General features: G+C 43.6%; 1 protein-coding gene across 1 annotated transcript; it reads right to left on the bottom strand.

Moving 5' to 3' along the window:
• Positions 1-29729: 29729 nt before the first annotated feature.
• LOC137544414 (peptide methionine sulfoxide reductase MsrA-like) lies at positions 29730-54088 on the bottom strand. Its single transcript, XM_068265485.1, has 6 exons — positions 53993-54088; positions 53523-53591; positions 53311-53430; positions 35617-35721; positions 33407-33513; positions 29730-29947 (listed from the first exon to the last, which is right to left on the bottom strand). The coding sequence occupies exons 1-6, from the start codon at positions 54063-54065 to the stop codon at positions 29795-29797; spliced, it is 627 nt and encodes a 208-aa protein (XP_068121586.1). The 5' UTR covers positions 54066-54088; the 3' UTR covers positions 29730-29794.
• Between the last annotated feature and the right edge of the window lie 18001 nt (positions 54089-72089).

The following is a 72089-nucleotide window of genomic DNA, read 5'->3' as shown; positions in this document are numbered from 1 at the left end:
ATGAATGGCCATTTTGTTACTTTTTTCTAGATAAATCTAGAAAAACACTGCAGAAGGCGGAAATTTCTTGCTCTGCTGGGGTATTGTAGATTTTCATGCGGGAACAGCTTTTATGAATGCCGACTTTGCTAAACGGTCGGGAAAGTCCGCTGTTTTGAGCGGAAAACTTGCGGTAAAGTTTTATGAATAGAGCCCAATGAATTTTAAATGAAACAACTTAGATGCAATTTAAGTGCAGACTTTCAGCTTTAGGCCTCTTTTCCACAGACTGTTGAAAGGCAGTGAAATGCCTCTCAAACTCTCACAACTGCCTACTGCTGCCTGTCAACTGCTTGCTGCTGCCTGATAACTGCTCACTCCTGCCTGGTAACTGCTTGCTGAGCACACAGTTCAATTGTCCGTGAAAAAGAGGCGTTAGGCCACATACAGACATCAGACCATAGTCTTTGGAAAATGAAAGATCACAGACCAATCTTACCACCCTTCCTGTAGTATAAGAGCCATACTCTAGACAGTCTTTTCTATGGAGCTGAACTCCACATCAGAAAAAAATCATTGCAAGATGCTGCACACACAGATGCTGTACAGACACAAAAGATCAGTATCTGCAAAAGATCTGTTCCTGCCAAAAATCCATTCCTGCAAATTGCAATGATAGTCTATGAGATCTGCAGATCATCATACACACATGATTTAGCTGACATTCATCTGCAGATCTGCAGATCTGCAAATCCATCCTGGTGGATCTGATCTGCAGATGAATGTCAGTTAAATCATGTGTGTATGATGATCTGCAGATCTCATAGACTATCATTGCAATTTGCAGGAATGGATTTTTGGCAGGAACAGATCTTTTGCAGATACTGATCGTTTGTGTCTGTACAGCATCTGTGTGTGCAGCATCTTGCAAAGATTTTTTCTGATGGGGAGTTCAGCTCCATAGAAAAGACTGGGAAGGTATGGCTCTCATACTACATGAAGGGTGGTAAGATTGGTCTGTGATCTTTCATTTTCCAAAGACTATGGTCTGATGTCTGTATGTGGCCTTACTTCAGTGGGGTGGACAAAACAATTGCATAAAAATGTGAGGCAACTTATGCATTTTTTAACACAATGGGCTTTATTCACAAAACCATGTGCGGTAATATTTTTTTTGGTCGTAAACTTACCACCTGCGGAAAACACCGAAAAATGTCCACATTCACTAAAAATGTTTCGCATGTTTCCCGCATGCGAGAACAATGCGCAAAAAAAATTGGGAAACATGCGTAATTACATAGTAAACATGCGGAAACCATGCAGAAAAAAAGTTGCATAAAAAAACTTGTCCAAAAAAAAAAAAATTAAAGTCCACCAAACACAGCACTCAAGGCTCCAGACTCCATTTAAGTCAATGGGAAGCGAAATATATCACCAAGTATTAGTAGGTGATAAAAATTCGGTAGTTAAGTCAGAAATAAGGTGCTTCTTTTTTTTTGTGAATTTGGAATTTTTTTTGGCGGAAACTACCGACTTTTGCGGACTTTTACCACATTTTTTTACGCATGCGGGTAATTAATGCGCACAATTTTACGGTACTTATCCGTTAGCCGGGCGCATCCAGCAGGTGGCGCTAATTACTATTCCTCCTCCAGGCCGACATGGATAGTAGGGAAAGATGTAACTCTGGTGGAGTTTTGTCGCCACCTAGAGGATGCGCCCGGCTAACGGATAAGTACCAATTTTACGCATGCGGTAAATTTCATGCGTAAACATGTGTGAATGTCAAGATGTTTTTTTTTCAGTCGGGAATTTACCGCAAGTGCATTTCCGCATGTGGAAAATCATTGAGAATAGAGCCCAATGGGCTCTATTCATAAAAGGTTACCGCAAGTTTTCCGCTCAAAACAGCGGATTTTCCCGTCCATTTAGCAAAGTGGGCATTCATAAAAGCTGTTCCCGCATGAAAATCTACAATCCCCCAGCAGAGCGAGAAATTTCCGCCCTCTCCAGTGTTTTTCTAGATTTATCTAGAAAAAAGTAACAAAATGGCCATTCATGAAGTTTAGAGGAAGCGGTATGTGGACGGGAAATACCGCTTCCTCTGATTTTGCGGATTACATACAAGTGAATGGGACAGACCTCCCAGAGAGAGCAGCGCACGGAGGGACTCTGCCGGCTGAAGTGTTTCCGCATGCCTTCCGACAGCTTACCGCCAGCTTTCAGCGGGAGATCTCCGCTCTTGCATCGCAGCTGGCAAGATTTTTTTGAATGACCACCCAGAAGTGTAGAATACCGCTGCGGTATTTTCCCTCCAGGAGTTTTCTCGCCACAACTTTTTTATGAATAGAGCCCAATCTCTTCATTTCAGGGGCACAAAAGTAATTGAACAATTGACTCAAAGGCTATTTCATGGGCAGGTGTGGGCAAGTCCGTCTTTATGTCATTATCAATTAAGCAGATATAAGGCCTGGAGTTGATTTTAGGTGTGGTGTTTGCTTGTGGAAGATTTTGCTGTGAACAGACAACATGCGGTCAAAGGAGCTCATCATGCAAGTGAAAGAAACCATCCTTAAGCTGCGAAAACAGAAAAAAAACATCCAAAAAATTGCTGCAATATTACAAGTGGTGAACTCTACAGTTTGGTACATCCTGAGAAAGAAAGCAAGCGCTGGTGAACTCAGCAACGCAAAAAGATCTGAACATCCTTGGAAGACAACAATGGTGGCTGATTGCAGAATCTTTTTCCATGGTGAAGAGAAATCCCTTCACAACGCGTGCATGACATAGAGGCTCTGTCTTTCAGCAATGATAAGGAAAATATCAGTTTGCAAGTAAATATAGGTTAAAATTAACAATTGTTTTGAGTCATTTTTAATGATTTTAAGTATGGCAAAGCCAAAAATTTAGGTTATTTTTATCATTTCTTCATCTTTATATAAAGAAAATTTTTGCTTTCTTAAAACAGAAAGCATTTTCAATAATTCAGGTTGGATGAGCTCGACAGTCTCCCAGTGCATCATATGCAAATTATGCATTGGTATTCCTGTAGGCTAGCCACGCCTCCATAGCCGCTGGAATGCAATGATGTGTCAGCTTGTTAATATTACAGAGCCACAATAATCAATTATGCATACAGACTGTTTCAGACTGGTTGGTGTCAGTCATCAGTGCATGGCATGGATTAATGTGGCTCTATGGGGTAGGATTGGAAACATCTAGAGTTACAGAGTACCCAGCAAGCTCATGGTGAACCAGAACTCCTAGGAGTGTGTAAGGGGCTACAATGGACCAAAAGGCCATCTTACTAAAATGCTATGGAAAACAAAAGTTTGCTTTCTTGTTTTAGAAAAAACAAAACAAAAACAAAAGAAAGTGCCCCGGGAGGGTACTTAACTCGGGAGGGGGAAGCCTCTGGACTATCAAGGCTTCCCCCATCCTCCTCCGTCCCACGGTGGTCTCGCTGGGCCTCTCCGAAGCTATAGCCAACAATTTGTCAGGCTGTGGCGCAGGCGCAGTAGTGCCTGCAATATTTACCTTTCCCGGCTCCAGCGCAGGATCAGGGGGAAATAGTCGATCCCAGTCGGATCACTTTATTGCGCAGGGGACTTGCGCCCGTGTATTAAAACGGATCCGACTGAGATCAGCTATTTCTGCCTGATCGTGAGCAAAGAGCCTCTACCGTGCCTGCACTGGAGTCAGAGTGGGATGGAGGAGGCTTCCCCCTCCTGAGGTAAGTACTCCCTAGAGGCACTTTTTTATGTTACAAGTTTTCTTTAAAAAACATTTTAAACAGGTGCCATCTGCATAATGTGTGTGAATTAGCTGGCCTGCTTGCTCGAGTATGGATTACCTGTACTGATAAAGTGTCTGGATATTTCCATCACTTCATTAGTAATGCTGGGAATACACCATACAATTTTCTGTAAAGGGGCCCATACACCCAACGATTTTCCCGCCGATATACAGCAGACTTGATCACTGTGATCGAATCTACTGTGAAATTGTTGCACAAACATTGACCGAACGATCGATTTCCGACCGAAATCTATAGTTTCCGTCGATTCCCATCATTCCTGTCCGTGCGGAAGATTTCACTCGATCGCCAGCGGGTCAGGAGTGCGACGATAGCGGCGTTCGAATGTCCGACGACCGACGCAATACAGCGGCAATACATTACCTGTTCCTCGGGCGCGTGTCCGCGCTGTCACTGCTGCTCCTTCTTGGCTGGGCTCCGAGTCCGGCAGGCTTCACTTCCTCCTGTCCCGGCAGGAAGTTTAAACAGTAGAGCGCCCTCTACTGTATAAACTTCCCCAGACAGGAAGTGAAGCTGGAGCCCTGGAGCCGAGTGCGGAGAAGAAGACAGCGGAGACCGGGGGACTCGCGCCGGCCGGATCAGGTAATGTATGCAGGGGCGGCAGCGGCAGCTTCACAGATGGTGATCGGTTTCATGCTGAAATCGATTCACAATATGTTTGCAGTAAAGACAGCCATATGATCCCTCTCTGATCAGATTCAATCAGAGAGGGATCTATCTGTTGGTCGATCTGATGGCAAATGGACCAGTGTATGGCCACCTTAATGCTGAGAATACACCATACAATTTTCTGTTAGATTCTTCTGTTAAGGTGCCCATACACTCGTCAGATTGGCAGCAGATAGATAAGAAATGCATCTGATGATCTATCTGATGCGTTTTTAGAACATTTTTTACCAGGATAGAATTCCAATAGATTTCAGTTTGAAATCTATTGAAATTCGATCTGATGGCATTTTTTTGCCATCAGATTTCTATTAAGGCCAATGCAAACTGATAAGCAATCTCATCAGATCGACCTACATTTTCCACCCTGTTAGTTCGATGGAAATCCATCGAAATCGATCGAAATCGGCCATCGATCGGTCGATTGGACAACCGATTTGCGATCGATCGATCGGCCAGAAAATCGGCTGAGTGTATGGGCCCCTTTATGCTGGGCATACACGGCAGTGTATTTCCTTATCAATCGAGCCGCTGATGGCTCGATTGATAATTTCCGAGAGGTCCGATGACTCCTCTCGATCCCCGCCCGCTCGATCCCCGCGGGCGGACAATGGGCAAAAACGAAGCAGTGATAAGGAAGTGTCCGCGGGGACGAGCGGGAATCGATCCGCGCTCAAGCGCGGACGAGCAGGGATGCACTGGCATCAAGCCGCTGGCTCGATCCGGCGCATAAAATGCTCCGTGTATGCCCAGCATTACATTTTTCTGTTAGATTTTCTGTTAGAATGCATAATTAGATTATTTTCTGTAGAGATTGGTCATCATCTCTGGTGCATTGTCTTCTGGTTATCTCCTGCTGTGTAGAACAATGCCTAATTGCTAGGCAGATCGATCGTTAGATAGTTAATTTCCAACATGTTGGAATTTATCTATCTGGCAGGTAAATCTAATGCTGGGCATACACGACGTCGAGGGCAGGGATTATCAATCGAGCCTGATGGCTTGATTGATAATATCCGACGTGTCCGATCACCGCGGGGATCGATTCCGCGCTCGATCCCCGCAGGCGGACAATAGCGGCGAATTGAGCGGGTGATGATAAGCGCCGGGCAGGGATGAGCAGGAATCGATCCGCGCGGACGAGCGGGGACGCGGCGGGGGTTGATCCGGCGATTAGACCCGTGTATGCCCAGCATAATGCTGGAGATACACGGTTCGTTTCCCCCCTTATCAATCGAGTCGCTGATGGCTCGACTGATAATTTCCGACAGGTCCGATGACCCCGCTCGATCCCCGCGGGCGGACAATAGTGGGGAGTCGAGCGGACGGCGGCGGGGACTCGCGGGAGTCGATCCGGCGGCTAATCAAACCTCCAGATTGGATCGTGTATGCCCAGCATAACAGAAAATCGAACAGAAAATTGTATGGTGTATTCCCAGCATAATGCTGGGAATACACGGGTCGATCCGGCGGCCGATTAGCCGCCAGATCGACCCCAGCCGCGTCCCCGCTCGTCCGTGCGGATCGATTGCCGATCGTCCTCGCCGGCACTTACTTATCAGCGCTCGATTCCCTGCCATTGTCAGCCGGCGGGGATCAAGCGGGCGAGGGTCGAGCGGCATGATCGGGCCAGCTGAATATTATCAGCTGGCCGGATCAGCTGGTCGATACACGGTACAGAAACGTACCGTGTATCCCCAGCATTAGATTCTCTGTAAGATTTAACTGCCATGTTGGAAATTCTCTATCTAACCATCTATCTGCATAGAAATTAGGCATTGTTCTACTCAGCAGGAGATAACTAGAAGACAATGCACCAGAGATAATGACCAGTCTCTACAAAAAAAAAATCTAAAGCTGGCCATACACTAGGCCGATTCCCCGCCGATCGACAGCAGATTCGATCACTGGGATCGAATCTGCTGTCACATCGTTCACGCTACACGCTAAATTTTGATCTATTTCATCCCGAAATAGATCGATCCCGTCGATCGCTCCATGCGGGAAATCACCGTCGATCGTCCGCGGGTAGGGAGCGCGTCACTAGCGGCGTTCGAGTGCCCAACGACCGACGCAATACAGCTGCAATACATTACCTCCGCCGGCGCGACTCCCCAGGTCTCTGCTGTCTTCTCCGCTCTGGTCTGGTCTCTGGGTCAGGCATGCTTCACTTCTTTCTAGTTTAAACAGTAGAGGGCGCTCTACTGTTTTAACTTCCCCCAGACAGACAGGGGGAAGTGAAGCATGCCGAACCCAGAGACCAGACCAGAGCGGAGAAGAAGACAGCGGAGACCTGGGGAGTCGCGCCGGCGGAGCAGGTAATGTATGCAGGGGGGAGGGGCAGCGGCAGCACCACCACAGATTGTGAACGGTTTCATGCTGAAATCGATTCACAATCTGTTTGCAGTAAAGGCAGCCATACGATCCCTCTCTGATCAGATTCGATCAGAGAGGGATCTATCTGTTGGTCGAATCTGATGGCAAATCGACCAGTGTATGGCTACCTTAATTATGCATTCTAACAGAAAATCTAATGCTGGGCATACACGGGGTCAAGGCAGGCTTATCAATCGAGCCGCTGATGGCTCAATTGATAATATCCGACATGTCCGATGACCCGCCGGATAGATTCCCCGCTCGATCCCCACGGGCGGACAATAGCGGGGAATCGAGCGGAAGATAAGCAAGCGCCCGCGGGGACGAGCGGGAATTGATCCGAACGGCTGCGGGGACGAGCAGGGACGCGGTGGGGGTCGATCCGGCGGCTAATCGAGCCGCCGGGTCGACCCGTGTATTCCCAGCATAACAGAAGAATCTAATGTTGGGTACACACGGTGCGTTCACGCACTCAATGCCCCGCTCGATTCCTGGCCGCTCAATTATTTCCAAGCATTTCCGAGTGCATTTTGATGATTGTTAGGTCGATTCTCATGCAAAGTATGCCAAATCGACCTAACGATCCATCGAAACGGGAATCTGACATGTCGGAAATAATCGAGCGGCGGAGAATTGAGCGGGGAATCTAGTGCTGGAATGCACCGTGTGTATCCAGCATTACAGAAAATTGTATGGTGTATTCCCAGCATTAAACTATGTACAGACTATACAATTTCATCATCTGAGACATTTGTTCATGATTGTCTAAGGTGGAAATCTATGATTAGTACAAGGGTCCACAGAAACAAACAACTACTATTGTTGAGCACCCCCTGATTCATCTGCCCATCCCCCTTCATAGGAAAGAACATGATGATCCTGATTGGCCCACTAGATCACCAGCAATTACTCCATGTTTCAGCTTATGTATGGGTCATAATGCCGGGCAAACATTATAAAAGATTTTAATAGATTAGACGTTAAATCATTCTATCAATTGATCCGATGTGTCTATTCCGTACCTCATTGCAAGTGCATACCAGGAGCACAGGCTGCAGCAGTTGGCCACAAGAGTTCTGCTGAATTCTTGTAAGGATACCTGAAGTAAAGGCTGCAAAATGTATAAAGTAATATTGTAAAAATATTGTGAAAAAATATTCATTACGTTATTTTCATTACAGTTCCTCTTTAACCATTTAAGCCTTTTGGATGTAGCTGCTACGTCCAAAAGGCGGCTTCCCCACTGCTGAGCACTCCGCAGAAGATCACATGTGCTCCAGCGCCACCACCCGTTAGCCCAGAGATCAATGAAATACAGTTCCCATTCATTGATCTAAGTCCATGTTGGAAAAATCGGTGAGAAGCTGCGATCATTCTGAAGAAAAAAAAAGTTTTACGTCCTCCCTTCACTTAAAATGACTGAGGCTATCTTGTGGCCAAATAGTAAAATGACATCTAAATACATTTCATTTAGTAAAAATACACACACTTACATGGAAAAAAAGATTGCTTCCCTCCCACATTCTCCCATAGTACCATTTTTTTTTTAATTAAAAAAAAAAAAAAATGACATAAAAAATACATAAATAGTTACCTTAGGCACTGAACTTTTTTTTAATATGTATGTCAAGAGGGTATATTAATATTATTTTTTTTAAATAATGGGCCTGTAAATGGTGATGGATGCAAAACTGAAAAAATGCACCTTTATTTCCAAATAAAATATTGGTGCCATACATTGTGATAGGGGCATAATTTAAATGGTGTAATAACCGGGACCAATGGGCAAACAAAAATACGTGGGTTTTAATTATGGTAGCATGTATTGTTTTAAAACTATAATGGCCGAAAACTGAGAAATAATGAACTTTTCCCATTAAAAAGCATTGAGGATAAAATAATTCTTAGCAAAATGTACCTCCCAAAGAAAGCCTAAATGGTGGTGGAAAAAACAAGATATTGATCATTTTGTTGTGATAAGTAGTGATAAAGTTATTGGGGAATGAATGGGAGGTGAAAGTTGCTTGGATGCATAAGGTGAAAAAACACTGAAGGCTGAAGTGGTTAAAGGACACCTGAAGTGATAGGGATGTGGAGACTGTCAAATGTATTGCCTTTTAAACACTACCTGGCATTCTGTTGATCTTTTATGAATCGCCCTCCTGAAACTAGCATGCAGCAAATCTAAACTGCATGCTTGTTGAGGGTCTATGGCTAAAGAGTCATAGGATCAGCAGGACTGCTAGACTATTTGCATTGTTTAAAAGTAAATAAATATGGCAGGCTCCATATAGGCCCATACACACGTCGGATTTTTCTGAACGACGAGTCGTTTGAACGTCCCGTCGTTCAGTCGTTCGCACGCGGAATCAGACGTGTGTACGGACTATCGTTCGTGTGATAAGACTGGTTTCCAGGAAACCAGTCTTATCACCCGAACGATAGTCTGTACACACGTCGGATTTGACGTGCGAACAACTGAACGACGGAAAGTTCAAACGACGGGTCGTTCGCAAAAATCCGATGTGTGTATGGGCCTTAACCCTCTCACTTTAGGTGTCCTTTAAAGAAGAACTGTAAAGAAAATAATGTAATGAATAACATTGCTTATTTTTTTAAAATAATATTACTTTATAAATTTGTCAGCCTTCACTTCAGGCATCCTTTTAACAAGAATTCAGCAGAAATCTTGTGGCCCACTGCTGAATTGAATTGCCTTGTCCAGTATCTTCATGTTTGAATACAAATCTAACTTTTATCGACCAGTTGAGCAGATCTTCCCCCATTTTTCCAGTCCTTTATATAGGAACTGTAGTGAAAATACAAAATGAATAAAATTGCTTATATTTTTTACATTACGTTATAAATGATTTAGTCAGTGTTTGCCCATTGTAAAATCTTTCCTCACCCCGATTTACATTCCATAATTTATCACATCTTTAGTGCTGTTAGTTGGATCACTGCAAAATGTTTGTTTACTCTGTGTTCCAAGCCAGTAGAAATAATACCTGGTCTCCAGTGGCGAATTTTTGGGTGGGCACAAAGGGAGCACAATGGTAGACTGTTGGGGCCCATTAGGTGATTAAAATCGGTGTTTGTATGGAGAGCTTTAGATATTTTTTGCTTAACTCAGGTGATAAAATTAAGGCTAACAAGTTCAGCAATGATAGGAACCAAATGTAAATATCACAGCTAGAACTCAGAGGCTTTGGAGCAGAGCAGATTGTCCAAATGATGGTGCTATTATGGAAGAGAAGTGACCTACGGATGTACTTGGCTAGTTGGCTGGCATGCTTAAATCCTCACTTGCTTGTAAGCTGCTCCTATGTGGACAGTGTACAGACAAATCATTCCAGCCCCCAGCCTGTGTCTGACGACTCTACAAGCAAGAAGAGGGGAAGGGGCAGAATGGAGAGAGAGTGTGTAATTCCTTATCTTGGTAGCGAAGGTTTGCTGCAGACTAGAGCTCGTATTTTACAGACAGGACGTTTTTGAATCAGGATAATACTTGTATTGGCTAATTTAAATCTACCTACCTACCACTAACTGATTATTTGCGTATGGACAGCACAAGATGGCATCCAATTGAAGGTACCTTATTTTTTCTCTGGATAAGTATCTTAATCATTCTTTTCACTGAAAGTAAAAATACATTTTGAAATCAATGCAATGCAGAGTATTTACAGGCACTGTGAGATGAGGCCAAGAATCCTCTGCATGACCAGCTGCAGTCCATGCAGTCAGACAATGTCTATACTTAGGCTCAGAGATCGGTATTCATGTCATTTTATTTGCCTACATGATACACTGTAGTGAATATTGTTAAAATAATTCTTATCAGCACTTCAGCTTTTATTTTACTTGTGCTAGAAATCTAGATAACACTTTAAAATCTTTTTGAAGTGTTCAGAAAGTTATATTTTCTCTTGTTAACCCCTTATCTGTCACATCCGCCCTCCCCCAGACCTGACACCACAACAGACATATTTTACGTTGTATATTTATATCTCCCAAGTACATTTTTAGACTACATTTCTGGGGGCGGATCAAAAGTTATCTCATGTCTTGGGCTCTGATTTTTCCACTTGCGGATAACAGCACATCCTGTGAGCTGGTTAGTGATGAAAGAAGTTGTGTACCGGGACCTAGAAACTACATCTTCTTCCTGTTCTTCAGTCTTCGGTAACAATAGGAAACAGCACTTTCTGCTTCCCAGTGTCTTTCTGTTTTGCAATACCACTCATATCAAGTTACTGATGACTACTGTAATTTGGCCATAGCAGCAAAATATAAGTATGGGAAATCTAGTAAAGTCAGTCAATGAAAGACATTTCTGTGGGCTACCAGAGATGTAAAGTAGCCACATATACTTTAATGGCCCATTTCCATTTGTGCGCAATATGCAGTGTTTCCCCGCAACCGAGTCGCATGAGAAGCGATGCCTATACCGCCAATAGCATGCTGTCCAAAAGGCATGCCAGTGTGATTCTGGACGGCATGCTGCAGTTAACCCCAGCACTCATCTCCAAAACCCTGTAGTCGTATATGGCACAGCTACAGTGATTCGGCTGCGGATTTGCAGCAGCACGGGTGCCGTGTCCAATTCGGAAACGGATGTGGCATCTGAGTGCAAATAAGGCCTTAGTCGAATGGGTGGATTCAAGCAGACTGGATCTCTCTAAGGCCACTGTTATCATTATTACATTTTATATATAAAGCGCCAACATATTATGCAGCGCTGTACACAACATACATTAATGTCACACAGGGACATCACAGCGTTAAACAACGGTACACAAAATAGTGATGCAGGGGCGTAACTATGTCTCAAGGTGCCCCCTGAGGGGGGAGGAGGCCCTTCCTACATTTAGACCCCCCCCAGTGGAGAGAAGGGACCCAGACTTCTTCCTCCATCAGGTCCCCCCTCTCATGCTCCACTGGCCTGATCAGACCCACAGATCAGTGTGACAGCAGTGGTTGCCGGGAGGGAGGTCCTGGTGGAGGAAGAAGTCTGGGCTCCTCTGCCACCCCATAGTTGTCCCACTGTAGTCGAGCCAGAGTTTTGGAAAGGCCGCAAAGGCCCGGCCCTTGGGCGGCTGCTGCCCAAGAGGGCACCTGAATGTGACATAAGGGTTGCTACAAATGAAAGAGAAGGCTGCAAATAGTGAGCAACATATAAAAAGGGGAAGCTAATGCCCAAGGGAGCTGTACATGAAAAAAGGGCTGCAGTACATGGATGTTATACATGGAATGAGAGGGACACTGCTGCACAAGGAAGTGCAGCCCCAACATACTTGGCCCAGGGGCAGAAACAGTATAAATCTGGCCATGACTGTAGTGATATAACAATAATAATTAATTAATGGTGTGCAGATTTGCAATGTAGGGATAAATATAGCAGACGACTCACTGAGACCATGTGGCGGCGGAGAAGAGCACATGGGGAAGGAGGGCTCTGCCAAATAGGCTTACAATATGAGGTAAAATCTAATACTAATATCTAGGGGCATACCTGGCTATCTAACACCTGCCACTACCGAGAACACAGCGTTTTCTGTAGCAGTGTTGCGATCTTCGTGGGCAGAGCTGGTCAAATTTCGTTTTTTGTCTATTTGCGCACAGGGTGTTGTGAGACCTAATGCCTGGAATACACCATGCAATTTCACATCACACAGACGGGTCAAATCGATAATTTCCAACAGATACAAATTTACAAACTGATTTCCAATCGATTTTGTATAGAAGTGATGGGAAAATGGATCAGAAAAACGACTAGAAACCAGATCAGGCTTGATGGAAATTATCGATTGGACCCATCAATCTGACGGGAAATAGCATGGTGTACACCAAGCATAAGGCCAGCCCTGATTGTTGTCCATAGCAATTCATGGTGAACACAGGTAACTTTCCACCGACACAGACTGTCTGGCTTTTTTTTTTTTTGCCCTGTAATGCTGGGAATACACAGCTCGATTCTGAACCATTTAGATGACTCGATAGATAATTACCGACATGTCCGATCTCCCGCCCGATCGTTTCCACGCTCGATTCTGCATTGAGGACAATGCAAAAAGATAAGAAAAACGAGCGGAAAATAAGAGAAACGCCTGTGGAATCGAGCGGGGAATGGATCGAGAGGGAGAATCGAGCTGCAAAATCGAGCCGTGTTTGCCCAGCACAAGTCTCAGAAGTGTTCATTCATGTAAAATGTAAAAAGGGATCCGTAAACATCTAAATTATTTGTTTCCAGTCACTTTTCTCTATTGTTTGTAGGAAGACACAGAGCTCCCAGCCAATGCCGTGTTTTGCCCCGTGTATCAAAAAAGGGGGCCTGGAAAAAAGGGCGCGGGATATAGCTGAAATTATAAGTTGTAATGTAAAACAATATTTTTCGTTTATAGCTTATAAACGAAAATAATCGGTTCAATAAACGGAAATGAAACAGCAAAATACCATCTATAACAACAAACGAATTTGGAAATGAAACGTCAAATAGGGTCTATAACAAAAAACGATATTTACACTTGTATTAAGAATAGTAATACAATGGTAGATTTTACCTAGACCCCCCCCCCCCCTTTGTGTAAATATACATAATTTTATAAATTGTGTATATTACAAATATTGTACTGTAACTATACCTATCCCTACTCTCACACAGAACCCTCCCTGTACCTATCCCTAACCCCTAGACCCCCCTAGTGGTGCCTAACCCTAACCACCCCCTAGTCGTGCCTAACCATCCCCTGGTCATGCCTAACCCTAACCATCCCCTGGTCATGCCTAACCCTAACCACCCCCCTGGTGGGGCCTAGCCCTAACCACCCCCCCCCCCTGGTGGTGCCTAACACTAACCACCCCCCTGGTGGTGTATATTGTACTGTAACTATACCTATCCCTACTCTCACACAGAACCCCCCCTGTACCTATCCCTAACCCCTAGACCCCCCCTGGTGGTGCCTAACCCTAACCCCCCTTTGGTGGTGCCTAACCCTAAGACCCCCCTGGGGTGGTGCCTAACCCTAACCACCCCCCTGGTGGTGCCTAATCCTAAGACCTCCCTGGTGGTGCCTAACCCTAAATCTCCCCTGGTGGTGCCTAACCCTAACCATCCCCCTAGTCGTGCCTAACCCTAACCATCCCCTGATCTTGCCTAACCCTAACCATCCCCTGGTCATGCCTAACCCTTACCTTCCCCACTGCACAAACACCCTTACACACATATAAACAATAATATATTTAATCCTTAAAATACTTCACTATAAATAACATGAATAGAATAATTTATATATTTGTAATAGAATAAATAGAGTTAAAATCACGTACACATTAATAATATTATAAATAGAAAAAGGTATATATATATATATATATATATATATATATATATATATATATATATATATATATATATATATATAATAGAATAGATAGCCTTACAATCACGTACGCATTAAAAAAAATATTAAAAGCGATATATTAGAAAACTATAATCAACGCATTATAAGTGTAAAAAACAAAGTTAATACCAAAAGCGACGTATTTCCAATAGAACAAGGTTGAAAACGATATTTAAGCATTATACATATGAAAACGAATTTTTAATGATAAAATAAGTGTAAACGATAATTTACTTGTTACAGCCCTGAAAGCGAAATTTTAAAACGGAAAAATAAGTAAAAGCTCCTATAAGTGAAATTTAAAAATGAAAAAATAAGTAAAGCACAAAGTTAAAACGAACTTGTAAACGGTATTTGTAATAAACCTTATTCTGTAAACGAAAACTTTTGTTAACACGATCCCTGCAACCGCTATTTCTCGGGCACCCTTTTTTCCTTTCGGGCGCCCAATAGCTGATATTTTGCATTGCAGTCTATGGCGGTGGCCTTTTTGTCCATTAGCCATATGCGCCCTTTTTTACTGGCCCGGTTTTGCCTGTAGGCAGGTAGCTTCAGAGGGGCTTGTAGTCAATGCAGTGGGCCGCTTTCTCCCCCCTCGTCTAAATGAGCTGCATGCCTGATTGCTTCTGAATTCTGGGAAATCCTTTACAAGGCTTTTAGTGGAAAGAAAGCAAGTTGACGCCGTGGTGTCTGAGCCGGACACAGGAGACGCCAGAGAGAGAGAGTGGTCCACGTCCTGATCCCACCCAGTGTTTCCTGGAAGGAGGGAGGCTGTGAGAAACACGAGGTGGCCGTAAGGATTGTAATGGGATTCCGCTAGTGATACGAAAGACTTTGTGACTGCAGCTCTGTGGGTCAGTGACCCCACATGACAGCTCTTTTTACACATCTGCAATATCGGCGCTTCCATTTTTCAGGAGGAAATGTATGTATATCATGTACACACATACAGATGCTGCATGCTTATCCTGTCTCCAGTCAGTCTCTGGTCATCTTGTCGAGCAGAGATTCCCACAGATACATGAGGACAGATGGCATGTCAGAACTGACAGCTCGTCCTTTTCACCGCCCAAATTCCAGCGTCCTCCTTTCTGTTCTTTTCTGTGCTTCTCACATACTATTATGCTCCAGTTTTATTTGCAGGCAGACAATAGAATTCATTCTGCACTGAGGAGAAATACAATTAGAGACACTGCCATGATCTCCATGCTTTCGAAATGAGGTCGAAGTACAATTTTGAAAACTGAAAATTCAGGACCCCACTTCCCCCTCCCATTCCAAACTCTAGGCTTGCTTTTGATCCACTTACTATAATAGATGAAGAGGATCAGATGCCCCCATATTGGGACATCAACTTTGCTTGTTTGTACAGCTACAAGTTGCCAGAGCTGAGGTTCCCAAACTTTTTAAACAAAGGGCCAGTTGATAGGCCCTTAAGTTCCGTACACAGACTCAATCACCGTTATAAAATGAATGACGTTCATACATACAATAACGGTCTACCAATCGATTGCTAGCAGAAGCGCTAAGCTTTGGCTCGGAAGTGTGTAACTAGTCACACTTGAGTTGTTTGAATGGAGCGGTCATTTGTTATTGTTTGTTTGATACAAACGACTAACATCAATTATCGTCCAATTCACCAGGACTGATCTGCCTATATAGATTATAATCTCTGTCTTTTACTATCGTTGGTACCCTTTTTTGTAAATTATTCTCTGCCGATCTGTTGTTCCTCAGTCATTTCGGGTGATGGCAGTTGAGAGCTTTAGAAAGCTGCTTCTGTCACTACATCCCTAAGTTTCTCTGTACAAATAACACAGACAATTTATATCGCGCTTTTCTCCTGGCGGACTCAAAGCACCAGAGCTGCAGCCACTAGGACATGCTCTATAGGCAGTAGCAGTGTTAGGGAGACTTGCCCAAGGTCTTCTACTGAACAGGTGCTGGCTTGAGCAGGCAGAGCCGAGAATCGAACCCAGGTCTCCTGTGTCAGAGGCAGAGCCCTTAACCATTACGCTTTCCCCATCATCTTATCTCTACACCCCACTAATTCACTGTACCCAAGTTGTGCTGCCTCAGTATCCCTCTAATTACCGCCAAAAATAAGTGCAATTATCAATCACTCCAGAAAGAAAGATCTCGCTCGAAAGTAGGCGATCGGTTGTGCAGCAGTAAATTTCAAGATGGCCGACAGACTCCCCCCTCCAGATCTCCACCCATCTAAATTGTGCTCCCCTGGGGCCCATGCAGAGTGTTGGCAGTGGAGCGCACTCTCACCTGTTCACTGCGCTCCTCTGTGTGTCCTCTCTCCATCTCTGCCAGGGTGCCTGTACCTCATGACCTGATGGCATTTATGTTGCATGATTGTACGTGCCTCAGGGTCATGTGCACCATGTGGATGTAGACAGGGCACAGGATAAGCGCGCCAGTGGACAGGTGAGTGTGTGCTCTGCTGCGCCAAGGGAGCACATTGTATATAGAGGGAGACCTGGGGGCTCCGCGTTGGCCCTGCCCTAGATTTTTAATAGGTTTTAAAATGAAACGCGCTACCACAGTAACACACATTGCGCTTAAAGGTTAATGACTGATGCTCCCATGATGGTAAATTGCGCACAAGCAAGGCCCCTTATCACATGAAAGCATGGCTGCGGCTGCTCTCAGATGTGACTCAATGGGGTGGCCACCTCTCCATTGCCTGTGCCAGCCGGTGCACAGGAACAGCTGACAGGAGTCCTCCATGTGAAAGTGTCTTAAATATGATGTCCTATACACGGGCAACATTGATGTGAATGGAAATTACACTAGAGAGTTTTGGGGGCTTTAAAATTAAGCATTATAATGTAGAGAAGCATTTGTGTAAACTAGAACTAGTGCTTCCTGAACTGACCCACAAACATATTGTATATCAGGTGTGCACTGCTCTAGTGCATGCTTATAGCAGCTGTGTGACTCAGAGACCACTGAAACCAACAAACAACCATAACTGCCAGGCAAATGGTAAAAAGGAAATAAAGATGTGCCGACTCCCTTATTCCTCTCAGATCTGGGGTCCTCTTTTTTTTTTTTTTTTTTTTAGTTTTCTTGCTTGGCTGCTTTGTGAATTCCATGAGGACACTATCTACACAGAAGGAAACCTGCACAGGGGGACATAGGAGCATTTTCCTGTAACCCAGAAACACTTAATAGCAGGTTAACTGGCATCTGATCATTTAGTCAACAGCAGGTGTGTTTGTATGTCAGCGTTAAGGTGCGTACACACCAGTGACTAATGTCGCCTGATCCCCTTGGGCGACATAGCTAGGCCAGGCTCTACAGATACAAAGGGGCTGATTCACAAAGCTTTTCTGTTACATTATCTCACCTTATTTATTATTAACTCACAATTTATCTCTCTTTAAATTACTTAACTCATGATTTACCTCTCCTTATCTAACTTAAGGCAGGTTTCACAGTGGGACGTTAAAGTCCCACGTTACAGCAGCCAGTAACGCAGCCTCACAGCACTGTAAAATCAATGTGCTTGTTCACAGTGCACACGTTGCGTTACATAGTAACGCAGCACGTTTAAACAAAGTGCTGCATGCTGTACGGTATACTGGGCTAAGGCACGTTAGACTGTTTGCACATGCTCAGTAATGTTGGAGGAGGAGGTCTCCCCTCCGCCTCAGCTGCCAGCCACATGGCTAATTAATATGCACTGCACTGTGGTGACTCATGGTGGGACTGTAGTGTTGTCCGGATCATAAACGAATCGTTCATTTGATCCAGATCTTTTTTGTGAGTCGAATCATCCGGATCATCACAATTAAAGATTTGGTTCACAGTGGATGTCTGTCTGGAAGAAACAGGAACATACAGAATGTACAGTGCAGGGAAAGTCCTGTCCTGCTAGTCATTTCACCCAGTCTGCTTCCCTAGTAAAATGATTCAAATGATTCGGTTCAAAGATCCGGATCTTTTCAATGATCCGATTCAAATGATCCGAATCCTTAAAAAGATCCGGACTTCCTATCACTAACCTGGAGCGGCTGCTTTGAGAGCCACATAACGCGGCTCATTCTGACGTCCAACTTCAACACCACCATGCGTTGCGTTAGGGGCACGTTATGCGACCATAACGTCCCCTAAAATGCAACGTCTTGGTGGGAAAGTAGCCTTACTCATGATTTACCTCTCCTGGCTGGTTTCACAGTGGGACGTTACAGGCGCACGTTAGAGCAGCCTGTAACGCACCCCACCGCACAGCAATGAAAAATCAATGGGCTGTTCACAGTGCCCACGTTGCGTTACAGTGTAACGCTGCGCCATAATATAACGTACTGCATGCAGTACTTTGTAAGCAGCAGAGCCGCGTTAGACTGTTTGCACATGCTCAGTAACGTTGGGGAGGAGCGGAGAGCGGCCAGGTACATGGCTAATTAATATTCACTGCACTCAGTGACGTGCAGTGTTTACTTCCTGGAGCGGCCGCTCTGTGCGGCGATTGGCCGGCGGGACCACGTGATGCCGCATGCGTCCAAGAGTGCGCATCACGGCATCACGGACGCCAGAGTGAGCTGCACAATGCGGCTCACTCTGACGTCCAAAGCAGGGAGCACCAGGCGTTGCGTTAGGGGCACGTTATGCGACCATAACGTCCCCTAAAACGCAACGTCCTGGTGTGAAACCAGCCTAAAGAGAACCTGTACTGAGTAAAAAAAATTTAAAATAAACACATGAGGTAACTTCAAACGAACATTACATAGTTACCTTGCCATCAGTTCCTCTCAGAAGCTCACCATTTTCTTCTGACAATAATCCCTTCCAGTTCTGACAATATTTTGTCAGATCTGAAATATATCAGTTGCTGACAATAAAATATCAGTTGCTGTCAGTTATAGCTGAGAGGAAAACTGATGTACCTGGTAATGTCCATGTTTCCCTATGGCTCAAGTGGACGATGTTACAGTTTAACTGTGTGCTGACCAGAAAGCTGTTATGGGTAATGGCCATTTTCAAAATGGAGGACGGAAAATTCCCTTGATCACAGTGAACAAACAGGACGCGGGACAGGAGAAAGACACTGAGGAGTAGACTACATGGAAGGTAAGTATGACTTGTGTATGCTTATTTTGACTTTTAATTTTCAGTTCAGGTTTTCTTTAACTGACTTAGGACTCTTTTCCACTATGAAATGCGATTGCGATCGCGATTCCAATCGCGATTGCAATCGCGTTTCAATTTCCACCATGCGATTGCGCTACTATATTCATTATAGTCCAGCTCAATCGCATACAAAACGCGGCAGGACGACGATTGCGCTTTGACCAAAATCGCATCGCAATCGGATTGCACTAATGGAAATTGCTGCTGCAGTTTCCATTAGTTTAATGTACCTTGCGATTTGCGATCAGAAGCAAATCGCAAATCGCAGGCTAGTGGAAAAAGGCCCTTAATGGAATACTGTAGGGGGTCGGGGGAAAATGAGTTGAACTTACCTGGGGCTTCTAATGGTCCCCCGCAGACATCCTGTGCCCACGCAGCCACTCACCAAGGCTCCGGACCCCGCCTCTGGTTCACTTCTGGAATTTCAGACTTTAAAGTCTGAAAACCACTGCGCCAGCGTTGCCGATACCTCGCTCCCGCTGATGTCACCAGGAACGTACTGCACAGGCCCAGTATGGTCTGTGCCTGCGCAGTACGCTCCTGGTGACATCAGCAGGAGCGAGGTATCGGCAACGCAGGCGCAGTAGTCTTCAGACTTTAAAGTAAGAAATTTCAGAAGTGAACCAGAGGCGGGGTCCGGAGCATTGGTGTGTGGCTGCGTGGGCACAGGATGTCTGCGGGGGACCATTAGAAGCCCCAGGTAAGTTCAACTCATTTTCCCCCGACCCCCCTACAGTATTCCTTTAACTTATGGTTTTGCTCTCCTTATTTGGCAGCTCGGGCGTTTTGAATGACACACATGATGGATTTTTTTTCCCCCTCCCGGCTCTCCACTGAGCGCTGCATTTCTGGTAAAAGCACTTTTCTAGAGCAGTTTTGTAATTCACTCCCTGATGCAAGTCAATAAGTGAACTCTTTGACCCGGAAAATACTAAATACAATGTATATTTATCCTTAAAAACGTAATCGTTGCACAAAGCGATTTTGAGAGCGTTTGCATTTTACCTATACCTTCCATTGAGGCAAAATCGCCTCAAAAATGGTACATGCACCGCTTTGCTGAACGCACAGCGCACAAACTGCACTGATATGAACCTTCCCATAGAGATTCATTGCACAAGCGTTTTGTGGGCGATTTTAAAAATCGCCTGCGCTTGAAAAAAAAAGACTGAAAATGCCCCTAGTGTGAACGAGCCCTGACTGCATGCTTGTTTCTGGTGTTATTCAGACACTACTGCAGCCAAATAGATCAGCAGGGCTGCCAGGCAACTGGTATTGCTTAAAAGGAAATAAATATGGCAGCCTCCATATACTTCCCGCTTCGGGTTCCCTTTAATACAAATTGCCAAACCTACCTTATTGGAAGACGCCTAATTGGAAGGGACAGATGTGAATGTTCCTCTGAACTCTGAAGCGCTATGTCATATATACTGGCACAATGTAAAATAAAGTTCTGAAGGCAGCGTGGAATAAATAGCCCTTTTGGGTGTAGTTAACCTTAAAATTGATGAATTTGTAACTGTTCTTTTCATTCTGTCCTCATTTGTTTCCATGCTTTCTTTTGCCATGTCTCTAGTATGATAAATGTTTGCCAGTCACAATGCAGTTCTTTCTCTGTAGGAGTTTGTTTATGATTATTTATATTCACAGGACATTTCATAACTGCCACCTGTTATGTGACAACAAGGCACACCCAAAGCATGACAGGCTAGCAGGAACGCAGGAAATAGGTCAGTCTCAAAGCCAGATGTAAGTATACCGTATGTGTGTTATGAACAGGATATGCTTTACCATAATGCTAACAATTTAGAACTTATCAGCTAGGTACTATTATGATTATTTTTGAAACAAAGTAAATAAAAAATAAAATTATATTCAAAGACCATAAAGACAATACATGGGGTTGAAATTTGTTTTGAAACAAATGATGAACGACTCATCATTCAGATCTAGTTTGAAAACGCAAAGCACAGACAACAGCATAAACGAACGATCCACGATGGAGCTCGGGTGTTTTGAATGACTGACATGATGGATCACTTCATCAGATAATTGTTCATAGTCAGCAGTGTGTACAGTGGAGGAACGGTTTGTCATTTATATATTCATGAAGTCTACAGCACTTCACCTAGATCCTGCATCATTCAACAATCCAATTAGCTAATGAGCGTTTGGAATTTTGTTAGCGGACTTCTGCTGTCGTTCACATCACATTGTTAAATATCTTCTGTACTTGATTGTAAAAGGATCATTCTAGCTTTAGCATGCTTTATACCAGTGTGATATATCTGTACTCTGTATATGAGAGATATCGGATATATCAGCTGCATATTCATGTTATAAATAGACTAGCAAATACCAGACTACTGAGCGCTGACATTAGGCAGACTGGGTCAATGGATTTAGACAGTTGTCTCCTAATTCTTCCCCTACTGTCAGTGTTGCAGGGAATCACTTCTGCGCTCAAACTCCATTTCATATGACTTCAGACTGCCACATCAATTGTTTTATTTGCTATTATTATTTACCATTGCTGTTTAATTGCAGGCTCTTTCACTTTGCATTGTACACTCATATGGGTATAAAAACCTGTATTTATCTCACACTAGCTGAAGAGCCGGCGCTGCCCGGGCATGTATTTGGTTGTTGTTGGGTCAGGCCACTTTTTCTAACCTTGACAAACAGTCACTCAATGACCAAGTTTGTGAGCTATGGAGTCCTTGGCATCAATAATGTGTGAATGGAAGCAGTTTAAATTTTCCCCTTGAAATCTGATTGGCTGTTTGAGGCTCACCCAATGACCAACCGTAGCAGGTTTTAGGCCCCTGCCATTAACAGTGTACGAAGGGCAGCGATTTAAATATTGCCCTTGACAATCATCACTTGTTAAATTTTGATTGACTTTTGTAGGCTCCACTCACTTTCCAGTTACCCAGTGACCAACTCTGCCAAGTTTAAAGAGGAACTCCAGTAAAAATAATGTAATAAAAAAAGTGCTTCATTTTTACAATAATTATGTATAAATGATTTAGTCAGTGTTTGCCCATTGTAAAATATTTTAAATCCCTGATTTGTATGTATGTGGCTGGATGGTGTAAGTATGTGGCTGGAAGGTGTAATGGTTAAGGGCTCTGCCTCTGACACAGGAGACCAGGGTTCGAATCTCGGCTCTGCCTGTTCAGTAAGCCAGCACCTATTCAGTAGGAGACCTTAGGCAAGTCTCCCTAACACTGCTACTGCCTATAGAGCGCGCCCTAGTGGCTGCAGCTCTGGCGCTTTGAGTCCGCCAGGAAAAAAGCGCGATATAAGTGTTATTTGTCTTGTCTTGTCTTGATTTATATTCTGACATTTATCACATGGTGACATTTTTACTGCTGGCAAGTAATGTAGCTGCTGCTGCTTGATCTTTTGGCAGTAGGAAACAGCTGTAAACAGCTATTTCCCACAATGCAATAGGGTTCACAGACAGGAAACTGCCAAGAGTAGTACTCAGAATTTCTTTGTGGGAGGGGTTTCACCACAATATCAGCCATACAGCGCCCCCTGATGGTCTGTTTGGGAAAAGTAATAGATTTCTCATGTAAAAAGGGGTATCAGCTACTGATCTGAGTTTCTCTTTAAAGGGATACTGTAGGGGGGTCGGGGGAAAATGAGCTGAACTTACCCGGGGCTTCTAACGGTCCCCCGCAGACATCCTGTGCCTGCACAGCCACTCACCGATGCTCCGGCCCCGCCTCCGGTTCACTTCTGGAATTTCAGACTTTAAAGTCTAAAAACCACTGCGCCTGCGTTGCCGTGTCCTCGATCCCGCTGATGTCGTCAAGAGCGCACAGCGCAGGCCCAGTATGGTCTGTGTCTGCGCAGTACACTCCTGGTGACATCAGCGGGAGCGAGGACACGGGCGTGCAGGCGCAGTGGTTTTCTGACTTTAAAGTCAGAAATTCCAGAAGTGAACTGGAGGCGGGGCCGGAGCATCGGTGAGTGGCTGCGCCAACACAGGATGTCTGCGGGGGACCATTAGACGCCCCGGGTAAGTTCAGCTCATTTTCCCCCGACCCCCCCTACAGTATCCCTTTAAGAACCCTGCCAATAACAGTGTAATAATGGCTACAGTTTAAATCTTTCTAATCTTTTTCTATCCTTGACACATAGTCACTCAATGACCAAGTTTGTGAGCTTTGTGGTCCTTGGCATCATTAATGTGAGAATGGAAGCAGTTTATGAATCAAACAAATCTGATTGGCTATTTGTCCCCTTTTCTGAATTTTAACCCAATGACCCCTTCCCAAAGATCCCTGCCATTAAGAACAGCTACAGTTTACATTTTCCCATGTAAAATGAATTGCTGAAATTTGATTGGCTGTGTGTTGTTCTGCCTCCATGGGGGGTGGAGGCTGAGACCCCCAGAACATATCTTTCCAGGTAATATACCAAGTTTCATTAAAATCAATCAATGCATTTTCAAATGATGGTGGCACACATGCACACACACATCCAATTATATATATATATATATATATATATATATATATATATATATATATATATATATATATACAGTATAATGTCGTTAAAGTAAACTCCAGGGAAACAGGAAAAGTAGTTTACTATATCAGAAGTGTACTGTATCGCAAATTGTCCTACAAATGGCCCAGCATGCCCTGGTACATTTTCTGCTACAAAATACCAACTCTTTCCTCCCATTGGAGGTACAGAACAAACACTTGCACATTTGGTGGCCTACATAGTTAAGTATACCAAAGGGCTGCATAGCCAGGCTAGACAAATTGCTGGTTCAGTATCCAGGGCTCTGTAAAAATTGCAACCGTCACTGGATAGAGGTAACCACTTGCTTCCTGTGAGTGGCTCCGATACCTCAGTGGGCGGGACTTGCAGCACGTGTCCTGCAAAACTTTCTGCTCACACATGAGACAGTCATGAAGCCTCTCTTCAAAATGCAGCCAATCCTTATAAGTCACTCGAATCCGTAATGTGTATGGCTCGCCTACCTACGCGGGGGAGAGTTAGCACTCTCCTCTCCACTCTCCTTAGTTTTGCAGCGAGTAGGCCCACTCTGATCAGCATTACTAGTAAAAGTAGCCTGTACTGCGCTCCACATGCTACCAGGAGCGTTATCGCTAACACGGGAAGAGATGCCCGAGAGTGCGTACATTTCCGTGGGAGGACTGTGATGATACTTTTATTGGTGATTGCAAAGTGGAAGTGGTAACACTGAATCCTCTTTTGTTTATGTTCACATTAGTCCTCATTTTCCCCAGGCTGTTTATTTGTACAGTAATGTATATCCAGTGCTGGTACCATTCTTCTTGTCTTACAAATGTTATCAGGCATCAACTCACCTGCAGCCAGCCTGAAGAGAGAAGCAGACCATGGGTTTCACACTGACATGACGCATGCACCGCCCATGTTTTACTATATCCAGAGTCAGCATCATGTAGGGGCCAAAAAAAACATGTTTACTATAACAGAAGTTTTATTAAATCCAGGTTTACTATACCAGGCGTGGCTCCCATTAACTTATACTGTAGATTGGCCAGGACCTGTAGAGATGAATATACCAATGTTTATTATAATAACGAGATTATACTGTATAGGTTTGTTTATATTTGAAATGCCTAAATTGGATGCAGAGCTTTTGCATATTGTATATTTTGGAAAACGTACTGTTGGTATTGTCGGTGTGCTTCAGCAGAAACTGAGATTCATCAGACAAGGCTATATTTCTCTTCTCTTTAACATTACAAAATTAATCAGCTGTGTTGGCACTTTCTGAGATGCTACCAGTGCTATTGTAGTCTTTTTGTCAGCTCAAACCTGCCTGGCTATTTCCATCTGAACTGTTCTTGAACAGAATCCCACTCACTGGAGGCTTTTCCTTTCTCACATCAGCCTAAAGGCTCATACACACCTACCAACGATCTGTCCAACTATCTCCCAAAAGGTGGGTCAGCGCATCACCAGGCCGCCTCCGAATGGCATCCAATCAGAGGTGCGCTGAGCCCCCCCAGGAACTACAAACGCACCTTGAACCCAAACAGAGGCTCTGCATATACACCAAAAGCATGGCTGCTAAGTGGGAGCAGCTGACCAAAAATGAATTAAATTAGTACATGGCAAGGAAATGAGCAGCGCTACTTAAAAACAGATAAATGCCTACCTGCAAGAGAGTGCAAGCCCCACTTGTGGTGTAAACTATACACCTAGCTTACACATGACCTGTCTATCACTGGAGGATGTTGGTTTCCTGTAACAGCTTGCATGCAACTTGTTAAGTACTCGTCCCTCCCACTGCGGAGAAGTCATCCTCGGTGGATAGTCCAGGATGACTTCTCCGCAGTGGGAGGGACGAGTACTTAACAAGTTGCATGCAAGCTGTTACAGGAAACCAACATCCTCCAGTGATAGGCAGGTCATGTGTATGCTAGGTGTATATTTTACCCCACAAGTGGGGCTTGCACTCTCTTGCAGGTAGGCATTTATCGGTTTTTAAATAGCGCTGCTAATTTCCTTGCCATCAACTATCACCCAGACTTGTCTGTTGGAAGATAAGTGTTGGGCATGTGTACAGCTGAAACACAACCAGATAACCAACTGATAACAGTTTTTTTGCCAGATCCAACCGGTGGATCAATCTGACCAACTATCAGGCAGGTTGGAATGTGTGTACAAGACATTTGAACAACTTTATTATTTTTTAATACAGACATGTTGTGAAGTTTGTCATTTAGCTTGCATATATCCAGTAGTATTAAGTGAGTTGGTTGTTAAGTTGGTTGGCGTGTGTGTACATACTTGTCTGGTAAACAGCTTGTTGTGCTGTTGGTCATGTTTTGTGGTTGGTTGTCCATTAAGTTGGACATGTGTAAAGAGAACTCTAGAGGTTGCTGTGCATTAGAATTCCAGGTGATCAGCATAGGAATACTCTGAATTACAGAGATCAAATTTTTACATGTTCTGATGTTTGATGTGTACATCAGCTGAAGCTGCATCTGCATGATTACATGTATCGTACCGATGCTGCAGGATTGGCTGATTGGATAATTACATGAATAAACAGCCATACAAGTGTAGATAATAACATGCCACAGTAATAAAATCCCTGATTACCTCATTACAATGGCACCTGTCACAGTGGGATTTATTGCGCGGAAAGTGAACAGACACTTCTTGAAAGAGGCAGGAAAGATGGCCAAGCTTGAGGATCTTAATGGCTTTGACCAGGGACAAATTGTGCTGGCTGTGTGACTAGGTCACAGCATCTCCAAAACGGTGCAGCTCTTCTGGGATGTAGCAACTGTGCAATTGTCAGTACCTACCAGAAGTGGATCACGTTAGAACAACTGGTGGATCAGCAGCAGGTCATGGGAACTCAAGGCCCATTCACACACTAGGTAGTGAAGACTCACCTGTCACAGAAGGGTTACTGTAGCACAAATTGCTGAAAAAAATCTATAATGGCCAAAAGAGTCTGCCTTCACAGCACACAGTGCACCTCAGCTTTCTATGTCTGGCTTTTATAGTTGCAGCCGTATCTCCACCGCTGGAAATGTCTACACTGGCCACATCATGTCAGAAGTGGCAATGGAAGGTGGTGGCCTGGACTGGTGAATAGAGAGGGTCAATGAGATGCTAAGTTTCCATTTAATGCAAATTTAATGCAGCTTGGGATTGAATTGATCTAAATTGGTGGAGGAAATGCATTTCATTGGCCTAATTCCAAGCTGCATACAATTTTGATTGCAAGCCAGATGAATTGTCAACTTACTGACCATCTCTTTTGATAAATTTTCTTTTAGCTCAGGTGGAAGATTAGACCAATTACCTGTTGGATGGGCTGGAAAAACAAGTTTCACCCATGGAGATGCCACCTAACAACCCCCACATCGTGGCTGGACAATATGGTCTCCCCTGTACTTGCCAGGTGTTCTGCTCCTCCTTCCCCCCCCCCCCCCCCCCCCCCTTGTGCAGAGTAAGCACAGGGAGCACTGTTATACTTAAAGTGGATCCGAGATGAACTTTTTATATTGCATAATTGGGTTCCTTTCTTATTGTTTATAGGGCATTCCTCAAGCCAAATACTTTTTTGGTTTAATACTCTAATTCCCTATAAACTACACAAGCCACTCCCACAGGTTTTCAGAGAGCCAAGGCACTTTTAGACAGTAGCAAGGGCTCATGGGAGCTCAGTCTGGGCAGGCTGAGGGGGAGGTATTACTAGCCAGAGATTTCAGAGGCAGAGGGGAGGAGGGGGGGATTAGGTTTTTTTGCTCAAGCTGCAGATAAGCCTGCCTCTGTGTAATGTTTACAAACAACATGGCTGCTGTCATTGTATCACAGGAAGAAATAATCATATTCTATTGAAGCTGTTTGCAGCCAGATTTGCTGTGTAAACTATCTAAACTTTAGGTAACATATATAGACCAGTTACTTGTTATAGTTAGTTTTTCATCTCGGATCCGCTTTAAAGAAGTACTGTAGGGGGAAAAAGAGTTGACTTTACCCGGGGCTTCTAATGTTCCCCCGCAGACATCCTGTGCCCACGGAGCCACTCACTGATGCTCAGGTCCCCGCCTCCATTTCCCTTCTGGAATTTCCGACTTTAAAGTTGGTAAACCACTGCGCCTGTACGGCCGCGCCGTCGCTCCTGCTGACGTCACCAGGAGTGTATTGTGCAGGCCAAGTATGGTCTGTGCCTGTGCAGTACGCTCCTGGTGATGTCAGCGGGAGCGAGGACATGCCCATGCAGGCGCAGTGGTTTTCCAACTTTAAAGTCAGAAATTCCAGAAGTGAACTGGAGGCAGGGACCTGAGCATCGGTGAGTGGCTGTGCGGGCACAGGACATCTGCGGGGCACATTAGACGCCCCTGGTAAGTTTAACTCTTTTTCCCCCTACAGTATTAATTGAACTAGTTCACAGTGCATCTGGTCTCCTCTTCCTCTCAGGAGATACATGTTCTATGCTGCCACCCTGAGGTGCCTGATGACGTGACATGCATCAGGAGCCTCAGGATGTCCGCATGCAGTGCGCAGATGCCAGGAGGAGTGCTGATACAGTGTGTGTGGGGGGAGGGGACCCCCTATAACCCCCCCCCCCCCCCCCCTTGTTTGGGAGGGTTGTGGTAACTATTGTTATATCACTGGTACAAAGCTAGAGGCTGAGGTGGGCAGGGGGATATTAGATTGAATCCCTGATTTAGCATGGAGTGGGGCACTGAGGAAGGTGGTAAATGATTGCTATCTTTCAAAGGTCTGGTGCAGTAGCATAGCAATAGAGGACAGAGGTTATGTCTGCCCTTGGGCCAGAAAGGCTCTCCCTTAACCACAGTATTAGCTCTCTATTGGTCCTGGGAATAATCACTTACATAGATGCTGTGAATAGTAATACTCATTAAACTGTTTCCTATCCCCTTCTTGCACCTCTGACACTGTGGTTGTCCTTGGCAGGTTTTGGTGCACCGTATCAATTGTTAGGTATAGAGTGCTTGGGGGGCCCAATGTAAAACTTGCAGTTAGGCACCTTAGTTATGTCACTGGTCTGGTGCAGTCCATGCCTCTCTTGTTTCGATGGCACAAGGGGTTACCTGCAGAATATTAGGCAGCAGGTAGCTTTAATGTTTTAGCTGATCACTGTTTATCTAGTGGTAATTGACATTTTATTTTCATATTCAGAGCAGCCTCAGTACCATCAGAAGTGATAGCCCTGATACATCCGCTCCTGTTCAGGAATGTATGGTTCTTCAGTTTGATGAATGTGTTATCTGCACATATACGAGACAATCCACACCACCATGTGAATGATCATACTGCTGATCACTGAATGCACAGCTACACATAAAACTCCTACGCAGAGCTCTGCAGCTCAGAGACACCTGCAGAGCAATATACAGGTGTGTAGCAGGAAGTGTGTGGGTGTCACAGTTCTGTCCTCACACAGCATCTGTGCTTCCAGGAAGAGGGACCCTGAGTGTGCCACAGGCAATCTGCTCTGCTGATCAGCACTGTTTGTGCTTGTTCTGTATCATCTGAGTCCGGGATCAGCAACCATCCCTCACTATGATGTAAGCAGGTTATATCAAAGCCAATTCGATTTCCTTGTAAACAAAGTGTTTACACCACAAGCCTGTATTTTATTATATACTCTTAAAAGTTGAGCAAGTTGCTGATTTAAATTAACATTTAAAATACACAGTAATAATAATTGTTTATTAATGTCTTTAAAATATGTTTACATAATATATTATATGACATAATATTTTAAAGTATTTTTTACATTGGGGAACATAAGTGCTGTACAGCAGATTCACTTGATAAGAACAGAAGCCAAGTCAGGTGGTATAAGGTATACTTTATTACCAGCACAGGGACAGATATAGGAGATGCCTTATGCCCCCTACAGGACGCAGCTCACACCGGTCCCCTTCAGTCCACAGTAGCCATCTGGGTTTTTGTATAGATATTGCTGGTGATAGTCCTCTGCATAATAAAACTCTGGAGCAGGCTGGATCTCCGTGGTGACATGACCCAGGTTGGCTCGGGTAAGCTCCTTTAATTATAGGACAGTTAGTTAATATATCTGTTCAATACATCAGTGGTATACATTTATAATTCAGTACATCAAGGTAGCCCGGGCATCTGTCACTTTAAGCACTTTATTCTGTCTTCATGCCACGTTTATACATAGACATCAGAAACACATGAGTATATTCGAACCTGTTCAGATGCTGGTGCTGGGGTGTGCAGGGCTTGGGTGACCAGGGGAGGATGAGAGGACGGCACTACAGCCATTTCACGCCTGACTGGCGCTTGATTACGTGCTCGTGTCCTTATATCGCTTATTAAATGTAGTTTATATTACCATAGTTATTTTTACTTTACATAGCTTATCTGTGCTGAAAATAAAAGTAACCATACACTCAGTGTATGGGCAGAGCAACCATGAGACAGATTTCTCTGAATTGAATCTGATCAGAGAGGGATCTTTTGCCTGCCCATTATGGCTGCACGGTTTTTCGGTTCAAAACCGAAACCGCGGTTCGTGCCAAGACGATCTGGTGATTGTCAGTATCCTCGGTTTTTACTGAGTGCCCGCCCGCTGCCTGCACGCTTGTCTGGCCCGCCTTCCGCTGTGCGCCGATTGGCCAGAGCTGCCAGAAGCAGTGAATATGTATTGTGGTTAATGAGCGGGAGGCGGGTCCACTCGAGCGAGGATAGTGATGGAATGACGGCAGCGGTAGGCGGAGCTGTACGCTCTGTACAGCTCCGCCTACCGCTGCCGTCATTCCATCGCTACCCAGCGATTGGTAAAGCTGTGTGTGCCGCTCTCTCGAGTGGAACCGGCCCCCGCTCATTATCCACAATACATATTCACTGCTTCTGGCGGCTCTGGCCAATCGGCGCACAGCGGTGCAGCCAGACAAGCGTGCGGGCAGGCACTCTGAAAACTGCAGATAGTGACGATAACTATATCGTCTTCACGTGAACCGCCGCAGGAACACCAGTGAACACTGCTGACAGTAGCTGCTGCATGGTTTTTGACAGTTGGTAACAGCTATTTCCCACAATGCAGCAAGGTTCACAGACAGCAAACTGCCAAGAGTACGTTCTTTTCTAGTTCTTGTGGGAGGGTTTTCACCACAATATCAGCCATATAGAGCCCCCTGATGATCCATTTGTAATGGGGTATCAGCTACTGATTGGGATAAACTTCAGAGTCGGAGTTTCTCTTAAAGCAATAGTCCGCCCGCAGTATCTGGCTAAACTATACTAGGGGCATAGTGAATTTAGTGGCAAAGCTCGATTTGAAAAAAAATCTTGAATCTTGAAAAAAATCGAAATCGCAATTTTTGAGAGAAAAATCGCAATTTCAATTTTTACCTAAAATCGTGCAGCCCTACTGCCCATACTGTATACTGATTTCTGATATATTTCTGCATGAAATATATCAGAAATAGGCCTAGCGCCACTACCTCCACCACCTCCCTGGCTCTCCTCCCTACCCAAATCCCCCTCCCCCCCCCCCCCGCCTGGAAGTGTAAAAGTGTCCCCACGGTGCCCATACTCAGTAAAGTCTCACCTGTCTTGTACCACATGGTGCATGTATGCATGTATTGATGTCACACATGCATAGGTGCCATGTGGTACAGGCGCGATGATGCCAAACACCAAGGGGACAGGCATACTTTTGCACTTGGGAAACTCTGGTCTGAGGTCTGTTGGTTGTCGCGATATTGAACACCGTTACCGATGCGCACCCGATCAAGCGATTGCGACCGAGATTTTCCAGCAGGTCCAAACAATCCTTTCAACCGATTTCTGACATAAATCGATCAAGAGTTTGGAAGGCCGATCGGGCTGCAATATCGAGTGATGTATGTATGTCAGTGGTAAGCACACACATCTTATTGCTGTACAGTAGCGAACCGCTGCTCATAAGGTCTACTGCACAGCTATCATCTATTCAGGTGTATATGCATAACTCAAGCTTTATACCCACATCCATGCTGAATATTTGCAGTAGTCTGTCAGGGCCCTGTTAGTCTCAGCACTGGTGTGTGTTCTTCCAGAACATGGAGTCTAAATGAACACTGGTGTAATGGACCATCACTCTTAGTGGGCAGTAGGCTGCTTCGCTGTCTGGTGGCCACGGGCCCCTGTGATTTCCCTAATGGTGATGGTAGAAACAGGAGGGCAATACCCACACTGTGGGAAAGGCACTAGATGGGTTAATAGGGCAGACTCGAATGGAGGAGACTGACAAGACTGGCTGGCTGGTGAGACTGAGATGCAGCGTTTGAGCCTTTGATCAAAGTTTGAATTGTGGCTCAAGCCAGTATATAAAATAGTGAGGTGTCTTTGGGCATGGTCCCCTAATGATCCTGGTCGCCCGTGGAGCGCTAACTAAGTGGTTGCAGCCCTGAAGCGCATTGGGTCTGGAAAATAAGTGTCCCCCCCGGTTGGGAGACAGGGGGACGTCATCCTACCATAGCTCTGAGAAAAGCAGAAGCTGTAGAAGAGCATGGGCCCACCCCTGGATTGTTTTTAAGTTGAGTGTTAATTGAATCTAGACCAAGGTGGTCATTAACGACTGTCTCTGCCGAGAATGCAGAACATGCACAGCAGCCTCTCTCAGTCATTCAGCCAGTAATCTACCTTTTGGATCACTTTGGCAGACTGAAGGCCTAGAGCATTGTTCTCTCCACTTACTCCACCTGCTGCGTGACATCACTCCTGCGCTGCTCTGCCTACCCCCTTGCATAGGAAAAGAACACATCTTTGACTGGACACAACTGGATTGGACACAACTGCAAGTAGATGGCGTCTATCAGCCTTGGCTCAGCCATGCAGTCCGAAGGATCGGGTAATTGTTGTACACTATCCAGCAGTGGCTGGATAGTGTACTGGGTAAGGGCCCTGCCTCTGATACAAAAGACAAGGGTTTGAGTCTCGGCTCTTCCTGCACCTGCAGTAAGCCTGCACCTATTCAGTAAGGAGATCTTGGGCAAGACTCGTTAAGACTGCTGTAGATCTTTCCATATTGGGGAACCACTTGCTTGGCCATGCTCATTGTCACCCATCCTTTCCTCACACTCTGTTGAGAATCCAGCGTATGTACAGCAGCCCCAACCCTTCTCTTCAACTTGGCCAGAGATTCGCCTGTCGGATTGTTTCAGCAGACTGCCTGAGGGATCGGGTAATTGTTCTTTCTATATTGGGGCACCTCTTGCTTGCCAGTGCTCTTGGTCTCCCCTCCTTTCTACACAGAACAGAATCTGCTGTAGCCAAACAAGGTGTCTGTGCAGTAATCATTTGTAATTTGTTACTCAAAACAATCCATTAACAATTGTTTTGGTGACAACCATTAGGGGTATGTAGGAAGCTTTATTCTGTTACTAATTTACATATTTTGGCTAAAGCTGAACCCCCACTGACAGACTGAACACCCCTGCTATGGATGGAAAGCATCAGTACAGAACAGACAGTAGAATGTCATGAGAATGTTTACCTTTTGGAAGCTGTTTCTTGATGAAATGGCAGCCTCTCTCTGCTTATCTCCGTAGGTGAATATCACTGAGCGGTACTGAGTACCTAAATCCTGTCCTTGTTTCATTCCTGCAGTAACAGATAAGAGTGATACTTATAGTAGAATAACTGAAAAGGAGAAATGCTTGGAGACTCTGGATCAGATGCTGAAATTTAAACAAAGTTGGTTCAGGTTAAATTCAAAAACTGAAAAAATAAACTCAAAGCACTGCTGAGGAGATCGGATAGACCCCAGTGCAGTGGGCTATGTGTTCAGAATCAGAAACAGGTTTATTCTCCAAGCATGACGTGCTCAGAATTGGGGTTGGCACAAAAGACAGCTCAGATGGAAAGACGTTAAACATTAAGACATTTGCTGATATTAAACAACCATAAGGAGTGATCCAGAACAGATGAGACAGAAATAAAATCAATAATAATAATACACACTCCTAGGAGTTCTGGTTCACCATGAGCTTGCTCCACTAATAATAATAACAGAGTATGACACAGGAGATTGGAACACAAAAGCGGCAGCATAATGCAATACATTACTCAACAAGATACAGGTGTCCAATCCACAGTCAATCGGGAGCATTTGTCCATGGCTAGAAGTAGAACTCCAAACACCATACTATTCAAATAAGCCAGGCATGCATGGCTCAATTACAGCCTCATTCATATATAAATCCCCCCTCCCCATGTTCATGCTTTGTTTTGCTTTGGCAATGCTAAATGTATTTGGACCTGCCAATAAAGCTATTTAGATTTTGGATATAGCCTACTGTAAATTGATCTGTAATTCTTACCACACTGCACCCCCTGATTTTTATTACATTTCTGCTCATCTAATCTAACCATTGATCAGACTACTAGTGTTGGAATGATTGATGCATTGCAGCCTTCCGCAGCCATCGATCCTCTGCTACTCCTCCCCATACACCCACGTCAACATTTTACAGCATGTTCAACACATCTTCGAACAATAAACTGCCCAAATCAATTATAAAGGAATCAAGTAGATATGCTTGGAGCAGTTGATGCTGAAAGATTTAATCAAAGTGATCAAATTGGCCAGAATAATTGCTACATTTTCACCTAGCTTGAAAGTGCTCAGGAGAGAACTGGATAATACTCAGCACAGCTTCCCTGTAGGCTTTGCATCTGTAACGTCTGCTGTATATTTCACATTAGCTGAGGTTCTACCTAACTCAACCAACTGCTGAAGAGGAAGAAGCTGCCATCACCTGTAACCCATTCTCACAAATGATCATTCCACACGACAAGCGTCTACTGTTTATGTAGCTTAACTCAGTCCGGACTACACGTCTCTGATCCCTTAAAATGATCCTGAGCCGAAGCTTGGGATCAAAATTCTGTACATGCTCTAAAAGAGGATCCTACTGAGGCTTCCCTCTACAGCCCCCCGTTGTTGAGCGTGACCCTTCTCCACGTCGGGGTCGCGCAGCTTCTCTTCCTGATGCGGGGTTGCATAGTAGCCGCGCGAGCTCACCCGTGCATGTGCAGTACCATGGAATCTGCATCTCTGGCTTACTGCGCATGCGCGGCTGGGTTAGCTATTGTGCAGCCCTGCTGGAGCAGGAAGAGCTGTGCAGGAGCCAGAGTAACAGGAACGACAAGAATGATGTAAGTGTGTGGTGGCAAGTGTTTGAAATCTAGGCCCTGACAGGAATAACAGGCCGTAAACAGGGCACAGATTTCAATTACTTGGGTCTGGAAACAGAAACTGGTCCTGTTGCCCCACTCATCTTTTATGTAATGTGACTTTAGTGATAGGTCTGAAAAAGGTAAATGTAGCTCTTCTGCAGAGGTAGGGTTACCATCTGTCTTTTATCACAGAGTCTTTTGTTTTCATTAGAATCTCACTGTTTTATTAACCCCTTTCTCTTAACCTACAATCTTCAAGTAATGAAAAACACCAGCAATAGAGACCTGCAGACACATCCAGATACTGCATGCGGTCCTCCATCTCTATGGCCGTCCCCTAACCAAAGATAATGTGATGCAGAGAACACAGTGCACTGAGAACACACATTGTAATTGATGATTGATGCTCTCTTCCTTAATTATTCAAATGTTTATTTTTTCATGAAGGAATTCATATACTTAGTGCATCATACATGAATGAGGGTCACCACATCAGGAGTACCGGTACTTATGAATGAGACATACCTTCTGTTGGATTGTGATTCTCCCAGAATATTTTCAGTAAATCTTTATAACTTATGACTTTAGGGTCAAATGCAATTCGGACAACTTCAATATGTGCAGTAAGACCTGGAGAGAAAGGACAAAAACTAGAGTAGACCTTCTTACAACCATTGAAAGTATTATGGCTTGTATTAACCAATTCGGGACCACCAAAGTAAAAACCACCTAAGCCTGTTGATGTATATGATGTAGTTTTAATGCCGGTGGCTCCCGTGCATGGAACGTGATTGTGCAACCCCACCGGCCAGAACTCAGCTGCCTAAAGACAAGAGTTCCATACATTGGTCAGGAGCCATTTTCATTGGCTCCTGACCTAATCACTGTGAACAAGATGTGCAAAATGAAAAAAAGTTCCTTAAAGCGTACCTGAACTCAGAACCTCCTCTCTGCTCTAAAAGACATGCAACAGCATAATAACTTTTAACCACGTTACCCCCCGCGATATGGATTTCTCCATCCCTTTTTCCCCCCTTAAAAAACCAAGGGACGGAGAAATCCGTACCTCCCGCGCTACCGCCGCTGTCCGTGCTCCGGCCGCTCATGCGCGCGTTCCGGCCGCTCGTGCACGCCGCCACCCGCTCGCCTGGAGATCAATGAACGGGAAAATCCATTCCCGTTCGTTGATCTAAGTCCCCGCAATGATCTGCTGCTTCTATGAGAAACAGCGCGATCATTGTAATTTTCCCAGCCTCGTAGTGGTTCCTGTAAGCAGGTCGCATGAAAACAAACTCACTGTGGCCATTTTGTGGCCAAATAGTAAAACTACACCCTAAAGCATTTTACATATACAAATAAATTAGTTTGAAACAATAAATTAACTCATTACCTCCCACACTCCCCAATTTATTTATTTTTTGTAATAAAAAAAAAATACAATAAAAAAAAAACATAAATAGTTACCTTAGGGACTGAACTTTTTAAATATTTATGTCAAGAGGGTATAACACTGTTACTTTATAAACTACGTTCTTGTAATTAGGGATGGATGCAAAACTGAAAAAAATGCACCTTTATTTCCAAATAATAACAAATGGGCAAATACATTTCATGGGTTTTAATTACAGTAGCATGCATTATTTAAAAACTATAATGGCCGAAAACTGAAAAATAATATTTTTTTTCCCACATTTTTTCCTATTTTCTAATTAAAACACATTTAGAATAAAATAATTCTTGGCATAATGTCCCACCTAAAGAAATCCTAATTGGTGGCAGAAAAAACAAGATATAGTTCATTTAATTGCGATAAGTAATGATAAAGTTATAGACGAATGAATGGAAGGAGCGCTGAAAGGTGAAAATTGCTCTGGTGTTCAAGGGGTAAAACCCCTCAGTGGTGAAGTGGTTAAAGGGATTCAGAGCTGGATTAAACAAAACGTTTTATACATACCATGCCGCCGTCCTCCGCTGCCAGCAACTCCAGTACTGGTCCCATAACTTCCTCCAGCCCCGTATGCATGGATCGCTCCCACACTGCCATCCTCATTCTTCCCGCAGCTCTGATACCGGGTCTCTGCACTTCCATCAGTCGGGCCAGTCTACGCAGGAGAAGTGCGCCCTCTATGTATCTCTCCAGCAGCTGCTGTAGAGATACGCACACAGTGCACTTCACTTACGTCAGACTGGCTCCGACTGATGGAAGTGCAGAGACCCGGTATCAGAGCTGCGGGAAGACTGAGGACGGCAGTGTAGGAGTGATCCATGCATATGGGGCTGGAGGAAGCCCCAGGTATGTATAAAACGTTTTGTTTAATCCAGATCTGGTACATTTTAAAGAAAAACATTTCTTTGTTACAGATGATACAAATTATGCAATAAATCTGCAGTGTGTCTACTTCCTGCTTTCATGATAGCAGACAAAGTAGCTGCTCTGCTAAGGCAGCCAGCTGACACATCTGAGAGATCAAATTACACTTGTGATTAGTCACAGATGAGGGAGAATTACACAAGCAAAACTCTCTAAATACATACAGGATACATTGCTCTATATTTTCTTTCTGTCTGGGGCAAGAGTTCAGGTACACTTTAACCTCGCAAATGGCAATTCTGCGCCTCCTGCTGTGCAGGCAAAGATAAGGAACTTGTCCTAGGCAGAGTCTATTGTTTATATAGGTGATTCTATTAGGCCCCGTTCACATTACAAACGCGGATGGCCACGCATGCGGAACGCAACGCATGCGAACGCACGCCATCCGCGTTTGTGTGCGTTGCGTGGCTGATCCCATCACTGAAAAGTGAATGGGACAGCCACGCATTTTTACAAAAAATGCGTGCAGCATGCGTTCCCGGACCGCACAGGTCCGGAACACATGCAGTGTGAACATCAGACATTGCACTCTATGCAATGTCTGATGTCGTGCGTTTTGGCCACCTGCACGCGTTTCCAAAACGCCGCTGGAAACGCGTGCAGTGTGAACGGGGCCTTACTGTATCTTTGGATTTGTCAGGCAAGTTATCTCTTTCTCCAACTTTTTTTGCTGCTATTACTCAGAATGCTGTTTGAGGACATTGGGCATGATTCACAAAGCTTTTTCCGCTGTTTTCACCTGATCTGAGCAAAAATATAATTAAGGTAAGAAAAGTAATATTGAAATGAAGATAACCAAGAACAACTTACTTTGAGTGATTATTTTGCTTGTAAATGAGCTAAAAGGTTATTTGTGGATCTATCAGGTGATAAATAAGTCATGTATGAGACGTTTTATGAATAGAGCCTATTGTCTGAACAGTATTCAGAGGTTTTGCTGCTGATAACTTTGAAAGGACATAATACCTTAATAGGTATAACTTAGAAATAGGATTCCCTTTTAATTCCTTATCCAAGCAAAGTTTGTTGAATTCTCCTATAAATTCCCGTGATAAAATTACCCCTATGCAATATGTTTAAGGAGCCGAGATGACTGGAATGTTACCAAATTAATGCTGGTTATAGGTTACAATCATTTTTGTATAAAAAAAAAGATAAAAATTATGATGCGTTAAAATCCTCTTGTAAGAAAAGAAGAAATATGTGTGTCTACTTCTGCTAAACTATATGGGGGAATCATTCTAATGTATGCAATCATTACAAACTAATTCCATTTTCTTACTTGAACCCAACTAGGCCAAACACAGCTTTTCAGATTTCACAGATTTACGTAAATACAAAATAATAACTTATATTAACCAAGAGCTAGCTCACATTTCACCTTGTTTTGAGTAAAAACCAGCATGCAGAGTTCACTGAAGCATATCAGGCGACTTAGAACCACAACAGGTATTAGGGAGCCCTCTAGTGCCAGATTTGTAAGAGACAACCTACAACAGTCACTCCAAACTAGTGCTGGCTAATACTAACAGTTTTGAGTTAATGTAAATTGTGTTACTTTTATGCAAATATATTCTGCTTGGTATTGAATCAGTGAATACCAAATGCTGTTGCATTTGACCAAAACCTGTGTTGTACTCAGGCCTTGTCTGCATTGGCATAAAGTGGGCAGCTATGAAAATCAGCATTCTTCATAAATATATATATACAGTGGTGTGAAAAACTATTTGCCCCCTTCCTGATTTCTTATTCTTTTGCATGTTTGTCACACTTAAATGTTTCTGCTCATCAAAAACCATTAACTATTAGTCAAAGATAACATAATTGAACACAAAATGCAGTTTTAAATGATGGTTTTTGATGAAGGATGAAGGTTCATCACTGTTCCATGTTTTTGCCATTTGTGGATAATGGCTCTCACTGTGGTTCACTGGAGTCCCAAAGCTTTAGAAATGGCTTTATAACCTTTATCAAACTGATAAATCTCAATTACAGTACTTGGCATGATGTCTAGCTTTTGAGGTGCTTTTGGTCTACTTCTCTGTGTCAGATAGCTCCTATTTAAGTGATTTCTTGATTGAAACAGGTGTGGCAGTAATCAGACCTGGGGGTGACTACAGAAATTGAACTCAGGTGTGATAAACCACAGTTAAGTTATTTTTTAACAAGGGGGGGAATCACTTCACAAAATGAAGACTTTGGAGTGGCCTAGTCAAAGTCCTGACCTGAATCCTAATGAGATGTTGTGGCATGACCTTAAAAAGGTGGTTCATGCTAGAAAACCCTCAAATAAAGCTGAATTACAACAATTCTGCAAAGATGAGTGGGCCAAAATTCCTCCAGAGCGTTGTAAAAGACTCGTTGCAAGTTATCGCAAATGCTTGATTGCAGTTATTGCTGCTAAGGGTGGCCCAGCCAGTTATTAGGTTAAGGGGGCAATTTCTTTTTCACACAGGGCCATGTAGATTTGGAGTTTTTTTCCTCACTAAATAATAAAAGCCATAATTTAAAACTGCATTTTGTGTTCAATTATGTTATTTTTGACTAATAGTTAACGGTTTTTGATGAGCAGAAACATTTAAGTGTGACAAACATGCAAAAGAATAAGAAATCAGGAAGGGGGCAAATAGTTTTTCACACCACTGTATATAAAAAAAATGTGATTTGAACATTAAAAGTGTCTGTTTCTGTCCATTAATAGTAAATGATTTTATATACTGCAATATATTCTAAATAGGTCTATTATCAGGGATGCTCAGTAGAGTTGGAATGCCCAATTTGTCCCTAACCTGTTCAATGGCCTTCATGGTAATGTTTCACAAGGGCTTGTACTTCAGTTGAGTGGTGGGGCTTAGGTAGAAGCATGTAGGATGCATGCTATGTGGGGAATTTAGAAATCAATGGGTAGTACACACAGATTTACAGCCTAGAAGAGATGGAATCAAGGTGGGGGTGCTATAGGCTGGGGGCTGGTAACAAGGGTATAGAAATAGTCATGGTGGCTGCTATAGGGTCCAGGAGCAGGTGAGCCTCAGTAGTCCTTGAAGGACATCCAAGGTGGAAATGAACTGATGAGATAAAAAAAAATTGTATGTATCCTACTTATCGTACAGTTTTATTTTATATTTGAATCTACTTTTTTTACTGTTCCATGGCCTATTCTCAATGACACATTCATTGAAGCATGCCAGAGCTAAAATCTGTGAACTATTGACCCTTTTTATCTCTCTCCTACTGTCAGAAGCCATTTACTGCCAGGAAAGTGTTATATGGTTGTAATTCCTTATCAGTGAGGGTTACCTTATAGTCCGACCCGGTCCCGACCCAGACAGAAATTGCCAATTGCATACCTGATTTTTAACTCTTTTAGGCAAAGATGATTTTTAACTCTTTTAGGCAAAGAAAGGGAAAAAAGGAGCACAACATAGTTATTTGTGTGCTTAGCACTGTACATACAGATGTCTATCTCATCATGTCGTCACATGTCACCTCGGATGTCCTTCAACCACTTAATTCTATCTGGACGGATATTTCCATCCAGTTAGCCTGCACCGCTGACGCTGCCTAGGGCGCGTGATTGAGCACGCTCCCACTGCCTTCCGTTAGCCCGGAGATCAATGAATGGGAACAAAGTTCCCATTCATTGATCTAAGTCCCCGTATGAAAGACTGACACCCTCAAAGAGATGGCTCTGTCTTTCACAAATCCCCTTATGTCCCATCTTCGCATAACTTCCGCTTTGCATAGTAATACTATGCATGCAGAAGTGAGCTGCGAGGGCATCTTGTGGCCAAATAGTAAAATTACATCTGAAAATGAAAATTTCCAGATAATTACATTTTTTTTGCTTTTAAAATTATTTAAAAAAATACATAAGTAGTTACCTTAGGGATTGAACTTTTTTAATATGTATGTGGTAAGGTATATTATTGTTAATTTTTAAATTATGGGCTTGTAATAAGTGATGGGTGCAAAACTGAAAAAATTCACCTTTATTTCCAAATAAAATATCGGCGCCAAACATTGTGATAGGGACATAATGTAAACAGTGTAATAGCCAGGATAAATAGGCAAATAAAATGCATGTGTTTTAATTATGGTAGCGTGTATTATTTTAAAATTATAATGGCTGAAAACTGAGAAATAATGAATTTATTCCATTTTTTCCCTAATCTTTCTGTTAAAATGGATTTAGAATAAAATAATTATTAGCAAAATGTACCACCCAAAGAAAGCCTAAATGGTGGTGGAAAAAAACAAGATATAGATTTTAATGTGATAAGTAGTGATAAAGTTAGTGGCGAATGAATGGGAGGTGAAAGTTGCTCGGATGCATAAGGTGAACAACACTGAAGACTGAAGTGGTTAAAGCAACCCTGCAGAATAGTGTATACACAAAAATTTTGGTCATATAATGACAAGGCTGGATTCTATGGAGAAATGCTTGGAATAATTGAGAGTAAAAGAAAAAGAGGACGACAGAGGCTATGATGGATAGACAGCATACATGAAGCTATAAACCTGCCTATGCAACAGCTGAAAGAAGCAGTGACTGACAGAGCCATCTGGCGTGCAGACCTACATATGGTCACGACGAGTTGAAGTTAACTAAATAAATGAAGAGTATATAGATCCATGACTACACAACGACAGAGAAGTATTTACTAAAACTACTGTTGCTATTTATTATGCTGTAAAAGTTTTCCTTTTCCTAATTGAGCTAACTGAAATATGTGTTGAAATTCAACCCTCTATGCAAATTCCCTGGTTACCGCCTCCTTCCCCATGAGTCATGCCATCGACTCATGCATGTGCAGACACAAGACAGCTTCTCTGTGTATTCAGTACTGTCTGGTAAACAGGGCCGGACTGGGCCACAGTAGTACAGTTTTTTCCCTTGGTGCCCCCCCCCCCCTCCAGGCCTCTGGTGGGCCCCCCTCTCCTTGTTTGACAGAGCTCCAATTGCTGCCTGCAGCACAAAAATTCTCTTGCTGTAATCACTCATGCTGAGGGGCAGTGGCGTGGCTAAGGAGCTGTAGGCCTCGATGCAAATTTTACAATGGGGCCCCCCAGGCACTCTATACATAACAATTGATACGACGCATCAAAACCTGCCAATGGCAACTACAATGTCAGAGGTGCAAGAAGGGGATGGGAAATAGCTTGTTAATGATTACCACAAGCATCTATAGAAGTGATTATTATGAGCAAAATAACAATAGAGAGGTAATACTGTAGTTGAGTGTGGGCCCTTCGGGGCCCCTTTGGCCCAAGGGCCCCGATGCGGTCGCAACCTCTGCGGTCGCACCCTCTGCAAAGTAGGACATTACTTTATATTGAAGGAGGGGACTCTATGCAAAGTTTTGCTGGGCAGCAGTGTCTCTGAATTACAATGCTGCTAAGATCATGTACATTTGGCCCTGTCCATAATACATCCTGACCACGCCCACCTTCTGGTGCATGGTCACGCCCTTTTTTCACCGCAATCATGGGATGTGTGGGACCCAAGTTGAAATTTCTTTGGTGGGCCCCCAGTGTCCCAGTCCGACTCTGCTGGTAAACCAGCCTATGTATGCACAAAGACAGCATGACTCTTTAGAAGGGTGTTCTTGGTTCTCCTTGAAATCCTGAAGATATGTTGCCTTCTTCGAGCTCCAAGCTCTGGCATAAAAATGAGTTGAGGTAGGAAATTTAAAAAAGCCTACTGGAGCATATTTATTGGGGTGGGGTTGCTTATCGGATTAATTCTTTATCAAAGGGATTGAATAGCATAATAAACCATTTTCACTTATTACTGAGCAGGAGAGGGGGTCGGAGCATGGCAAGGGAAAAGGGCATGCAAATCTATCTCCCTCTCATAAGGTGTCTAAAGAACTACCAATTAGGCACTGTGCTGTGTGAGAGGGAGAAATATTTGCACCCCTTTCCCTTGCCATGCATCCATTCCTTGCACGTGTTTGTTGAAGCAGATAATTTACTTCTTGCCTGATGACACAGGTTGGCACCATTTCTGGGAGGGAGGGGGGGGCTATTTGAGTGATATTTAACAGAACATCGATGCTCCAGTCAGTTTTTAGCCTGAAGGAAAATGGCACTCAACTGGATTTTCCAGTATGTTTTAATCTGGAAAAACTTTGGCATCTTTGGCAGGACACCTGAGGGCAGGTGACAGTCCTGACACATTTCCTGAAACATTTTCTGAAGTCCTGAATTTCTGGTAGTTTGAGGCTCTTGCTGTATGTGGTTGGGATCAGTGAGTGGGCACAAAGAGGGGGCAGTGACTTCAATAGGGATGCTTATCCAATAGTTTTCTCTTGCTGCTCTGTGCTGTCTTGTGCTAGGCTGCTTTCTATTTACTTTAGTCACGTATTAATAAGACAAAATTCAGTTATTGCTGTTAGGATGTCTAGGAGCTCATCACAGATCAAAGCAAATGCTCACCACATCAGAAGGTGCACAGTGTGGTGCGTGGCAATATGTAAACAAAGCATTACGTCAACACAGAAAGAGCAGACGAAAAAACAAGTTTACAAGCTCCAATCTACATAGCAGATCACATACTTCAGCTGTGGCTATGTTGTGTTTGTTCTTTCGCATACTTACCACACTGCATGTTTCAGGATTGTATCATGTTCATAAGTTCTGAAGTCATGATGCTTACAACAAACCTTATTGCTCTACATTTACAGGATAGCAGACCTGTACCTACTGTGGAACAGTACTGCATGGGGAGAACAAACCTCATTGCTCTGTATTTACAGGACCAGCAGACTTGTACCCACTGGGGTACAGTACAACATGGGGACAACAAAGCATATGGCGTAACGTGCTGTATGCAGAGGCAGTTCTCCCTATCCATAACAAAAAGTCTGAGGGTACAAAAAACACAATTTAGATGCTTGTGTTGCCCCATATTGAATTTAAATTAAAAAAAATGTTGCTTTCTCTTATATTTAGCCACTCACTGGCATCTTTTTTGTGGCATCTCTGACTCGGGTGACTGCTTAACTGCTATCTGCTGAAGAAAAGTAAGGTGCATATTAGTTTTGGAATACTAGTTGTTGTAGGGTCAGGGGCTATCACACGCCACCACCATAGTGGCTGCCTTTTAATATTTTGCTGTGTTATCGCAGCTGACACTGTGTTTTTGGTTCATGTGCTGGTCACTTCTCTTTGAAGTTTCAGGTTATGGGAAAAAAGTATTTAATAGGATCCTTGAAGTAAAATCTTTATAGCACAAGGTCTGCATATGGCATATTGGCAAGCACCTTCTGCTCATCTACCACTTGCAGACTTAAAGAGAAACTACGACCAAGAATTGAACTTTATCCCTATCAGTAGCTGATACCCCCTTTTTACATGTGAAATATATTCCTTTTCACAAACAGACCATCAGGGGGCGCTGTATGACTGATATTGTGGTGAAACCCCTCCCACAAGAAACTCTTGAGTAGGTACTCCTGGCAGTTTCCTGTCTGTGAACCTTGCTGCATTGTGGGAAATAGCTGTTTACAGCGGTTTCCAACTGCCAAAAAAGCATGCAGCAGCTACATCACCTGCCAACAGTAAAAATGTCACCATGTAATAAATGTCAGAATGTAAATCAGGGATTTAAAAGATTTTACAATGGGCAAACACTGACTAAATCATTTATACATAATTATTGTAAAAATGAAGCACTTGTTTCTTAAATTATTTTCACTGGAGTTCCCCTTTAAGCTAGCCATACACTACTGGTATGTGACCGTTATAATTGGTTAGGCATTCAAGTCAATGAAAACGTGTTGAATAAAAACTCAATCAACAGCTATGGCCTAGTCTGTTGAGTCTTAACCGGAGTATATCATTTACATTAGGTTAACATCAACTGAATTACTACATGTAAACTCAAATTTATCATAAAATATCACAATTTTGATTTAAAACTTTGTATTCGCATCACAGTAAAAAAAAAAAAAAGTAAGTGTACATTAACCAGAATGAATATGGAAACATCATGCCCGCCACTCCTTAGATATTACAGATAGGAATACGGATGAGCTTGCAAAGAAACCAGAGTTGAGAGACATATGGAGGCCACCATATTTTGTTTACTTTTAAACAATACCAGTTGCCTGGCAGTCATGCTCATCTTTGTGGTAAATGATGTGGGCACACCTGAACAAAGCATGCAGCTAATCCAGTCAGATTGAGTCAGACACATCTGATTTGTATGCTTGTTCGGGGTTTTTGGTAAAAATATTAGAGGGAGTGGATCAGCAGGAAAGCTAGGCAACATGCATTGTTTAAAAGGAAATAAATGTCAGCCTCCATATGTCTCTCACTTCAGGTTCCCTTTAAATTAGGGAAAAGGCCAAGGACCTCACAGGGTCCTTAGAGAATACATGAGGTGAACCTAAAACAGAAAAGTTTTACTCATCTGGGGCTTCTTCCAGCCCCAAAAGTCTTATCGTGTCTCACGTCGAAGGTCTGCCATGCTCGCGGCTGCCAATTGTGGCCCGCAGCTGGGTCATGGTCTTCTGTGTATGCACATGCATGCCCGGTACCTATCATAATTGTGCTTCTGTTTAAGTCTTTGAGATCACGAGAGGCGTGCCACGCACATGTGCAGAAGACCATGCCCCAGTCGTGGGTTGTGAGCTTATTAAGGGAACAGTGGCAGCCTGGAGCTCGGCAGAACTTTGGTGTGTGACCTGATTGACTTCTAGGGGCTCAAACAAGCCCCAAATTAGTAAAACTTAAGTGTCTTAGGTTTGCCTCATGTATCCTTTTAATTGTACCTGAGATAAAAACTATATAAGGTTTAATACTTACCTGGGGCTTCTTCCAGCCCCCTGTATTACATGGTCTCTCTCTTCATGTCCATCCGGTCCCGTGCGTTCCACTGCTGGCAGCCCCGTATAGTGCTTGACCGAGCCAATCGGGGACTACTGTGCACGCGTGGATCTGGCTATGCACCTCCTTATTCACGCTCCCAGGGCCAGGAGCTTTCTGTGCCTGCACAGTTACAAGCCTTAGCTAACTGCACAGGCGCAGACACTCCCGGGCATGGGAGCGCAACCAAGGAGGTGCTTGGCCAGGGCCGCACATGTGCATTAGTCCCTGACTATTGGTGCTGACTGGGGCGGAACAAATGGGACCAAATGGACAACAAAGGATGCCACAGACTACAAGGGGCTGGAGGAAGCCCCAGGTAAGTATACATCTTGAGAAGAAAGGGGCGCTGCAAGTATATTATTATAGGATTATGTTTCTTCCTGCTGCTATCTCCTAAGGGTGGAGGTACCCTTTCCCTACTCTAAAAGGAATACAAGATTATATATGAAAAAAGAGGAGCACTTGATGTGTTTATATAAATAAATGGTTAGATCTTTATTGATAATAGGTCACAGTATTATGGAAATTCTTAAAGGGGTTCTTTCGCGAAAAAAGTAGGCAGTTAAAAATGTGACAGATGACAGATTTTGGGCCAGTCCATCTTTTTAAGGGGGATTCTTAGGGCTTTCTTTGTTTTCAACAGCATTTCCTGAACAGCAGTTTAACTGCCAAAATAGCAGCCGGCCTCCCTAATCACTTGCACACTATTATGTCAGTTAGATTTTGCAACTGTTGTTCAGGGAATGCTGTTGAAAACAAAGAAAGCCCTGATAATCCCCCTTAAAAAGATGGACTGGCCCAAAACCTGTCATCTGTCACATTTTTTAACTGCCTACTTTTTTCGCGAAAGAACCCCTTTAAAGAAGGATAAAATCATAAAAAAAATGTGTAGAATCCTTTTCATTTTTTTACCGTAATTTTATCCTTTTTTAATAGGGAACCAGGAAGCTCCTTGCATGTGTGGCGTATGCATGGAAGTGTGCTTGTATACATTTAATTTGCATAATACTGTGAGCAATTATCAATAAAGATCTATTATATAGATTTATTATATAAGTATAAATCTTAGTATAGTTTTCATCTCAGGTTTACTTTAAAACTAGGTTTTGGCAGAAAAATCTACTACCAATACCCAAGCAATCAAATAGAAAGACTTCTAGTTCATATCGACAATGTGAATAATATGGTTTTACTCATTTGGCGTGATGCACACTGAGAAGAATCGTGGCTTCCATTGGATAAATGATGTTGTACACCATCCTCAGGCATACATAACATATTATCAGCAGTGTGTAATACATTGAGGGACATGATATTAGCCATTTAGTGTATATACACCATCCTCAGCATACATAGCATATTATCAGCAGTGTGTAATACATTGAGGGACATGATATTAGCCATGTAGTGTATATACACCATCCTCAGGCATACATAGCATATTATCAGCAGTGTGTAATACATTGAGGGACATGATATTAGCCATGTAGTGTATATACACCATCCTCAGGTATACATAGCATTTAATCAGCAGTGTGTAATACATTGAGGGACATGCTATTAGCCATGTAGTGTATATACACTATCCTCAGGTATACATAGCATTTAATCAGCAGTGTGTAATACATTGAGGGACATGATATTAGCCATGTAGTGTCTATACACCATCCTCAGGCATACATAGCATATTATCAGCAGTGTGTAATACATTGAGGGACATGATATTAGCCATGTAGTGTATATACACCATCCTCAGGCATACATAGCATATTATCAGCAGTGTGTAATACATTGAGGGACATGATATTAGCCATGTAGTGTATATACACCATCCTCAGGCATACATAGCACATAATCAGCAGTGTGTAATACATTGAGGGACATGATATTAACCATGTAGTGTATATACACCATCCTCAGGCATACATAGCATATTATCAGCAGTGTGTAATACATTGAGGGACATGATATTAGCCATGTAGTGTATATACACCATCCTCAGGCATACATAGCATATTATCATCAGTGTGTAATACATTGAGGGACATGATATTAGCCATGTAGTGTATATACACCATCCTCAGGCATACATAGCATATTATCAGCAGTGTGTAATACATTGAGGGACATGATATTAGCCATGTAGTGTATATACACCATCCTCAGGCATACATAGCATATAATCAGCAGTGTGTAATACATTGAGGGACATGATATTAGCCATGTAGTGTATATACACCATCCTCAGGCATACATAGCATATAATCATCAGTGTGTAATACATTGAGGGACATGATATTAGCCATGTAGTGTATATACACCATCCTCAGGCATACATAGCATATAATCATCAGTGTGTAATACATTGAGGGACATGATATTAGCCATGTAGTGTATATACTGTACACCATCCTCAGGCATACATAGCATATTATCAGCAGTGTGTAATACATTGAGAGACATGATATTAGCCATGTAGTGAATATACACCATCCTCAGGCATACATAGCATATTATCATCAGTGTGTAATACATTGAGGGACATGATATTAGCCATGTAGTGTATATACACCATCCTCAGGCATACATAGCATATTATCAGCAGTGTGTAATACATTGAGGGACATGATATTAGCCATGTAGTGTATATACACCATCCTCAGGCATACATAGCATATTATCAGCAGTGTGTAATACATTGAGGGACATGATATTAGCCATGTAGTGTATATACACCATCCTCAGGCATACATAGCATATTATCAGCAGTGTGTAATACATTGAGGGACATGATATTAGCCATGTAGTGTATATACACCATCCTCAGGCATACATAGCATATTATCAGCAGTGTGTAATACATTGAGGGACATGATATTAGCCATGTAGTGTATATACATCATCCTCAGGTATACATAGCATTTAATCAGCAGTGTGTAATACATTGAGGGACATGATATTAGCCATGTAGTGTCTATACACCATCCTCAGGCATACATAGCATATTATCAGCAGTGTGTAATACATTGAGGGACATGATATTAGCCATGTAGTGTATTTACACCATCCTCAGGCATACATAGCATATTAACAGCAGTGTGTAATACATTGAGGGACATGATATTAGCCATGTAGTGTATATACACCATCCTCAGGCATACATACCATATTATCAGCAGTGTGTAATACATTGAGGGACATGATATTAGCCATGTAGTGTATATACACCATCCTCAGGCATACATAGCATATTATCAGCAGTGTGTAATACATTGAGGGACATGATATTAGCCATGTAGTGTATATACACCATCCTCAGGCATACATAGCATATTATCAGCAGTGTGTAATACATTGAGGGACATGATATTAGCCATGTAGTGTATATACACCATCCTCGGGCATACATAGCATATTATCAGCAGTGTGTAATACATTGAGGGACATGATATTAGCCATGTAGTGTATATACACCATCCTCAGGCATACATAGCATATAATCAGCAGTGTGTAATACATTGAGGGACATGATATTAGCCATGTAGTGTATATACATCATCCTCAGGTATACATAGCATTTAATCAGCAGTGTGTAATACATTGAGGGACATGATATTAGCCATGTAGTGTCTATACACCATCCTCAGGCATACATAGCATATTATCAGCAGTGTGTAATACATTGAGGGACATGATATTAGCCATGTAGTGTATATACACCATCCTCAGGCATACATAGCATATTATCAGCAGTGTGTAATACATTGAGGGACATGATATTAGCCATGTAGTGTATATACACCATCCTCAGGCATACATAGCATATTATCAGCAGTGTGTAATACATTGAGGGACATGATATTAGCCATGTAGTGTATATACACCATCCTCAGGCATACATAGCATATTATCAGCAGTGTGTAATACATTGAGGGACATGATATTAGCCATGTAGTGTATATACATCATCCTCAGGTATACATAGCATTTAATCAGCAGTGTGTAATACATTGAGGGACATGATATTAGCCATGTAGTGTCTATACACCATCCTCAGGCATACATAGCATATTATCAGCAGTGTGTAATACATTGAGGGACATGATATTAGCCATGTAGTGTATTTACACCATCCTCAGGCATACATAGCATATTATCAGCAGTGTGTAATACATTGAGGGACATGATATTAGCCATGTAGTGTATATACACCATCCTCAGGCATACATAGCATATTATCATCAGTGTGTAATACATTGAGGGACATGATATTAGCCATGTAGTGTATATACACCATCCTCAGGCATACATAGCATATTATCAGCAGTGTGTAATACATTGAGGGACATGATATTAGCCATGTAATGTATATACACCATCCTCAGGCATACATAGCATATTATCAGCAGTGTGTAATACATTGAGGGACATGATATTAGCCATGTAGTGTATATACACCATCCTCAGGCATACATAGCATATTATCAGCAGTGTGTAATACATTGAGGGACATGATATTAGCCATGTAGTGTATATACACCATCCTCAGGCATACATAGCATATTATCAGCAGTGTGTAATACATTGAGGGACATGATATTAGCCATGTAGTGTATATACACCATCCTCGGGCATACATAGCATATTATCAGCAGTGTGTAATACATTGAGGGACATGATATTAGCCATGTAGTGTATATACACCATCCTCAGGCATACATAGCATATTATCAGCAGTGTGTAATACATTGAGGGACATGATATTAGCCATGTAGTGTATATACATCATCCTCAGGTATACATAGCATTTAATCAGCAGTGTGTAATACATTGAGGGACATGATATTAGCCATGTAGTGTCTATACACCATCCTCAGGCTTACATAGCATATTATCAGCAGTGTGTAATACATTGAGGGACATGATATTAGCCATGTAGTGTATATACACCATCCTCAGGCATACATAGCATATTATCAGCAGTGTGTAATACATTGAGGGACATGATATTAGCCATGTAGTGTATATACACCATCCTCAGGCATACATAGCATATTATCAGCAGTGTGTAATACATTGAGGGACATGATATTAGCCATGTAGTGTATATACACCATCCTCAGGCATACATAGCATATTATCAGCAGTGTGTAATACATTGAGGGACATGATATTAGCCATGTAGTGTATATACATCATCCTCAGGTATACATAGCATTTAATCAGCAGTGTGTAATACATTGAGGGACATGATATTAGCCATGTAGTGTCTATACACCATCCTCAGGCATACATAGCATATTATCAGCAGTGTGTAATACATTGAGGGACATGATATTAGCCATGTAGTGTATTTACACCATCCTCAGGCATACATAGCATATTATCAGCAGTGTGTAATACATTGAGGGACATGATATTAGCCATGTAGTGTATATACACCATCCTCAGGCATACATAGCATATTATCATCAGTGTGTAATACATTGAGGGACATGATATTAGCCATGTAGTGTATATACACCATCCTCAGGCATACATAGCATATTATCAGCAGTGTGTAATACATTGAGGGACATGATATTAGCCATGTAATGTATATACACCATCCTCAGGCATACATAGCATATTATCAGCAGTGTGTAATACATTGAGGGACATGATATTAGCCATGTAGTGTATATACACCATCCTCAGGCATACATAGCATATTATCAACAGTGTGTAATACATTGAGGGACATGATATTAGCCATGTAGTGTATATACACCATCCTCAGGCATACATAGCATATTATCAGCAGTGTGTAATACATTGAGGGACATGATATTAGCCATGTAGTGTATATACACCATCCTCAGGCATACATAGCATATAATCAGCAGTGTGTAATACATTGAGGGACATGATATTAGCCATGTAGTGTATATACATCATCCTCAGGTATACATAGCATTTAATCAGCAGTGTGTAATACATTGAGGGACATGATATTAGCCATGTAGTGTCTATACACCATCCTCAGGCATACATAGCATATTATCAGCAGTGTGTAATACATTGAGGGACATGATATTAGCCATGTAGTGTATATACACCATCCTCAGGCATACATAGCATATTATCAGCAGTGTGTAATACATTGAGGGACATGATATTAGCCATGTAGTGTATTTACACCATCCTCAGGCATACATAGCATATTATCAGCAGTGTGTAATACATTGAGGGACATGATATTAGCCATGTAGTGTATATACACCATCCTCAAGCATACATAGCATATTATCAGCAGTGTGTAATACATTGAGGGACATGATATTAGCCATGTAGTGTATATACACCATCCTCAGGCATACATAGCATATTATCAGCAGTGTGTAATACATTGAGCGACATGATATTAGCCATGTAGTGTATATACACCATCCGACCTCAGGCATACATAGCATATTATCAGCAGTGTGTAATACATTGAGGCACATGATATTAGCCATGTAGTGTATATACACCATCCTCAGGCATACATAGGCATAGCATATTATCAGCAGTGTGTAATACATTGAGGGACATGATGTTATATTAGCCATGTAGTGTATTTCTTCATCTTTAATTCAGAAATATATAGAAAAAAGGATAAATAGAGATGCATAAATGAAGTAAAAAAAGCAAGGGCGTAACTATAAATCATGGCTCCCCAATGATCACACCCTTTACCTTGCCAGCGAGCCGTAACAAGTGTAGCCACAAAAATACCTGATCTGAAGGATGGACCCCTATATCGGAGGGAGTGAAGTAGTATTTTGGGTCCCCTTACAGCTCTGGAGCCCCTTTCGGTTGCAGGGGCTGCTCCCCTATAGTTACGCCCCTGGAAACAAGACTGCTCAGCTACAGCCACGATCTCCTCACCTCCATTAAGACACAAAACAAGTGATGAAGAGACTTAGGAGACACGAGAAATGTGACGTTACCTGTGCATACTTCCTCATATGTTGGATTTGGGGTGAACCCTCCTGCGTATCCCACCTGCGTGGAGAAGACTCCCTTCTGTCTCCAGAACAGCCGTTCTACTCCCCAGAAGCAGCCCATACCTGGAAACCATCAAGTAGCACAATCACCTTTCTAGTCGAGACCATGGTTTGCATAGAGTTGTAGTCTATCAGGCCTGTGTTTGTGCACTTACCAAACATCGCTAACTCATGACCAACTGGTATTGGCACAGTGGTTGAGTTTCCATTAACTGCATGCTTGGCTGTGAAGAGAGGAGAGAAGCAGAACTAGATAAAAACAATACTAAAGCCTCATCTTTAGTACAATTTTCCATGAGATCCAGATGTATTAGATAATTTCCAACCAGTCCAATTGGATCACGTTAGAGTTTGCAATCGATTTTGGGTACTTCTATCTATTGCAAAATTGATCTGAAACAATTTGGACGTCTACACACAATGCAATTTCTTATTAGATCCATCTAATAGATCCGTCTATATGATGGAAAATTGTACCATGTAAATGAGCGTGGCAATCTGTGCCAGAGTCATTAGGGATATATCTAGTAATTGAATGACCACAATGACCTGCTGTAAGGAAGTGTGTTGTTCTAGATAGACATCATGAGAGCAATATACACATACATGAACTTGCTAACCTTACCTGCAACCTGCAGTGCTTCAGCCCTCCCAGGTAGAGCCTCTTCTGCTGTTGGTAGAACCGTCTTACTTGGCATTGCTGTGTGATATGCAACAATCAGAGACATGCACAGGGTATTTATAAGGTGATTCTGCCTTGACAGTGCAGAGGTTAACAATTCATTTCTAATAAGTAACCAATGAGCTCTGCTAGTTAAAGAGACATTAACAGCTGTAAAGTAACACCTGCAAAGAAGTAAAATATATTTTCAGCAGAGGCATTGCTATACAAGGGGGCACAGCATAAATATGGAGAGGCTGCGGATGAAATATTAAACATACCTGAAATCAAAATGCACAATCAAGCCTGTCATATTGCAGCAGTTTGGAAAGGATGCATCATCTGTGACTTTAGGAAAAGTAAGAAGGCCGCCCTTTAGAATATGATCATCAAAGACACAACAGTGCTTATACACATGAGCATTCCAGGTGCACGCACTTATGACAAGTGGCTTTCATTGCAAGTTGCCTCAGATTTAGGTTGTGTTTGGTGCGTTTGCAATGGAAGGTTGTTTCATTTGTGTGCCCTTATCATAATCGGATATTATGATAGGGCCAGATTCTAGCAGCTGCATCGTATGGCACTAAGGGGGCCGCCATGGTTCTCATAGAGACCTGCGGTGAGCTCCCTCTTCCTTCATCCTCCTCCAGCACCCCTGTCTTACAGGCCGATGTGTCACCTGATGTGAGACGCTGCTGGAGCAATAGAGACAGGGATGCTGAGGAGGAAGAGAAGGTAGCTGGAGTTCATCGCTTTAAAACCGGGGGGGGGGGGGGGCAAGGCCGGATTTGTACTCTTTACCACCATAGGCCACTGTCACCAGCCACCCCCCCATAGTATAGGTAGTCTGATGACCCCTCCCCCCTTCCCTCTAGTATACGTAGCCAGATGACTCTTTCCCCTTCCCTCTATTATACGTAGCCAGATGACGCCTCCCCCCTTTCCCTCCAGTATAGGTAGCCAGATTACTCCCTTAATCCCTCCTTCCCTCCCCACTTTCAGTATAAGTAGCCAGCTCAACTTCACACCGCACCAGGCCATCAGTGTCACTCATTTCTCCACTCGTCTCCAGTGCAGAAGCTTCCTCTTCCCTTTCGTCTCCAATGCTGACCAAGTCCATAGCCGCCGGCCACAATGCAAATGTGCACAGAGTGCAAGATGGCTGCTGCACAGACAGCTAGCAGCAGAGTACCACGGTCAGGTGCTCGCCTGATCTGCCTGCATTGCAGCATTTGCAAGCTTGCAAATGCTGCACTAGTTTAGCCTGCTGCTTTGATGCCCTTCATCCTGTGGTGCCCTAGGCCATGGCCTAGGAGGCCTTGGCCTAAATCCGTCCCTGGATAGGAGGACTAGTAGGACGACTCCCCCCTCCCCCATCTTTGTATTAGAAAAAGAAGGGACACCGAGAGCCCAATATAGTGTAGTAAGTTGGGTGATGAGTAAATGGAAAAGTATATGATAGATATACTCACAAGTCAGGGTTACCAATTAGGCAACCGCTGTGCAGGCAGGTGAGGAGATTAGGCCTGTCCTCACTCAGGATTAAGATGTCGCTCTCTGTAGATAAGGAGAAGAAAGGGAATTCAACCCCTCCACCAGGGGTGGATGCTAATATTGTAAGGAGAACAGAGGCGCCAACAGAATAAAATATACAGTGGGTTGCAAAAGTATTCGGCCCCCTTGAAGTTTTCCACATTTTGTCACATTACTGCCACAAACCTGCATCAATTTTATTGGAATGCCACGTGAAAGACCAATACAAAGTGGTGTACACATGAGAAGTGGAACGAAAATCCTACATCATTCCAAACATTTTTTACAAATAAATAACTGCAAAGTGGGGTGTGCGTAATTATTCGGCCCCCTGAGTCAATACTTTGTAGAACCACCTTTTGCTGCAATTACAGCTGCCAGTCTTTTAGGGTATGTCTCTACCAGCTTTGACCATCTAGAGACTGAAATCCTTGCCCATTCTTCTTTGCAAAACAGCTCCAGCTCAGTCAGATTAGATGGACAGCGTTTGTGAACAGCAGTTTTCAGATCTTGTCACAGATTCTCGATTGGATTTAGATCTGGACTTTGACTGGGCCATTCTAACACATAAATATGTTTTGTTTTAAACCATTCCATTGTTGCCCTGGCTTTATGTTTAGGGTCATTGTCCTGCTGGAAGGTGAACCTCTGCCCCAGTCTCAAGTCTTTTGCAGTCTCCAAGAGGTTTTCTTCCAAGTTTGCCCTGTATTTGGCTCCATCCATCTTGCCATCAACTCTGACCAGCTTCCCTGTCCCTGCTGAAGAGATGCACCCCGAGCAAGATGCTGCCACCACCATATTTGACAGTGAGGATGGTGTGTTCAGAGTGATGTGCAGTGTTAGTTTTCCGCCACACAGAGCGTTTAGCATTTTGGCCAAAAAGTTCCATTTTGGTCTCATCTGACCAGAGCACCTTCTTCCACATGGTTGCTGTGTCCCCCACATGGCTTGTGGCAAACTGCAAACGGGACTTCTTATGCTTTCTGTTAACAATGGCTTTCTTCTTGCCACTCTTCCATAAAGGCCAACTTTGTACAGTGCATGACTAATAGTTGTCCTATGGACAGAGTCTCCCACCTAAGCTGTAGATCTCTGCAGCGCGTCCAGAGTCACCATGGGCCTCTTGACTGCATTTCTGATCAGCGATCTCCTTGTTCGGCCTGTGAGTTTAGGTGAATGGCCTTGTCTTGGTAGGTTTACAGTTGTGCCATACTCCTCCCATTTCTGAATGATCGCTTGAACAGTGCTCTGTGGGATGTTCAAGGCTTTGGGAATATTTTTGTAGTCTAAGCCTGCTTTAAATTTCTCAATAACTTGATCCCTGACCTGTCTTATGTGTTCTTTAGACTTCACGGTGTTGTTGCTCCCAATATTCTCTTAGACAACCTCTGAGGCCCTCACAGAGCAGCTGTATTTGTACTGACATTAGATTACACACAGGTACACTCTATTTAGTCATTAGCACACATCAGGCAATGTCTATAGGCAACTGACTGCACTCAGATCAAAGGGAACCGAATAATTATGCACACACCACTTTGCAGTTATTTGTTTGTAAAAAATGTTTGGAATCATGTATGATTTTCGTTCCACTTCTCACGTGTACTCCACTTTGTGTTGGTCTTTCATGTGGAATTCCAATAAAATTGATTCATGTTTGTGGCAGTAATATGACAAAATGTGGAAAACTTCAAGGGCTGGATACTTTTGCAACCCACTGTATCTAAAAACTTTAAAATTCCACAGGAGGTGGTGGTGGATTCATCTCCCTGAAGAAGACATGATACTGTTGGTTTTAGTACAAACAAATTTATTTATATACTCCAACATACAGTGCAACGTGGTTCACGGGTATATTCCCGTTTCTTCAGACAATAACGAACAGGAGTACACACAGTGCAGCCTTAAGGTCACAATAAGCGCCTTTGTCTAGAGGCGCTTATCGTGACCTTAAGACTGCACTGCGTGTACTCCTGTTCATTATTGCCTGAATATGCGGGAATATACCCGCGAAACGCAATGCACTGTATGTTGGAGTATATACGGTAAATAAATTTGTTTGTACTAAAACCAACAGTGTCATGTCTGCTTCGGGGAGAGGAGTCCACCACCACCTCCCGGGGAATTTTAAAGTTTTTAGATATATTTTATTCTGTTGGCACCTCTGTTCTCCTTACAACACCTTTGTATTGCCCTGAATGTGAATGGTGATCTTTTCTGGATATAATCCATTACTGGGTAGTTTCTAATTGAGTAATTAAGTGGTTTTTTTTTGTTTTGTTTGTTAATTGTTTTACACTTTTGTTTTGTATGTTTGAGTTGATGGGGTCTGCCTAAACCGAGTATGGCAGGTATGGTATTTGGTCGGCTGGTATGATGTTATGTTTGGGGGGGGGAATTTAGGCTATGTAATACTGCAGGCAGGGCCGAGGCAGAGGCGAGAGAGGCTCCAGCCTCCGGGGCAGTGTAGGAGGGGGGCGCACAACTCACTCAGCTAGGACACCAAGAGCCCAATAGTGCAATATTGTCTGGTAAGCTCAATATATAATGTAATGTCAAAGGTTCTTATACTCACAAAGGTGGATTACCATCAGGCAACCACTTGACAGGCAGGTGGGGAGTATTAGTACCTTACTCTACTCAGGTATAAAAGTTGCTCTCTGTAGATAGCAAAATGCGGAAAGAACCCCTCCACCAGGGGTGGACTTAATCGTGCTGTAATATGTACGAACAGAGGCGCCAAGCAGAGTAAAACAATGTTCTAAAAATGATAAAAAGAGGGAAGTCGAGGTGGACTTACCTCCCTCTGGTAGTGGACATATACTCAAATGCAGAGTAAAAAATATACAATTTATTCACAACTCCATAAAATCGCAACGTGTTTCGCGGTCAACAGTTCCACTTCATCAGGCAGTACAGGAGCATATAAAACTGGTTCAGGTCCATAAAGTGTGTGAGCGCCTCTGTGAGGATGACACTCCTGGTAGCGTGTGGAGCGCAGTACAGGCTACTTTCACTTGTAGTGCAGATCAAAGTGGGCCTACTCGCTACATAGTCCTGTCCGCGTAGGTATTAGAGCCACACACATTACAGATGCGAGTGGCTTATAATGATTGGCTGAATTCTGAAGAGAGGCTTTATGACCTTCTCAAATGTGAGCAGAACGTTTTGCAGCGCACGTGTGGCAAGTCCCGCCCACTGAGGTATTGGAGGAAGGGAGTGGCTGTCTCTATTTAGTGATGGCTGCACTTTTTAAGGAGCCCTGGATACTGTACCAGAAATATGTCCAGCCTGGCTATGCAGCCCTAAGGTATACTTAACCTTGTAGTGCACCAAATGTGCAAGTGCTTGTACTGTATCTCCAATGGGAGGACAGAGTTGGCCCTTTGCAGCAGAGAAAGTACCAGGGCATGCTTGGCCATTTTTAGGACAATTTCTGATATAGTAATCTGATGATATAGTAAACCACTTTCCTTGGTCCCTTGGAGTTTACTAGAACGAGATTATACTGTATTTATTTTGTATTTTTTTTTAACTCACAGGTTTCTGACTAAAGGCAAAGCTACTGAAGCTAAGCACAGAGATGTACTGTATTCAAGCTTTCCCATGCACATACCTCTGTGCATTGTCCATTCCTCTCATAATTTTGCCTAAAGTCAAATTTTCAGACAGGAATAGGCAGGCTTGTGGTGATATTCCCTCTTGCCACCTTTCCATTCCCTCCTCTTTGCTGACCATTTACTCTGGTTCCAGCAAAAATGACCAGGTTATCCCCTGAAGAAGGGACGTAGCAATAGGGGGTGCAGAGGTAGCGACCGCATCGGGGACCTTGAGCCAGAGGGGTCCCAAAGGGCCCTCCATCAACTACAGTATTCTCTATTGGCCTTGTGCTCATAATAATCACTTCTATAGATACTTTGAAAAGTGGTAATCATTAACAAACTGTCCCCCATCCCCTTCTTGCACCTCTGACACTATAGTTGCCATTGGCAGGTTTTGGTGCGCCGTATGTAAACAGTGCTTGGGGGGCCCCATTGTAAAACTTGCATCAGGGCCCACAGTTCCTTAGCTACGCCACTGCCCTGAAGCCCTAGATTTGGGTGATGAGCCCCATAGGTCTACCCCTAATTGATAATGCTCCACTGGGGCTACTGCAGAGCGTTAGCGGCAACTTGGTGCACTCCCCGCTCACCTGTCCTGCCTATGCACTTCTCCATCAGGCCTCTTTCTTCATAATCAAGGGGCACCTCCTCTCTATGATATGGCAGCATGTTAAGTTGGTTTTATCACAGAGTAAAACAATGTTCTAAAAATGATAAAAAGAGGGAAGTTGAGGTGGACTTACCTCCCTCTGGTATTGGACATATACTCAAATGCAGAGTAAAAAATATACAATTTATTCACAGCTCCATAAATGGCAGCATGTCCCTTCCCCCCTCTGCCTCTGAAATCAATGGCTAGTAATCTCCTCCTCCTCTTCCTGCCCAGACTGAGCTCCCATAAGCCCTTGCTACAGTGTCAAGGCACAAAATGAGCTGTGAGCGAGGCTTGTTTAGTTTATAGGGAATTAGAGTATTAAAACAAAACAAAAAAAAGTATTTGGCTTGAGGAATGCCCTATAAACTATATGAAAGGAATACAATTATGCAATGAGTATAAGTTTATCTCCTATCCACTTTAACAAAATCATGCCTTTAGCCTGACCTAAAGGAAGAAGCAGTGGCAGTAAGGGCCCTTTTCCACCAGCGCGTTTGCGCTGGCTGAATCGCAAAACCGCAAACCGCTAGCGATTTTACAATCGCTACGGTTTCCTTTTTTCCATAGGAATCGCGGTAGTTCATTTCCACTACCGCGATTCGCTTTTGTCAGGAACGCGAACGCGCGGCGGAGCGATAATTGCCGCGATTTTGCTATGCAGTGCATAGCATAGCAAAATCGCGGCCGCAAACGTCGGGGGAATCGCCGGTTTTGCGATTCAGCAATCGCTAGCGTTCAGCATGAACGCTAGCGATTGCAGGTGGAAAAGGGCCCTTAGGGCCCGTTTCCACTAGAGCGAATCTGCATGCGTTTCCTGCATGCAGATTTGCATAGACAATACAAGTGGATGGGCCTGTTTCCACTTGTCAGGATTTCTGAGCGCTTTTCTGTGCAGAAAAAAATCTGGTAGACCCTGCAGAATTCGCATAGCGCATACCGCTATGCGAATCGCATACAATGTATTTGATAGGAAATTTGCATGCGTTTTCGTATGCCAATTTTACTGCGAATTCGTGGGCGTTTTAACATAAAATCAATGTAAAAGCACACATGGTTAAATTTGCATACTTACATGAGAAAACGCAGTAAAATTCCCGCGACTAATTCGCACCGCACAAGTGGAAACGGGCGGGCCCTAAGAATTGTCCTCTTTCAATTCCTTTTCCACACATACCACCTTCACCTGGTTTTCATCATTAGACTGCCAAAGCAACACATTTAAAGGGAACCTTAACCTTCTCCAGATCACTGCTGCCCGGGGGAGACCGAAGACCAGAGGAGGCTGGCGCGCCGCTCACCGCTGGGGTCTGTCAGCAGCTCTAAAGATCATCCCGGCTCCTGTATCCCCGCGGATGGACCACGTGGGCAGCTACTCCGCCGCTGCCAGGGGAACCGGAGGACGCCGCATTTAAAGACGCAGAGTCCGTTCTATCACAGTAAGTCCGATGCCTGCACACTTCCAGGCCATTAGATGCTGCTGCTGCCTGCACACTCCCACGGGAAACAGGCCGCCTCGCCCCACTGCCAGCCGGAGGAGCTCCTCTCCTCTGAGCTCTCCCGCAGGCCGGACCTCCCTTGATGGGGCCACTACCAATAAGATCATCACCCCCACATCCAGCCCTCAATTTGCGGCCACATCTACACTCCACCAGTTCCCCTCTGCCTGCAACCATCATAAATAGGGACTCTGGACCTGACCAGCCCAGACCGGGGCCCAAGCCAGAACTTTGCAGGACCTGACCTGACCAGCCCAGACCGGGCACCAAGCCAGAACTTTGCTAAGCGTGACCCCTCTCAGTGATCCCCTCAGTTCGGCTAGGAGCACTGTTCATCGGACTGTACACAATCTGCAGTCCTAAAGGGGATTCTCTGTCTCTCTCCTCTTTAGCTATCCATTCTCTCTCTCTCAGTTGCTTTTCCCAGTTTCCTTCTCTCTACTTTCGCGGACGATCGGTGCACCTGTCTTGTTGGGAGCGTGTCGCTGTGTAGCGTCCAGTGCCGAAAATGGCAGCGCTCAGATCAGCTCTCAGGCTGCTCCTCCAGTCCCACTCTTTTCTGTTCCTGCTATCAATGTATGCTTTGCTATGTTTTTGTATTTACGTTAAATGTACGTGTATGCTGTAACGCTCTGTTTTTGCTTTTTATTTTTGCTTTTATATTTTATACGTATGACCCATGCTTGACTGCATGTGACGCTGCACTCTGCTTAATTGTACGCACAAGCTGTAATGTTGTCCTATGTATGCTTGTCTCACGTCTATGTATGTGCCATGCTTAACTGTATGCTATTTCTTGTCTCTTCACCAACGACCCTGTATGTGCCAAAACCAATTCCGGGTACAACCCACCGGTTGTACTTGGCGATAATAAATTCTGATTCTGATTCTGATATGGATGTTTCCTGTTAAACAATACCAGTTGCCTGGCAGTCCAGCTGATCTCTGTGACTGCAATAGTGGCTGAATCACACCCTGAAACAAGCATGCAGCTAATCCAGTCTGACTTCAGTCAGAGCAGCTGATCTGCATGCTTGTTCAGGGGCTGTGGCTAAAAGTATTAGAGACACAGGATCAGCAGGCGATTCAGGCAACTGGTATTATTTTAAAAGGAAAAATCCATATCCTTCTCAGTTTAGGTTCCCTTTAAAAATGTCAAATTTCAAGGGCATTCTGCCTCTACTTTGAGGCTTGGCTAATTTTGGGAAGACCCATCCAAGGACCCTTCTGCCACACATTTGGATCTACAATACAAGGTCAGTGGCAGAACTCATGCTACTAAACAACAGGGATTCCAAAATGAGTCACTATGAGGAGGTTCCTCTAAGGAAGGCGCTTTATAAATACAATAAATAAATAAATAAATAAAGGGCGTACGTAGTGCACCAGGTAGTGCCGCTAGCCAGTGAAACGGAGCGCGCCCAGCTGGGCTGCTGTTCTCTTAAGTTGCTATGCACTTTGAGTCCTACGGGAGAAAAGCGCTTTACAAACGTTATTTGTTGTTGTAGTAAACATATCAGTAATTTACATTACCAATATTCTACTATGCACTAACCCAGCACCCATTGAATGTTTGAACCCTCCCCTTCTAGTGCTTAACACTAACCAACAGCCCACCCCGGCACTGAAATGAGCACTATGGTAACCGATTGTCTACAAAACGGGTGATCGGCTCCTTTGTTCCCTACCCTTCTCTCCTTTGTTCTCTACCCAGTATCCCACCGGCTTGGCTACTAGTAATGCATAATTCGCTGTGGTTTCATTATCCTCGTCCTTCCATTGCGTTAAAGAGTAACTGTCAGGCTGCAGAAGCTAATTTAAACCTCTATTCTCCTGTGTTAAACAGTTTAGAAGGAAGCCCAAAAGCAATTAGTGAAGATAAAAATCTCAGTTACCTTTGATGTGTGCTTATCAGCAAGTCTGTTATAGAAGACGCAAGCCGCATACCATACTGCAAAGCATTCTGGGGCTCTCCCCTCGGCTGCTAATGAGACGTTACAGCAGCTTGTAATCACGTAGCACTGATAAATCTCGGGCAGAGTACACTGCAGGAGTCAGCTATTGTTCCTAGCCACATGGCTCATTAATATTCACTGCACACTGTGTTGTTCAAGTACAAGCTTATCTGTGATCAGGAAGCAGGCAGGACATGACGACACATTTGACAGAAAAACATGGAGCCTGCCATGAGCTGTCAGGAGCATCTATCTCTGCATATACTATATACAAATTCTGTGAAATCCAAACGTGGACAGTGAAATGCATATGTAATGTAAGTACAGCCAATCTTTAGCTACTGATATATGTGTTTATTTTCTCTGAGACCTTATACCTAACAGCTCCTCTTTAAAAAGTAGCTCACTCATTGTAAGTACTTATGCATTGTTACCAGTCAGGTTTGGTGACTTTGTTGTCTGCATACTTGTTCCAGAAGAGTGAATCAAAGTTCTGAAGCACCTCAACTTTGTAAAATAGAATCCCAATAATTCCCTGCACAGGATTCTTTCATGTTCCATATACATATCTCACAGCTTTCATTATATTAATAAAAGTGCCAGCTAGCACCAGGTAGTGTGTCTGTAAAGCAGACTTTTGGCACTTAATGTGCCCTCTGCTATGATTTATTTGCCTTTCTTAGAAAAGTTTTGACTGTGTTTGCTGTTTTACTGAAACAGAAGCGTAAACAGTGTAAAGTTCACCCTGTGCATGATTGGCTGCGCTTCACACTCTTTTCACCAAATGGCCCACTATATAGCCCCAATAACTCATCTTATCTTCCTTTTGTCAAAAAAACCCTATACAGTATATTTGAACTGGACCTTTCCATTGAAGAAAATATAAATTATATTGAGCTGTGGATCACATAGTTTATTAGTAAAAGACAAAAGAGGAAGGGACTTTTTCACGAATCAGGGCAGTCAAAAGCAGTGAGCTCATTTTAGTTCAAGATCAAATATGCAATAGAATCTCTATTTGCCCTTAAAATAAAAATATTTGGCGTCGATGATCTTTAGCCATGCCAAAACACCTTTGGCTACATAAATAAATAGACACAATGTTCTGTAACTCAGGTCACAGGAATTGGAGATAACAAATATCAACATGACCAGACTGAGAACCAATACACCATTATTACATAACTTCAGTTTTCATCCTAACCTCTTGAGGACCACTGGCTTAAACCCCCCTAGTGACCAGGCTATTTTGTTACAAATTGGTCGCTGCAGCTTTAAGGCCAAACTGCAGGGCCGCACAACACCGCACACAAGTGATTCCCCCCTCCTTTTGTCCCCACCAACAGAGCTCTCTACTGGTGGGGTCTGATCGCCCCTGCAGTGTTTGTTTGTTTTTATATAAATAATTTTGTTATTTTTTTTTTATTAAAAGTGTGTATTTTTTTATTTTTTTCCCCTCCGTCCCTCCCACCCCCTATGCAGCCAATAACGGCGATCGGCTGTCATAGGCTTCAGCCTATGAGAGCCGATCGCTCTCTTGTCCCCCAGGGGGACAGCTGTGTCACACGGCTGTCCCTAGTACAGCGCTGCTGCTGATCGCAGTGCTGTACAGAGCAATCAAGCGGCGGTTTCGCCGTTACAGTCTCCCGAGCGGCAATTGCCGCTCGGAGACTGAAGGCGGAGCTCCGCTCCGCCCACCAAGCAGGAGATGCGCGCGCAGCCTGCGCGTGATCTCCTGCAAATGTAAGCCCCAGGACTTTACGCCAATCGGCGTTAGGCGGTCCTGGGGCTGCGGCCACGCCCATTGGCGTGACGCGGTCGGCAACTGGTTAAAGAACTGTTGCACATAGTGAGAATCAGAGTTTACTGGCCAAGTTGCATGGTGTTTGGCTTAGCAGATGGTCAACGAATGCACACAATATAAGACTCAGTATAGAAATGGTCAGCTGTGTATGAAGCATTCATTTTACAGTTGTATACACCTGTGATGTACGGCTCCATATTCCAGTAGTTGCAACATTACTGTTAGTGCAGTTCAATAAAGTGAACCTGAAACGAAATAAAAAAAAAATAGATACCTCAGTGGAGGGAAGCCCTGGGCAATCCAGAGGCTTCCCAGATCCTCTTTGTGCCCACTGTTTAAGCGCTGGGAGTCCCTCTACACATATTCGATAAGAGCTTGTCGATTATGTCCGAGACTGCGCTCTCATCTTTGTACAAGTTCGTCTGTACTATACATGCACAATTACGGTCCACACTTGCCCAATGCCCAGTGGTGTAAAACTGCACTTGCACAGATTTTTCCTCCACATGCAAGCAGCATTGTGCTACTGGGCATACGCAGACATACCCACATAGTGCAGTACGGTAACACAACACTGTTATACAGAAGGGCTTCGGAGATGCAGTGCATCCCGGGCCGGCATTGGTGGATTGGTGGAGGATCTAGGAAACCTCAAGAGCATCCAGAGACTTCTAACTATAAGTATCTTTTCTTTTTTACTTTTGCTTCCTCACAGGTTTGCTATAAACAAAACAGAAGAAATATGGGAGGATTGTCACATTTCCCTCACGTAAGTACCTTACAGTGTTAAATACCATTTTGGTTGGTATTGCTCAGGGAGGCAGAGACCCACACTTGCTGGCACTACCTTCTTGGCTAATACCACCCTGCATGGCTGACTATGGGCTAATACTTCTTGCTTGGTGTCCACTCTTTCTTAAAATATTTTTGATAAACTTTTCTAAGCTTGTCCATGCACAGGGTATAAAAAAATCACAATGCCACAAATCCCAATTGTAGAGTTGCCACATATTACATAGAACGCTGCCTACAAAGCATTACATAGAACGCTGCCTACAAAGCAGCAGGGATTGTGGCGATTAATAGGAAAATGTGCGCTATTTTCCTCTTAATTTCAGTGGAGCCATTAGCAGCTGGTGACAGAGCTGGGTACATATTCTGTTATAAAAAGAAGAGGGAGCGCGCCATAGCGCATTAATCTTAAAAGATGGTTTATTAAAATAAAAAGTTTATCTGACGAAGGCGCAGAGCGCCGAAACGCGTCATGACGTCACACGCCCGCTGATTCAGCCACACCCACCTCACAGCCGGACGGAGCCCAGACGATCGGGACTCGCGCTGCTGGCCACGGCGCGACATCCTCCCCTGTTGAAGCGGTTGGCTGCCCGCTGACAAGCGCGTACACTCATATGTTTGTGAGTATAAACTTTTTATTTTAATAAACCATCTTTTAAGATTAATGCGCTATGGCGCGCTCCCTCTTCTTTTTTTGATTGTTTTGCCCAAGTTACCCTGCCACGGAGCGTCGCAGCGCATGATATCTTAAGAGGAACACATCTCTAAAGTGGTCACCGAGGAACAGGAGCGCAAGAGTCCTCTTTTTGTGTTTTTGAACATATTCTGTTATGTAGCACCTAGTGTAGCACCTAGTGTGATGCTTGCGCACTACACACTAGACACTAGTAATACAGAACTCGAGAAGTCAGGAATAGCCAATGGTCATACACGTATCAGAATTTGAGGTACTAGGGGTCAGACAAAATCAGAGTCGTTATTAGGCCGAGGTCAGAGCAGAGTATCAGATGACTGCAGTACAGGATAATATACAAAATACTATATATATATATGTAATATATATATATATATATATATATATATATATATATATATATCTGGTCTAACTAGAGTACATATATATCGGCAGTGTCTACATATATATATATATATATATATATATATATATATATATATATATATATCTGAGAACTAGCTGACTAGGCACAATTGCAAGACAAGGTCCAGCGCTCAGTGAACCGATAGCTATCACGGACACCGGACAAGTGGCAAGACAGGAGTATATATACTAAGTAAAGTTACCAATCCCCGCCCCCTGGAACTTCCAGCCAATCAGCAGTGCTCCTGCGGGAGCCAGTGTCAACTGACTCTATGTCAGCTGACACACCTTACACTCATCTCTTCAGCCTATAAAGGCTGCTGTGAACCATGCGCGCCCGCCTGGGATCACGGCCGGGATCGCTGCGCCGATTCACGCCTGCAGGGAAGCCGGGGATGCCAACAGAGGAGGACGACTCGGGCGGCTTCCGCCGCTGTCCGCATATGACAGCAGGGCTGCTGGCAAGGTTTGTAACACCTAGGTTCTCAACATGTGGTACGCGTACCCCAGGGGGTACTTCTGATGGTTCCAGGGGGTACTTGGGCTTGATATACTTAACCAAGAATAACAAATTTAGAGTTTAAGAAAATGATAAATCTTAAACAACACCAAATTAGTATTTTAGTATAATTAAAAGCAATAGTAAATGCTTGAAAATTGTTTAGAATCAATTATCACGTACTACGATTAGATATATATTTGTGAAGGGCTATTTGTGATAATGTCTACTATGCTGCGGGGTACTTAGTGAGTACATGGTTTTAAAAGAGATACATACCAATAAGATGATGAGAAACACTGATGTAGAACACTACAGTAACCCATGGTTTCTCCATAATGCTCACCTGGTGGCAGAAAGGATGCATTACATCCTGTGTGCTGCTTGCACGCAGTGGAAATAGGCAGAGGGATTGGAAATGACAATGATAAACCATGCTCACAATTTATTATGATACATACAAATGAGATAAAATACTGCAAGGAAGACATAAAACCGTAGTGTTCAACTATGCTGTTTCATAAATGTATGAACAATTAGTAGACCCAATGGTCTTATATTTTGTAATGGATGAAAAAAAAAAATTAAAAAGAGTCTATGAGTTCAGACAAATGATTGAAGTGCTCGAAACACTGTGTGAAATGTTCTCCCATTTCACATACGTATGAAAAATATGAAGAACCAATATAACCAGCGGCAGGTATAACTTATAATGTATCACTAAGGCTGGCTTTACACTGAATGAGTTGATGTCAGCTATAACACAATGGACAGTTGAGAAGGAGTTTTCCATGTTTCCCTATGGTTCAGTTTAAACCCATGTTATAGCGCATAGATGTAAACTGACCAATAGAAAAACATGGAAATAGAATATTGTGAACATGTTCAATATTCTAGGCTCAAAGTGTCACACTCTAATCAGCTAATTAATCCAAAACACCTGCAAAGGGTTCCTATTTCATATATTAGTTTCACCTTTAGGGCTCTTTCACATTGCAACGTTAAAGTCGCACGTTAGAAAATGTTTTAACGCAGACTAACGCACAGCAATACTAAGTCTGCGCAACATTCACAGTGCACACGTTTGTGTGTAATGTGTAGCATTATTAGAAAGTGCTGCATGCTGTGTGTTAAACACGTTATTAACTGCGTTGGACTATTTGCACATGCTCAGTAATGACCTGGAAGCATACTTTTCATTGCCTGTATGCCCTACTGTATGCGACGATAACAGGGCATAGAGTTGCGTTGTGACATTTTTGGGACGTTGCGTTGTTAGTTTGTGCTGCGACTTTAACGTCGCATCAAAACACAACATCCCACTGTGAAAGTAGCCTTAAAGATGAGTTACTAAAATAAACAAAAGTTTGCTTTCTTAAAACAGAAAGTATTTGCAATTATTCAGATTGGTGTGAGCTCCGAGATTTTTTCTTAGTGCAGTCCATGTGCTTGCTGGGCAATCTGTAACTCTTACTGAAATGAATGGACTTTTGCACAATACTCTAATTTTTCAAGCTTAACCTGCACATTCATTATACCATATATCGGTATCCTTATTTGCCACTGCTCACAAATTGTTTGATACCAAACATTGCTGTTGCTGTAATTTTTGCTTTCGGGCCTTATACCAACGTATTATTTATTTTTAGCAGTTTTCTGTTCTCTTAGAGATCCAGGAATTTGAATATTGTCCCCAAGGCAGCCCCCAATCCCTTGATTGCTAAAATTCCCATAGTTGTTTAGTAAAAATAAAATTGTTAAGTCAAACGCCTGAGTTTCCTCAGTAACAGCTGTTCCCCTCCATCGCCTCCCTCCTAGCAATGTGCTTCAGAGGAGTCACACTTGTATCTTTGGACAAATATCTTCTCTAGTTGTCAATATTTACATGAATGGAAGTGTATTTAAAGTTGAACTCGCCGTAACAGAATTGCTATACCCAGTTTCCTCGAAAATAAGATAAGGAGTTAATTTTTGCTCCAACAGATGCGTTTGCGCTTATTTTTTAGGGGATGTCTTATTTTTCCCATGAACAACCATCTACATTTAAAAAAACAAAAAAAAAATCAACATATTAAAATATATTCATGTCACCCCATTCTGGATCATCATCGCAATGCTCCAAACCCTGAATTCCATCAATAATTTTTGTGACTCTACTGCCTTTATCCTTGCACAACAATCTCCATTTACCTAGAGAGCAGAACTGGCCAACCCTTATTGTTTTGGGTCTCGTGGAGTTTTCTGAGTGCTATTCTTTGGGGTATCTTTTGGATATCTGCTTGGTAACAGGATATATGGGTGCCAGAGGCGCTGCAGAATTTTGGGTAACCACTGCCCAATGGTAGAATATCAGTAATTTATCGATATTCTACTAGCAGCTATTTCTGGTGCCGATTTTGTATGTACGGCTCTACTTTACTTGGTGTAGCGTCTATCTGTCTACTGCCAATTATTTTCTCTTTTTTTAAGTTTACAGTAGGTGCCTGGACACTATATCTTTTTTTATGAAGCTGGGGCTTAATTTTTGGAGTAAGGTTTATATTTTGAGACAACTCAAAAATCCTGAAAAATCATGCAGGGCTTATTATCTTCGGGGTATGTATTATTTTTGGAGAAAGAGTAAAATGTTGCTGGTGAGGGTAAGGTTTCCTCCATTATGGCAGTGCAGAAATGATAAACTGCATGGCAACAGTTTTGATTTAGAGAATAGTGGGTAATATGCAATAAAATTTTTGTCCCGAGTCATCTCCTAGGAGACAATTTTCATCTTCTCTTTAACCACTTGCCGACCGCCCCCAGCCGATGGTCGGCGGCAAAGACTGGGCCTAAACGACCGCAATACGCCCATCGGCGGAGGCAGGCGTGGTTATGCGGCGATCGCGTCATTCGTGACGCGATCAGCCGCCGGCCACTGGCTCCGCCCCCCTCGCGCTGTAACCCGCCGGCCGTTCGGAAGCGCTGGCGGGTTACTAGCACCCGGATCGCCGCTGACACAATGTATAATAGGCTTTGTAATGTATACAAAGCCTATTATACAGGCTGCCTCCTGCCCTGGTGGTCCCAGTGTCCGAGGGACCACCAGGGCAGGCTGCAGCCAGCCTAGTCTGCACCCAAGCACACTAATTTCCCCCCCCCCCTGCCCCCTGATCGCCCACAGCACCCCTCAGACCCCCCCCCCTCGCCCACCCCCCAGACTACTGTTAGCACCCAATCACCCCCCTAATCACCCATCAATCACTCCCTGTCACTTTCTGTCAACGCTATTTTTTTTTAACCCTAAACTGCCCCCTGCTCCCTCCTGATCACCCCCCCACCCCTCAGATTCTCCCCAGACCCCCCCCCCCCCCCCCCGTGTACTGTATGCCTCTATCCCCCCTGTAATAACCCACTGATCACCTGTCAATCACCTGTCAATCGCCCATCAATCACCCCCTTTCACTGCCACCCATCAATCAGCCCCTAACCTGCCGCTTGCGGGCAATCTGATCATCCACCCACACCAATAGATCGCCCGCAGATCCGACATCAGATCACCTCCCAAGTGCAGTGTTTACATCTGTTCTCTACTCTAAACACCCACTAATTACCCATCAATCACCCCCTATCACCACCTGTCACTGTTACCTATCAGATTAGACCCTAATCTGCCCCTTGCGGGCACCCAATCACCCGCCCACACGCTCAGATTGCCCTCAGACCCCCCCTTATCAATTCGCCAGTGCATTATTTAAATCTGTCCTTCCCTGTAATAACCCACTGATCACCTGTCAATCACCCCCTGTCACTGCCACCCATCAACCAGCCCCTAACCTGTCCCTTGCGGGCAATCTGATCACCCACCCACACCAATAGATCGCCCGCAGATCCGACGTCAGATCACCTCCCAAGTGCAGTGTTTACATCTGTTCTCTACCCTAAACACCCACTAATTACCCATCAATCACCCCCTATCACCACCTGTCACTGTTACCCATCAGATTAGACCCTAATCTGCCCCTTGCGGGCACCCAATCACCCGCCCACACGCTCAGATTGCCCTCAGACCCCCCCTTATCAATTCGACAGTGCATTATTTACATCTGTTCTTCCCTGTAATAACGCACTGATCACCTGTCAATCACCCATCAATCTCCCCCTGTCACTGCCACCCATCAATCACCCCCTGTCACGGCCACCCATCAATCACCCCCTGTCACTGCCACCCATCAATCAGCTCCTAACCTGCCCCTTGCGAGCAATCTGATCACCCACCCACATCATCAGATTTCCCCAGACCTACCCTCAGATCACCTCCAAAGTGCATTGTTTACATCTGTTCTGCCATCTAATCCCCCACTGATCATCCATTAATCAGCCCCTGTCACTGATACCCATCAGATTAGACCCCTATCTGCCCCTAGGGCACCCAATCACCGCCCACGCCCTCAGACCCCAGCCCTGATCACCTCGCCAGTGCATTGCTTGCATCTATTTCCCCCCTCTAATCACACCTTGAGACACCCATCAATCACCTCCTGTCACCACCTGTCACCCCCTAGCACACCTACCCATCAGATCAGGCCCTAATTTGCCCCATGTAGGCTCTTGATCACTCGGCCAAACCCTCAGACCCCCTTCCGATCA

This window comes from Hyperolius riggenbachi, chromosome 2, assembly GCF_040937935.1.
Source record: "Hyperolius riggenbachi isolate aHypRig1 chromosome 2, aHypRig1.pri, whole genome shotgun sequence".
Classification (NCBI taxonomy): domain Eukaryota; kingdom Metazoa; phylum Chordata; class Amphibia; order Anura; family Hyperoliidae; genus Hyperolius; species Hyperolius riggenbachi.
Note: the sequence above shows the minus strand (reverse complement) of the source record. Positions and strands in the feature narration are given on the sequence as shown.

Bases quoted from the DNA above. Each gene is read 5' to 3' on its own strand.
- LOC137544414 (XM_068265485.1), bottom strand. From the start codon at position 54,065: ATGCCAAGTAAGACGGTTCTACCAACAGCAGAAGAGGCTCTACCTGGG. The intron at 53,431-53,522 runs GTAAGTGCACAA...GATGGTTTCCAG, and splicing joins TCATGAGTTAGCGATGTTTG to GTATGGGCTGCTTCTGGGGA. The intron at 29,948-33,406 runs GTAAACATTCTC...CTATAATTAAAG, and splicing joins CAAGAAACAGCTTCCAAAAG to GAGCTTACCCGAGCCAACCT.